The sequence below is a fragment of the Ursus arctos genome, chromosome X (assembly GCF_023065955.2).
Source record: "Ursus arctos isolate Adak ecotype North America chromosome X, UrsArc2.0, whole genome shotgun sequence".
NCBI lineage: Eukaryota > Metazoa > Chordata > Mammalia > Carnivora > Ursidae > Ursus > Ursus arctos.
The window spans coordinates 23260896-23332984 of NC_079873.1; positions in this window are offsets into that span (position 1 = coordinate 23260896).

Sequence of the window (72089 nt, forward strand, 5' to 3'; positions counted from 1 at the left end):
CACTAACTAGCAGCTCAAACTTGGGGGGAACTTGGTTTCTGTAAAATGACTCATTTGGATCACCGCTAATGGCCCTTATTGTTAATAAAACCTTCATGAAAGAATCAAGTTGAATCCTGTATGGTGAAGGGAAAGGGCTAGAAATAGAGATAAGAATTTGTAAAACGTGGTCCTGGTGTAGTAGGTAGCAGATACTGACACCAATTGGCCTATATCCCCTCAGGCCTTTCCCCTGAGGTGCACCCAGGCCTGCCTTCCAACTGCCATCATGTGTATCTCCTCGCCAAAGGGCTCGCTCGGCTACTAGAGTCCACGCTCTTCTTTGCAACAGGAGGCTAGAAACACAGGAGAATTAGCATACATTCTGAATCCTGAGCCCATAACTGATAAAAGTTAGTGTATAAATATTCTAGCTCTCGTGCCTCTTAGATGGATTAGCCACCCCTTGCCCCTGGGTTGGGCTAACACCTAGGCCCACAGTACACTGATTCACGGAATTCCCTGACAGAGTTAATCCCCACTTGCAGCGGTACTTAATGTGACAACGTATCTTTTATTGGCTGCCCTCTCTATCAGCCTCGTCTTCCCCTTTCCGTGTTTCCTAGGGACACCTAGCAGATAGACTACTTGCAATCAAATCCTTAGTTCGTGTTCTGCTTCTGAGGAAGCCAAAACTAAGCGACAGCTGTGTATATGACCCTGGCCTTACCCCTTGTCTATCCCAAAAACTTGTCTGCAAACTTTCTCTTTCTAGGCCCCATTCTATGGGGCTCCCTGGCCCACTGTGTCTTCAGAGTTGCTGCTCGGTCCAGGCAAGATAACAATGCTATTATTACCATCTTGCAGCGAATTGTTGACATACATATGTCTTTATCACTAACTTTACCAAAGCCGTGCATACCTTAAATTCTGAAACTGTATCATCTTTGCCTTTATATTTCTACTGCCTAACGCTGTATCTGGCTCATATGGAATCTCATTATATGACCTCTCCTGTTTGGAAGACTTTACCTTTCCTCATTCTCTTAAGTGGTTCCCCATATTTATGATTTAAGATTCAGTCTGCTGTCTCCTTAGTGAAATTGTCCTCAACTGCTACCCACTGAAGTTTACACTCCCTGCCATATGATCATCAAGACATTGAGAACATCCACTTCTTTTTTTTAAGGTTTTATTTATTTATTTGACAGAGAGAGACAGCCAGTGAGAGAGGGAGCACAAGCAGTGGGAGTGGGAGAGGAAGAAGCAGGCTCCCAGCGGAGGAGCCTGATATGGGGCTCGATCCCAGAACGCTGGGCCAAAGGCAGACACTTAACGACTGCGCCACCCAGGCGCCCCGAGAACATCCACTTCTTGAATATTACTTCATATTGTCAGGTGTTGGCTTTTCTACTTTCTCCTTTTCTATGTTTTCTATATTAGCTTCTCTCTTTTTCTGGAAGCTTCTTGAAGGGAGGGATTTGGCTATATTCCTTCTTGTTTACCCACACCCTAGCACAATGCCTTACCCATAAAAAACATTGTTGAATATATAGAGTAGAAGGTCACTATTGGTTTTACTGGGAGTTCATACCTCCTGTGACTCCCACATGCCACAGATTTGTGCAACCACCATTAGGGACAAAAGAAACAGTATCCACAAAACAAAATATGTACAGTGGCTGTAATATGTATATTTAGGGCAGAAATTTCTTTGCTCTGATCTGATCTGTGAAAAGCTATAGACCAACAGCTCTCTGAAATTAACCTGATAAACTGGTGTTGAACTATGAGGTGTTATGATTACTATAAATCAAATATATTAATTCCCATATTATTTCAGAGAAACTTAGTTGTATGAAACCAGAAGGAGTTGATGACCACAAGTTTTGACTCTGTAAGCCAGTCTCACTGGTCATATCATAATGTCCTTTCATCTATCTCCCTCTATACACAGAATTTTTAAGACTGTCTCCATAAAATATTCTTAAATAATATAAAGCAAGTCAGAAATTTGTCTTGAAATAACTGACGACTCATCTCTTCAAGTTTTGCAAGGACATATTTATACTTGGCACATACTATAAATAACAGCTGGTAAGTTTGCCACAACCATTTTTCACTCACTTCTGTTTTCTCCCACATTTATTCTTCTGCCCATATTCAGTCTCATTTAAACTCAAGTACCAGTTTAGAGTTTGCCCTGGGTTGTGCCTATTCACTTGTTCTGTGCTTGAAATGCTCTTTCTAACACTTTATGGAAGGAGTTATATATGGCTACTTTTATAAAATTAATATTTTATAAGAAGGTACATACTTATAGGCAGAAATATCAATAGTTTACAAAAACCAAAGGGATGGATTTGGGACTTGTAGACCCCAAGAGAAGGTAAGTTCTAGTTTTAGCAAAAGAATTTCCAAAATAACCACAAAGTTTATAGAGAAGAAAAACAAAAAAAAACTTTCACCATGTTTTGGAAACTTGGAATCTTATGAAATGGAAAAAAGATGTAAAATTGAATATGAGAGTCTGGAATCTGGGAGGAGTGCATCAAGTCAAAGATGTATGAACTGATGGGTAGAGAAGTAAAGGAAAAGTTAGTGTAAATTCCAATAGGAAGCTTCTGGGAAATTCCATGACATTTAAGTTGGATGCAAAGGCTCCCAGAGGGCAGTAAAGCCCTGTTACAGAACTGTTGCATGGAAGTTATAGAAATGATGAGTCATGGCTTACCCATTTTGGTCCTCTCTTTCTGTTTCCCCCATCCCATACCCATTCCTAGCCAGGTAGCCCTAGATACTATTTCTACAATGTTTCCACTACATGTTGTGAATTACTTCATTATGGTTATTATCACATGATATTTTTTTTTCCTTTATGAGTCTATCTTACATCTCTATGAGGGCAGGAACCAAATCTTTTTATTTTGTTTACCCAAAATCTATCCTTAGACAAACACTCAATAAATAAATATTACAATAAGAGCTGGAGTATTAGGTGAATGTGAAGAAAGGAGTTGAGAAGTATAACTAAAATTTGATGACATAAATCTGGAAGTCTTTGGATACTAGTCTAAGATTGACCTTTTTCTAAAAACAAGAATTTAAATTTTTAAAAAAGTAAAATAAAAACAACAGGAAGATATGCTAATAATAGCTTCTGTTGCTGTACCAGAATGTTTACATCAGTTCTCTCATTCAATCCTCACAACCACCCTGGTAGGCTGAGCATTATTATCTCTATTTAGCACATTATGAAACCAAGGTTAAGGAGGTTAAATCTGGTAACTTGTCCAAGGTCACTGAGAACCTAGTAAGTGACAGGCGCTGTTGTAAATGCTGCAGATAAATTGACCACCGAGACAAACCAGGCTGTCACACTCTCTGAGCTTAGGTTCCAGTTGAATGAGACTGACTTTAAATAAAACCATCAAAAAATAAATTAGAAAATTCACACATGGTGATCATTGTCCTAAAGGAGAATAAAATGAGCTAATATGCTAGGGAGTGAGTGGGGGTGATGTAGAAATCTGCCTTACTCAGTGGATCATGACCTTCCTAATGTAACACTCTGATCTTATATTATTCAGAAGATGGAAGTGATCAAGGATGAGTTTTGGAAGGATAGCTAATGGTAATGTGGAGGATTATCAGCAACGTATGGATTAGGAGAGAATGAATGATCATCCAAAACAAACCTTTGGAAGGTGAATGAGGAGAAGCAACCATTGTAAGAGAAACCACTGATATGCTCTATAGAAAGTTAAAGTGACTTGACATAAAGAATGTGGAGAAGGGGAGAGGCAATGATGATGACGATGATGATAGCGATGGCATGTCTTGAGGATTTACCCAGTACATATCCAATGTTATGCAGTTCTCTTTGATGAAAAGCTAATATTTAATCACTATAAGAGTGTTTTGCAAAATGTGGGACTCTTCCACAAGGTATCCAAGAAGATCTGAGGTGGTATTTAAGCTAATTTAAATTGCAGTGGGAAAGGCATTGAAGAACGTAACTATCACATAGGAAAAATGCTACTTCCATTTAAGTCTCTTTCATTCCCTCTAATTATGTCAAGAAGAAATTCTCAATTTGAGCTATTTGAGCTATTTTGACTTAACACCTCTCTAACATTTGCTAATCTCCTTTTTTAAACAAAGAGTGAGCAGGCCTTATGTTCAGAGCCTTCAGCAGCCAGCAGTATCTAGCTGAAATTTAAAAGTTTATTTTCATTGTATTTATTTTTACAGTTACCCTCTATTTATGGTCAGTGATACTAGTTTACCATTTATGGTAGTGATATATCCTTAACTTTTATAATAAATTTAATTAAATAAAAGAATAAGTGGATTTCAAGAAAAATATTAAGAAGATAGCAATGCAGTTAATTTGAGTATGTAGCAAAAATGTTGAAGGTGATAGAAGACTAGAATTTGACAATACAGTAAGTTACAAAAGCCACCGAAAATTGGGTGAAAGCTCAGAGGTTTTGAACCACACTTACTGAAAGAAGTGTAAGTCACTTAGGAATTCTTAGAAGACTGGATCTCTGGGTGAGTTAGTAGTTCACAGGCTATGACAGATTCTACTTTATGCATACTGAATTTTAGTTAACATTAAAATATTCTCAAGAAGTCTGGCACTCAGAGGTACATTCAAGACTAAAGCCTGAACCTAGATCTGGGGCTAAGCTTATCAGTTTGGACATCTCATTAGTTTTCTACTGCTGTATAAGAAATTACTGCAAACTTAGGGGCTTGAAATAACACAAACATATTACCTTACAGTTCTGAACATCGGTAGACTTTTCTGCAGGGAGTCTCAGAAGGCTGAAATCAAAGCTGGGCTTTTTTCTGGAGGTTCTGGGGAAGAATCTGCTTCCGGCATCATTCATACTGTTGGCAGAACACAATTCCTTGAGGTTATGGGACTGAAGTTCCTATTTTCTTGTTGGCTGTTGCATGGGAGTTGCTCTCAGTAACCAAAGACCACTCTCAGTCCTTGCCTGGGGCCCCTCCATCTCAAAGCCAACAACAGAGAACCACGCTCACAAGAATCCCTCTCACATTTTCAATCTCTCTGACTTCTTTACTGCTATCAACCAGAGAAAATTCTGCTTTCAAAGGGCTCATGTGACTAGATCCCTAGTTAGGCCCACCCAGATATTCTCTGTATTTTAAGGTCAGCTCATTAATACCCTTAATCATATCTACAAAATTCCTTTTGACATGTAACCTAGCATAATCAGGGGAGTAACATGACCAAAGGGAGCAGAGAGGAAGGGAGCCATTTTATAATTCTGATCACCATGGAAGTCATCTACATACAAATGCATCCATGTATCCATTTATTAACTCGGCAAACATTTACTGAGTATCTATTATACCACCAAGCACTTTGGTTGTCATTTGTGTGTTTAACCATGGAATAATGTTTCTCATACCTTTGATACGGAGCATAATATTCAAACAAACACTCTTTGCCAACGGGATACGAGTGGAGCACTGAGTCTGTTATAATACACCCCTTGCACCACTCAGATCCACTTGTACCCACATTCAGTTTATTCTGTCCTGCTTCTTTAACATGGTGGTCAGTCATCATTTCTTTTAAAAATTTGAAAAGTAAAGTTTTCCAATAGGAGCATCACATTGTTGTAGTAGATCTTGAAGCCAGAATTAGATTTATCTTTTCCTTCCTCTATCAACATTCCTGCCTCACATTACACTAACCAACACAAGTGCTGGTCTAGGTTTCCTGCCCTGTAGAGTTGGGTCCTGGTTACCTTGTCCGTTTTAGGCCATTGCTGAGGCAACTGCCTGTTTGTGGTTATCACCGGGCAGGGAAGCATCAACAGGCACCCTGTGAGTCTCCTGAGTTCTACAAAAACCCCTCTCTGTTTTCATTATGTAGGAACAATCCTATCTGCTCATGTTCATCAGGGTCCAGCGCTTATGGCCATATAGTAAATCCCCTCTTTCCTGATGATTTACTGACATGAAGAACTTAAATGATCAGTCAGTCAGTATGCTGGGCTTAAATTTTAGTGGACTTTACTGTGTCTCCTGGTAGATTTGATACCCACACCTACGTACTATGATTTCTAATTCACTCAACCTAAATTTGGAGGAATGGAAAGCACGAATTCCCCACAGGGTCCCTGGGAGTAATAATGATAAAGTTAACTCCTACTTCCACATTTTTGTTCCCAAATCTGTATATTCTACCTATGGAGGATACAATATCATATCTAATGGCTGTAGATTCACACATTTCTTGAATCTTGAATAGTGCCCCAAATCTATAGGCTATTATCCCTAAGCTCTACTTTGGCCATTTCAACATGAAGATAGACCAGTAATAAGGTATATGGTAGGACCAGGAAATCACATGGACCTATGAACATACCTCTCAATTTCACCAGAAGGTGGAAGCCTGGGTCTAATGTTGCGTTATGTGGCATTCTATAATGGTAGATTGGATATTCTGTGAGCCTTCAGAAATTAGGTCAGGTGAAAAGGCATGTGGATATATCTATGGGATATATCTTCTTCTCATCTTTCTCCCTTCAAGAGCCTTGGCCAACAAACCAAACCTTTCACCACTGCCAAGGACTCCTTAGAGTCTTAGCTGAGGCCAAGACTGTTGGCCATACCACTGCAGGCAGGAAAGCTAAACACTTGTCAGGAATACATGCCAATCCCAGTAAGAATGGATTTCTGCCTTATCTTGAGTGGAATGGTTATAGTGGGCTGAATAATGGTCCCCAAATATATCTCGTCCTAATCCCTGAAAACTGTAAATGTTACATTATATGGGGAAAAGTCTTCATGGATGTGATTAAGTTAAGGACCTTGACATAGAGAAATATCCTGAATTATCCCAGTTGGCCCTAAATGCAATCGCATGTGATAAGAGAGAGGAAAAGGAGTATTTGACACACACAGAAGAAGGCAGCATGACTGTGGAGGCAGATCGGAGTGATGTGCCACAAACCAAGGAATGCCAGCAGCCACCAGAAGCTGCAAGAGGCAAGGAAAGGACTTTCCCCTAAAGCCTCCCGGGAGAGCACAGCTCTGCCTACACTTTGAATTTGGCTCAGTGATTTCAGACTTCCAGCCTCCAGAACTGTGAGAGAATAAATTTCTGTTGTTTTAAGCCACTGAGTTTGTGGCAATTTGTTACAGCAGGCAGAAAAAAAAAATCTAATAGGGGGACCAGTGTAATCTACTTGTCACCAAGTGGCTAGTTGTACTCCTTCATAGGTGGTACCACATGGAGGGTTCATCATTGTTCTCTGCAGCCAACAGATGGATGTTCAGAAGCAGTGGTAGCTAAATCAGTCTGGATGAGAAAGGCCCATGCTGACGCACCCATATGCAGCTGTCTTCCCTGCCTCCATGGCTACATCAATCAGAGGCCATTGTGGGATGGTAAAACCACACAAGGGATAGAGGCTGGCTGATATCCGCTGGACAATTATCCTGTTTACCTGATAGTTGAGTGCCTTTTCTGCAGCGAACACTCTCTGATAGGCATTGACATGTAAACCAAAGATTAACACACTTTGTGTCTGCTCACTCCCATAGACATAACCACATGCCTTTTCACCTGACCTTCGCTGTCTCTCTTCTTCTCATCTTTCTCCCTCCAAGAGCCTTGGCCAACAAACCAAACCTTCCACCACTGCCAAGGACTCCTTAGAGTCTTAGCTGAGGCCTCATATCCCTCCACACAAGTTGGTGAGCAGGTGTATTGCCCAAAGTTCTGGATCACTTTCATCATCACCTCTCTCATTTGAGGCAATCCCTCAGTGAGGCTTTGATGTGGCAGCAGTTCATTCCAGCTTATACTAACATATCCACACATGTACCAGGATGGAATTTTCGTCCTTTGTCAGCTCATAACTGAGAGTACCCTATGAGGTCATGAGAGAAATCTCAGCACAGAAGTAGGTGACGTGCGGTTTGGACTACTTGTTTATATAACTTCTAGGTACCTTCATGGAAAACATCATACACTAGAGAATTCTCTGGTTTTCCATAACGCTCACTATTCTAAGCCTTTCCATGATACTCTTAATATTCTGCCAAGGTATTTCCAGTAACCTCACCTGTTTCCTATAGGCTGTTATTTCCAAGCTTCAGAGAAGCATCTCACCTGGGTTTTAGGATTGGCTCCAGTGTCCTTGCCAGGACATTGAATTCTGATTCAGGAGAGGGCCTCAATAAAATCTCTATCCAGCCTTAAGTTTAGCGACTCTCCCTCCAGTCCAGCAGCCACAAGATCCTTTCCCAGGCATGTTTTCCCATTTTCTACTGGTACGTATCTTTCTGTTATGGCAGAAACAGAACTCTCTAGCTTGGGTCATGCTGAGACTTGACCACAGTTATTGGTAGAAACAATGAAGGTAAAAGAGAGCAGGTCCGTGGGCTCAAGATATTTGAAGCACTTATTCTCAAATGCCCCCATCCCATTTGCTGGGGTTCCACTCTTTCCCTTTCGGGGCTTACTTGTAGTGTCGAAGATTTGCTGGGGAGGTATATTCATCTTCCTTTGTAACTCTACCACTTTTACAACCAAATCTGGGTAGTGATGCTCAGCACATTCTGCCTTCCGGCTCTGGGGTATGAGAATCTCCTATTAAGCTGCCGAGTCACATTCTGACTTTCACACTATGCCTCCAGTTGATAGTTGACTGACCTCAGCTTGCAACTTTCTTTCTTCAGGGTTCCAGTCACAGCTAACAACCGCCATCAAAATCCGCAATCCTTATAATTGCCTTTCCCCCCATCTCGCTAGGGTATTCAAGCTCTTGCGCCTATATGCCATCCCAGTTCACCACATGTGCAAGTCTTAGTAATCACAATGTTACAGTAGGCCAAGAGTCATCAACAATACCCTTCTCACCACCATCAGTGGATACCATCTAGCCAGCAAGGGATCTAATTCCAGCATCCCACCCTGAGGTTCTGCTTCCTAGGACCACTTCTGATACTAACCATCTTAGCTTGGGATTTCCAAGAAGCAGATGCTGAGACAAAGATTTAAGAGAAAGTCACTTATTTGGGAAACCACTCCCAAGAAATGCCAGGAGAGGAATGAGAAAGTGAGAACAGAAGGGAAGAAAGCCAATAAGAGGTGTATGAACAAGCAAGCAACATTGTGACAAGAGTGGCTCAATCCTGACAGGGGTCTCCGGAAGACAGTATTAAACATGGATGAGATTTAGCCCCCTTGAATGCTGAGGAAGTTGGAGTGTCTTCCAACTCCCATCCCCTCTTGGCTGAGGATTTCTAGAAAGCCGGCATTCCCAGCCAGCCCCTTGACTGTATGGGCTGAGATAAAGCCCGGGCAGAGAGTTGCAGATATTTGCAAGAGGAAACTGAAAAGCTATTGGCACTCTAACAAAGTAGGTTGGGTTCTAACTGGGATATCAAAATTGCTATGAGATTCGGGTGCCTGGGAGGCTCAGTCATTAAGCATCTGTCTTCGGCTCAGTTCATGGTTGCAGGGTCCCGGGATTGAGCCCCTCATCGGGCTCCCTGCTCAGAGGGAAGCCTCCTTCTCCCTCTCCCACTCCCCCTGCTTGTGTTCCCTTTCTCGCTGTCTCTCTCTGTATCAAATAAATAAATAAAAAATTGCTATGAGATAATGGATTCATTCTGTTGGAGAAAATCCCAGCAAGGATTGAGAAACATGGTGCCACTCACCATAGCGGCTGATGCCACGAAGTAGACACAATTTTCCAAGGAGGAAAAAAATATATATCATGTGCAAGAAAGGCTAAGTTCAGTGTCATAGGAATGCCTATTTCTGAGGAGTGGCTTGAGAAAGACAAGGCAGATGTGGAGTTCCATGTCAGTAAAGCTCAGTGTTATGGGTGGCAGTTTACAGACTTCCAATGTCTGTGAGCTCATAACTGTTGGAAACTTTTAATCAGCAGAGAAAATTTATTTAAATGTCCCTTATTGAATTCACTCAATAGGTGACATTATAAAACAAAGGAGATACCAAAAGGAAATAACAAATATTAGTCTTTTATGCCATGCATAATTTTCTTCTCTTTATAAGGATTCATGCAACAAGCTATTCAGAGGTTTTGAACACAAGCATGAATTTTATTTTGTTCTGACTTTTGTAACTGAAATAACTAAGTGATTTTCAATTCAGTAGTTGTAAATCTTTCTATAAAAACATGCACACAATTTTTATTCCCACATTGCTACCCTCTTTGCCACTTTGCAGATGAATTATTAGAACAAAGTTATAAACCTGCAGATATTGGATATCTGGAGTAGAAAATACTGACACAACCATAAAAAAAACGCTTTCGTTTTTGTCTAGCTTTGCTCTCTTCTTCACCCTCTGCTCATCCCCTTTTCCCCTGGCCCTCTAAATATATAAGCCAGTAGCATTTGCTTTGCTTTGCATTTCTACTTGCCTTACTGCCTTTTCAAAAGGAGATGACTTGGATTAGAGATAGGCTTTAACTCTATGAGGTTGTTGGGGGAAATATATTTGACGGAACTGACTTCATTTCTGCATGATACTGTTCTATACTATCTGCTTTGAAGAAACAGGAGAATAAAGCCAGGGTCTCCATTTTTAAAATTAACAAAAGGATGGAGTATGTTGGTTATAACTGTCAAAACTAATTATTTTTAATATCCCAAAGAAATTGGGGTCTTTTTTCTTTAATCCGTCACTGTTAAAAATGTGTTTACTGCTTATATTGGTTAATTCGTGGTTGCATGTATCTGAAGACTTGTTTTTTGACATTTACAGCAAATATATGTCTTAATGACTCAGAACAGACCTGGCAATGTCACCCTTTCTTTATTTCAATACATATTTGTGTAAAAAATTGTGTTCTGTGTAATATTAAATATTTAAAGTTATGTCAATATTCTTGAGAGTAAAGATGTTTTAAGGACTTCAGTCTGACTGGGTGGCCACCTTTCGCAGAGTAGTAGACAAGTATTCACATTACATATTTTCAAGGACATTATAGAGGAGTCTCTAATGGATGGTAAGGAAAGAAAATTTATCAATATATTTTGAATACATATTAGAAGTAGGATATTATACGATATTCAAGCTGAAGTGAATTCCTAAATTTCCTTTCTGGGGGAATAACATTTTCATTACATGATGATAAATGAAGTTAAAGTGCAGATGATAATTATGACTAATATCTAGAATCTATTAAATGCTTACTATTGGCCTAGCAGAATGCTAAAATTTTTAAATAATTATTTTGTTTTATCATCATAGCCACCCTGACTTGAAGGTGTTAATGTCTTCATATTATTGATGAGAAAACCAGACTCAGAACTTTAAAGTATTCCCTCAACTTGCATAGCAAGTTAGTGACAAACCTGGTATTTAAAATAAGTCTGTAACTAAGGTACATTACCTCTCCAAATATTCTCTGGGAGCCAAGAAGTATTGACTTAATTTTAAAGTGACATAAATTATTAAAATTAGATCCATTTTTGAAAGCAGGCTATAAATGGGAGAAAGAAGCAGAAAAGCACTGGACACTTGAAAATAGGAAGGAATTTGGGATACACCAAAAATAAATGATCTGCAGAATAGAAGGTTACAGAAACAAAGACAAGCTAAAGTCACCCAATTTCATAATCTTGCTAAAGGCTAACCCTGGAAGCAGGGACTATTAAAACTAAAAATATATATCAAGACTAAAAATAATCCCATTATTTGACAGAGTAATTCCAAATCTAATACATGGTTTTTTATACATAACTCAAAATTCCAACCCATCAAAACTTGTAACAAAGATGTTTATCATTACTTTAATATTAAGAATAAAACAAAAATATTTAAAAGAATAAAATAAATCAAACATTGGGAAAAGGTTAAGTAAAGTATAGAAAATTGGCTCAACGGAATTTTCAGCAATAATAAAAATTACATTTAGAAAGAGCATGCAACAAAATGGTAAATGGTTTTGAGAGTATTGTAAAAAAAATAGGGCTTGAAATTTTATCTCCATTATGATTACAACTATACAGAACAAATGACACTATGCTTTGGGTGCAAAGACTGTAAGAAATAGACTAAAATGACTGCTTATGTTAAATAGTAGAACAATTAATGTTCTCTTACAAGAAAAATATAAACAAAATTATTAGGAAGTAAAAGGGGGAGAAAAGAATACACCTGATTTTCCCCCTTACGGCATTTTCCCTTCTGAGGTCCACTTTTTTATTGTGACAGGCACTGCTAATTACCCACGCATTCTTCCCCATTTAACTTACCAGAAGAATTTCCATTTGCTTTGCAGTTGGGGTGAGCCATGTGTCCAAGGTTATCTCGTAGATAGGAGTGGCCTGGTCACAAACTGGCTTTGTATGGTGTGTAAATAGTGTTGCCATATTTTACAAACCAAACTACAGGATGCCCAGTGACATGTGAATTTCAGAGAAGCAATGCATAATTTTTTAGTTGTAAGTATGTTACATGAGACATACTTACACTACAGAAGTTACTCCTGTTTATCTGAAATTGAAATTTACCTGGGCGTCCTGTATTTTATCTGGCAACCCTATATGTAAAGAATTGGAAAATGAAGTTTCTGGATGCAGCGTTTATGGAAAAAATATAGCCCTATAGTTTGGATTGTGTTTCGCTGCATGTAACAGAAACCAGGCCATAATGGTGTAAGGAAATAAGACTTTACTTTTCTCATATGACAAGATGTTTGAAAATAAGCTGTCCAGGGAGGGTGCAGTTGCTCGAGGAAATAAAGCAATGAGGTTCCTTCAAGTCCGTAGCATGCGTCTGGGCCTAAGAGGAGCAAAATGGTGGCTCCACTCCCAGGTATCCTGCATGGATCATGGGGGAAAAAAAGAGAGTAGAGATGATGAGAAAAGATGACTAATAATATCTAAAATCTAACGTTTTATCTGCTTTTTCTTCTTTTCCTCATTATTATTTTAAATCAGGAAAACTGGTTTGGGAAGAAGCTTCACCTAGTAACTTAGGGTTACATTTCATTGGCCTTCCACCACATTATTCCCTTTTTCTCATTAGAAAATGCTCTCTTTTCATCACCACCACCATCTACCCTTTATTCAGTACTCTGCTTAAGCTACGGTCCCTCCTGCCAAAATGCTCTCTGCCTGCCAGTCCTCTGTGATCCCTCGACGCTGAAGTACGCGGGCGTGTTCTTCATAGGTTAGCTCTAAATTAAACTCTTGTTTGGTGTAATGCGTTACCTTTATAAGTGGACGGCATGGTCCTTGAGGGGACCGTGCCTTATTAACAATGTGCCTAGAACTTACCAGGCTCCTGATAAACATTGGTTGATGGGCTTACCGCCAACTGCCACCAAATCTTAATGAAATGCCATAAGAAACCATTAAGCATAAGCTTTCTAAAGCTGTAGATAGAAAGGCTGAAGTGAAGCAGAATGCCTTTTACTTTTACTTTATTTATTTATTTAATGCTTCATTGCCTGTGCACTACATTGACACGGTTTAAAATTCCGAAGATACAGAAGACGGTACGGTGTGAAATATCTCCCTCCTGCATCCTTCCCCGAGCCACCTAGCTTCTCTCCCCCATGCGACCAACCTCATCACTTTCCTGATTCATCAGAGAGAACTTGTGTATTTACCAGCAAACATGCACATTTTAAAGTTTGTTTTGAATATTTAACATTCACTATGCACTGAAATTCATGCCAGGCACTGTGCTAAATGCTTCACATTTAATCCTCCCATCAACTCAGTGAAGCAGGTTTTTCTTCTTTTCATTCCCCCAGCTTTGCTGAGGTACACATGACAAATAAAAAAAAATTGTATAATTTAAGGTGTGTAATGTGAGATGATTTGATATATGTATACACTGTGAAGTGATTACCGTGGTCAAGCTAATTAACACATTCGTCCCTTTAAATAGTTGCCTTTTCCTGGGTGTGGGGAGAACAGCTAAGATCTACTCTTAGCAAATTTCAGGCATATAATACACTATTATTAACTGTAGTCACCAAATGATAGGAGAAATGCAACTCAAAACCACAATGAGATATTACCTCACACCTGTTAGAATGGCTAGTATCAAAAAGACAAGCGATAAGGAGTGTTGGCACAGGTGTGCAGAGAAAAGAACACTCATACACTGTTGGTGGGAATGCAAGCTGGCGCAGCCACTCTGGAGAAAGGTATGGAGGCTCCTCAGAAACGTAAAAGTAGAACAACCATATCATCCAGCAGTTTCACTTCTGAGTATTCATCTGAATGAAGTAAAATCAGTATCTTGAAGAGATCTGCACCCCCATGTTCACTGCAGCATTATTCACGATAGCCACAACATGGCAACAACCTAAGTGTCCACTGATAGAAATGGGTAAAGAAAATGTGGTATATATATATCATTGAATATTATTCAAACATAAAAAAGAAGGCAATCTTGCCATGTGTGACAACATGGATGAACCTGGGGGACGCTATATGAAGAGAAATAAGCCAGACGTAGGAAGACAAATACTATATGATCTCGCTTATACGTGAAATCTAAAAAAGTCAAATGCACAGAGCAGTTTCTCTACTATCTCCATTTTGCAGAGAGGAAACTGAGGCATAGAGTCATACAGCAGCACAAACCACCGCTGATATTTGTACCTAGAAGTCTGACTCCAGACCCTACACTCTTAACCACAAGAATATAGTTCCTTTCCATGCTGACCATTTTATCAGAATCACACAAAGTAAACCAAGTCTCAAAAGACTATATAGCCCCCACAGGGGAAAAGTTATCTGCATGTATCTGGAAAGAATAAGATACGTACTTATACAGTTCTTGATTAAGTAAATGTGGCTGTGAAATCTGAAGGTTTCAGACTTGGATCGTTTCTCTCAAGACAGAATTTGTCCGTATGGGCATATTACCCCAGCTGAGCATGAATACTGTCTGTCCCAGGATGGTGTTCTAAAAAGAGAACAAGGGGGTCTCACGTGGACATATTTCTCCCACTCAAGTAAAAGGAGAGTTTACAGGAAGATCATTCGTCATGTCAATGTTTCCTAATCAGAATCCTTGTCCCTTTGCCTTTATTTCAGACTCAGCCATTCTCCTCTGATTGTTGTCCTGCTTGCCTTCTTCCCCTGCCCTGATTCATCTGTCTCTACTGCTCCTCTATACTTACTCCCTTACCTGTGTATCAGCCCCACGATTTTAGCTCTGCTATTCTGCTCTGCTTTCTTTGACTAAGGAACTGCTGGCTGCTTCCACGTAATGGGGGGGGGGGGAAGCTAACAGTTGGTACAAACAGACATTTTATACATAAAACCAAAAATAAACAATTCGACTTATAATTAACTTAATGTTAAAAGTGCACAACCAGGTTACAGGAACTTTTAGTAAAGCCTAAACAGTTAATGAAAACAATTTTCAATTTTTGAAAAAACACCAGGCTTTGCAAACTTACACAATAAGTAGAAAAAAGGTAAAACAAATTCCAATGTACCCAATTAAATAACTATCTCTGCTTGAAATTATGTGAAAATGGGAGCAGTTCTCGTTAATATTTTAGTGCTGATTTAAGTAAAATGGTTGGAATTTAATATAGATGGTATTCACAAATAATACATGATAATCAAATGCCTCATAAAGTCATTAAGTTAAAAATAGATTCCGTTACCAGTAGAAATTTGGGAAATGTTTAACCTATTAGTAATACAAGATATGTTATAAAGAGGTAGTTCTTTTTCTAATTGGAAGGAGGGGACTGCTGCTCTCATTGTTGGAGGCAGTTTACCTTGGGAAAATTGTTTGAAAAGATAAGTTGTAGGTTACCAGACTGCATTCCTTAATCCAAAGCGATTTGCCCAGTCCCCAATTACAGAGGTCTATGGAGTGCTTCTCCAATGTGCAGATTCTGATACAGTTGATCTGGGGGAGACCTGAGGTTCTGCTTTTCTATCAAACCCCCAGTTGATGCCAATACTGCCAATCTCTAGCCCAGCATAAGAGCAGCAATGTTCTAGATCCCTCTTTTATTGCAAGAACTTCTTTACCTGGAATAATTTTCTGAGGCCTGAGTGACAAATAGCAAGAGTAATAGAGATTGGTTAGTACTCAAAAGGGAAGGAGGTCAGAAATATATGTTTCCTCTTACTTGACTGGAGGCGGGGGCAATGATCATTTGCATGGGCTGCAAATTTTTATAGGCCAGGAAAAAGCCGGATTTTTTTAAGGCAAGCTACAGAATTGTAGTTGGAAGAGTGATGGGATGAGGTTTGCTCTGGGATAGAAGAGGAATTTCTCCTACAAGTTTGATGGAGTCATAAATTCAGTTTCCACTAATGATTTATTAATCTTTTCAAAAGATACAAACTTCCAGTTATAAAATAAATATGACACAGGGCTGTAACGTGCATCATGGTGACTATAGTTAATAATACTGTATTGCATATTTGAATGTTGCTACAAGAGTAGATCTTAAATGCTCTCAACACAAAGAAAAAAATTGTATCTATGTATGGTGACAGATGTTAACTAGACTTATTGTGGTGATCATCTCACAATATATACAAATATAGAATCATTATGTTATACATCTGAAACTATTATGTTATATGTTAATTAAACCTCAATTTACAAAAGAAGTTAAAAGAGAATTGGGATTGGGGTATACAGGTCAGAATGAATAGCTTCAAGATAGGCCACTTTGGCACATGGGTTATTTCAAGCTAAAAATAATCAAGGCCCAAAAGACTCAGGAAGAAGCTTTGACCTCCCCACTAACTGCCTAAAAAGAATTTAGAGAGAGGACCCACTCCAGAAAGAGAACTATCATCACAGATAACTACAGTATAATATGAACTAGGTGTGGTAGGTAGACAGGGAGGATTTTAGCAAAGGCTGTTGGTTAAACTTCCTCTCTATGTCCCGTTATTTCTGTATGGCCCAGCCAACATTGGTTTACCAAACACTCATTCTCTCATCTTCCTGTGAATAGCTTTCTTTCCCTTTGGAGTCCCAGACCCCTACCCCTTCTCCACAGTTCAGGATGACACATACAACTCATTTTGCCCAACTGAATCTCACAGCTATGTGGATTCCCCATATGTATGTAATTAAATCTGATTTTCTTCTGTTTACAGGTTTCATGTCAATTTAATCCTTAGACCAGTTAGAAGAATCTTGAAGGGTATAGAAATTTTTTTCCTCCCTAACAGGGGGTTTTTAGACAGAGAAAGGAGAAAAATGATCTGAAGGAAACAGAGCAAAGAAAGTATTGACAGCCTGGGACTTGAGAGCGAAGAGGGACAGGTAAAAGTTTTTCTTTCATCCAGTTTCTGTTTCTAGCAAGATGCTGAAGAGGCCCTCCTGCTGGTTCCTCAAAGAGTTACCTAGGGAAGAAACTTAAGGGAAAATCATCAAAAAGAGGAGAAAAGTGTGAGAACCATGTGTGGTGATAGGTGGGGGAGTAGGCTTTTCTGAAGTGGTGTGTAAGCACAGGGATTTGGAGTTTAGCCTGGCTGGAAGTTACCAGACTTCTTACATGATGGCATTTGAGGTGTGGTAGTGCTTAAGGAATACTACTCTGGACTCTTCTTTGCACTTGCCTTGTGTCTTCTCTACATGTTTAATAATTCAGAGCTTGGGTTGAAGTCTAATCAAAGATAAACAAAATTGGAATTAGTTAAAGTAGACTAAACAGATTTTATTTAGTAACTACTGCAATAGAAGGAAAAGCTGAGCTCAATTCTGATTTGCTCAGAAGAGAGCTGGTGTCTTAAAGGGGGAAGGTGGAAGCAGGGAGGGGGTGGAGAAACCTGGGAAGAGAAAGATTACAAAAAGCAGGTAAGAAGATTGGTCAATGTGAAAGTATCCAGGTCACCACTGGCATTTATCAAAGTTTGGCTTCTACATTCCCATAGAAACTGAGACTGAGGCTCCATCCTTCCTGATGACTACAGTTCAGAGGAATGGCTTTTAGTTCCTTGAGAAAGACACTCCAGGGTTCTAGGAGATACATATACATTTCAAAGGGACAGAGAAAGGATTTACAATTGTATGTTTTTTTGTTTTTGTTTTTTTTTTAACAAATGCACTCTGAAAGTGAGGTCAGGGGCCTATCATCATGTCTTGGCTGGAACAAATGGTAAATTCTTTTGGCAGTCTTGAGTTTTTCCAGATAGGAATGGGGGAAGGGGGGGAAACCAGGTTGTCCCAGGGATGTGGCCATGGACTGCTAGACGCTATGCTCAAGTTCAGTCAAGTCTCTTAGTGCAGGGCTTGAGGTGGAATCATTTCTCTTGAGAGTTTTTGCAGTTCTCAGTGTCCACAGGAATAAAATCAAGGTTACTCGGAAGCCCTGTGCTCTTGGAGCACTGAGAAAATAAGAGGAGAGAACTGAATTTCTGGTGTTCATTTTTCCACCCCTTCCTGTCTAAACACCCAAGCTGGGAGTTTACAACCTCAGGAGTGTCTCCTAATGTCACATTTTCCTGCAAGGGTAGAAGGGATGCTGATGGAAGGTGCCACCTGAGGGAGCAGTGACTGGCCTTGGCTGTGGTTGTGAGGTATTTTGCTATTCACCTCAGGGCTTATCTACTTCTCTCCACTACAGGCAATGGGTTTGAGTGAATTGGGTGATGGCTTTCTCCTGAGCTACTGCCTAACAGAGCAGTCAGAACCTGGAAGGGCCGGGCAGGTGGAAGGGCACAAGCCAAAATAACAAGACATTCTGAGCAGCACAGTTGTTCAAAGGGAAAACGTACCCTGGATTACAGATTCCAGGAGAAGTGCAAAGTACTAGAATGAAAAAGCAAGAATTTTTAATTTTCTGAAAAATATCATGTGCAAAAAAAATGGTTGAAACAGAGGGATGAAGAGCAGAATACTGAATTGAGGAATAAAATGACAAATTCAAAGACCAGACTGAGGACATGCTCTAGAAGGATAGGAAAGGAGACTATAAAGATAAGTCGAAAGAAATTAAAGATGGACACAAAAGTGCTAACACCCAGAATAACAGAATTCAGAGAAAGAAAGAAATGAAAATGAGAAAAATATATGAAGACATATGGAGAATGAACTAACAATTCTTAAAGACTTCAGATTGAAAGGGCCCAGAAAGTGCCAAAGAGGAGAAGGAGAATCTTTTTTTAAAAACCACACCTGGACATATTACAGTGAAATTTAAAAAATACAAAGACAAAGACAAAATTCTAAACACAGGAAAAAAGAGCAGATGCCACACAAAGGAGGAAGAATCAGACTGATGTCAGATTTTTCAACAACACTGGATACAAATGGGTATTTTCAAAGAATTGAAGGAAAATTACTTTGAACATAGTATTTTATATTCAACAAAATGTCATTTAAATAAGAGTACATGATAAAAATATTCACAGGCATACAATATCTCAAAAGCTTTGCCACACAAAGACACATTTAAAACACTTTCACGTAAGTGCTTTAAAGAAAAGTAAAGAAAAGTCTGGAGATGTTGCAAGAGACATATGAAGTAAAGATTATCAAATAAATATCTTAGTAATGGTGTTGTTTAAATAATAAAGATTAAAAAAATGGGAAAATATATCCATAATAGCCAACTACTTAAACTCTCGTTTAGTGACTAAGTTTATCCTGCATATGAACACCTGGAGCTCTAGTTAACTTGCGGATTCTGATTCAGTAGGTCTGCAATGGGGCCCACAATTCTACAATTCTAGTAAGTTCCCAGGCCTTCTAATGTTGCTAGTCTTTAGATGACATTTTAAGTAAAAGCTAGGGAATAGGCTTGATCAACAAGAAGGGTGTTGGAAGGAATGGGAGACAAGGAAGGAGAGAACACTTGCTTTGTTCAGGGTAAGACATAGCTTCAATTAAGAAAATGAGTAAAAAATGTAAAATGAAAAGAGGGGCACATTGAAATAACAAACAGTAGCAACAATAACAAAGATATCAATAATTACAATAATTATAAATAGAAGAAAACTACCAATTCAAAGATACAGATTAGTGAATTAGGTAAAAAGCCCAGATTTAAATTTAAAGGATTTATGTGAGAAACATTTAAAGCGTTAGGACATGCAAAAGTTGAAAGTAAAAAATGGGGAGAACAACACCTATCAGGAAAACCCCAATCAAAACAATATTGATAGGGGCACCTGGATGTCTCAGTCAGTTAAGCATCTGCCTTCAGCTCAGGTCATGATCCCACGGTCTTTGGATAGAGCCCCACACTGGACTCCTTACTCAGCAAGGAGCCTGCTTATCCCTCTCCCTCTGCCCCTCCCCCCACTAGTGCTTACACGCTCTCTCAAATAAAGAAATAAAATCTTAAAAAAATATATTGATAGCTATAGCATAGTAAATAAAATATACTTTAAGACCAAAAAAAAAAAAAAAACACACACACACACACAAAAATGACAGGACTGAAGAGAGTCATGCCACAAGAGAAAGGTTCAATCCACCAAGGAAGTATAAAAATTTTAAACGTGTATTGTGCATACATCAATAAAATAGGCTCAAGATATATATATATATATATATATATATATATATATATATATATATATATATATATATAGCTTTGCAACTGGTGAATCACTAAATTCTACCCCTGAAACTAATAATACAGTATATGTTAACAAAATTGAATTTAAATAAATAATTTTTAAAAAACTGATAGTACTGTAATAATAAGCTTGCTATTATAGTGGAGAATTTCAACTCACCTCTCTTGACTATTCACAGGTTACACAATAAACAGTTCAGCAAAGATACAGAAAAATAAGTAACACATTTAACAAGATTAACTTAATGGAGATATATAGAGATAGAGAGAGACAGAGAGAGAGAGAGAGAAACTCAGATAGTTATTTCTGTGTCCTTAGGGAATACACAGTTTTCACTTACACATGTGGAATATGTATAAAAAGTTCATCATATAAAGAAATCCTCAAGAAATTTCACATCTCAAATCTAACCATAAATAGAATTATGTTAGATAATTTTAAAATTAAAAGTATCACTGAACATATATAGAAATTTAAAACACACACATACAAGACTAAATACTCTTAAAGACAAAAATCACAGTGAAATTTGAAAATTTAAAAAATGAATGACAGAGAAATACTACATATCAGAACTTATAAGATATGATAAAAGTGCTTTGAGGAAGACTTATAGCTTCAAACACTAATATAAAAAAGAAAAAGCCTTAAAGTTAATGACTTATGTATCTATCTTAAGATGGTAGATTGATGGTATAAATCCAAAGAAAGTAGCAGAAAATAGATAACATAAAACAGGATCTCAAAGAGATATCTGTAGTCCCATGTTATCCGTAGCATCATTAGAATAGCCAAGATATGGAAACAATCTAAGTGTCTGTCAACAAACGAATAGATAATGAAGATATGGCATATATTTACAATGGAATATTACTCAGCCATAAGAAACAAAGAAACTCTGCTCTTTGAGACAACATGGATGGGCCTTGAGGGCTTTATGCTAACTAAAGTAAGTCAGGCAGAAAAAGACAATTATTGTGTGATCTCATTTATATTTGGGGTCTAAAAAAGCCAAACTCAGAGAAACAGAGAGTAAACGGGTTGTCACCAGGGTTTGGGGATGGGAAAAATGGCGAGATATTGGTCAAAGGGTACAAACTTCCAGTTAGAAGATTCATACATTCTCAGTAATATACAGAAAAGAAAGGATAATTATGTGACAGGATGGAGAAATTAGCCAATGCTATAGTGGTAATCAGTGTGCAATATATACATGTATCAAATCAATACATCGTACACCTTAAACTTATACAATGTTATGTGTTAATTATAGTGCAAAGCTGGAAAAATTAAATCTGATTTTTCAAAAAAAAAGAATAGCAGAAATAAATATAAAAAGACAAAAATACAATTAGAAGGTCAACAAAATACATTATGATTGCAATGGGGGATATAATCGCAGATAAAGAAAATATTACTTAGAATCCAGGCCTCACATGTGTAAATCGAGGGTGAGCCCTAGAGTTCATAAACAACTTTATGGGCTCTCTCTCCTGAATTCCTGCTCCTTGCAATCCTTCTGATACTTTTCTGTTCTCTGCACCCATCCTTTTTGTTTCCCTGGCCAGAAACCTGGGGCTCTAATTACCCCACACCAGCATGTTCTTCTGTGGACTTTTGTGATTAGACCATGGCCTGGCATGAGTAGACGGAGGACAGAGCAAAAACAAAACAAAACAAAACAAAAAACAACTATGGTTTGCCCTACCCTCTTGGAACTGCAGCTCCATAGAACAGAGATTTCCTCCCAAATTTTCAAGTGCCGCTGGTTCTAGTAACTGAAGCTGCCACGCCCACCACCGCCACCACCACCCCTGGATTAACTGGAGACTGGGGCACAATAGACTGGAGAAAGGGAGAGAAAAATTGCAGGGTCAAGGGGGCAGATTTCCAAGGACCACTGGTTCCCCCCCACCACCCGTCCTGGAGCTCCCTCTCTGGGCTCATTTCCATGTTCTGGTTGTGTTGACCTCAGTTTGGAAGATACCAAAGGGGGAAAAATGATCAACTCAATATAAATTCAGTTGCACCTCAAATTCTGGTGTTCATTCCTGATCTGCCCACGTCTATTTTCTTTTCAGGGTTTTCTGTCCAGGTTTTAATGTTGTATTCAACGGAAGAGCAAGAGTAATGTCCTTATTGCATTTTATCCAGAACTGGAATGAAGATCCTTTCATAAAGTTAAAATAATTGAAATGTAAAATCTGTATTCTTGAGGAATACCTATAGATGCAATAAAACTACATGACAAAAAAAGTCAAAGGAATAACGCACATGGGATTCAGGATGATGGTTTTTTTAAGTGGGGGGAGGCAGATGGATAAGTTGACAGGGGTACTGTACCATATGTTTGATATAGGTTATTATCAAGTTCCTTACTTTTGTTTTGGATGGTGCTTTCTCAAGCATGTGTAACATCATGAGAGACAACTAACCAAATAAGTACATAAATGAAACGGGGCTGCACAAAGACCAGTAAAAATGACTATTAACCAAGAATCATGAACAATACAATGTTATACACATGAGAGGCAAAAAAGAATGGAAAAGGAAGAAAAAAAGAAAAACATGTTTTTCTTGCCTTTGAATGGGTCAGAGGCTATATATAAATCCGGGTAGACTAAGCTACTAGGAAATGAACTTGAAAGCTCTGTGGCTTACAATGTAAGCTTGCTTCTTATTCACACAAAATCCGGGGCTGATGCTCCTGGTTATGCCACTCTCCTCATAGCAATGACTAGGATCCTTCCTTACCAATGACTAGGGAGCGTGGATCCCTCCATCTTATGAGTCCACCATCTTGAAACCCTCTCCTTCAAGTCACGCATATGAAGGAGGCGTACATGAAAACAAGGACGGAGGGAAGAAGACCGCTCTGGAGATTTTAGGCATCTACTCTGGAAGGTGTGTGCAACATATCTGTCCACAATACACTGCGTCCCCACCTAGATGCAAAAGGACTAGGAAACATAGTGTTCGCAAGTATTTAAGAAGGAAATAAACGTTTGGTGAACACACAGCATTGTTTCTGTCACAAGAGATTTTACAATAATGATATTCAATATTCCATATTTAAGTTATTGCCTGCATTATGCCATGCAATAAGCCCCCTCCAGTACCAGCTATACCATCACCTATTCTGGTTTCTTTCAATATCCTTCTAATAGCTGCTAAACACATACACACCACACAAAGACACCAACACAAACTGAGTATGGGCATCTAGTTATTAACAACATCTATAATATCTTTCCAGTCTCCTATATGATTTACTTAAAGAGTTGTTTTTCTCAGTTTAAAAATTAGTTCAGAAGGCCATCCAGGTATTTACATAATGTTAACATACTCTTCATCGTACTATTCTTAAGTGTTCGAAAAGTTGAAATATTAACGTTTTTCCTTGAAAGGTGTAATTTCACTTTTCTCTTCATTTAACAGAAACATAATAACTCCCTTAGATCTGTGGGAAAGAGGTAAGCAGAGCAGAGCAATGCACAGAACCAAGAATAACACGCTCTGCCGGGGAAAACCGCGCTCACCGTTTTGCTGAACTGCTACTAACTCTTCGGCTTACAGATGGCCATTATTAGGAATATTAAGCCAATAAAGGCAACATACAAGCCAAACATGAAAGTGATCATTTCAGCTAAGTGTGGCATAGAGGAAATAATCAAATGTTATAGTGGCAGATAAGAGTAGTGATTAAAAGTGATTAAAAGGAGGTACAATTTCCAACTTTGCCACTCTGAGACACTGAACAAGCCATTAATAGTCTCTGTGCCTTGGTTTCCTCACCTGTAAACCAGCCATGACAAAAGTACTCATTTCTTTCGAGGATTAAGTGAATTAGCACTCATGAAATGCCTCCAAAGGTACCTGGCACATAATAAGTACTGAATAAAGGCTAGCTATTATCATTTCACAAAAGAATTAAACAAAGCTTTGATTGACACTAAAAAGTCAAAGGCATGATTATCTTAATGATCGAGTTCCTATTCTATGTTAAATTATACTAAATTAATTATGTTTCAAAAAGACAACCCCGTTTATTTCCTGAAAACATCTTTTAAAATAAACAAACGTTGCCTTTTCATATCCATTTCACAGGAAGACCCCCATATTTTAATATGATAAAATATTTAGCTTTCACAAGTATCTGCCAATAGTTTGTTAATTTTATTGATCATTTTTAATAACGTATCATTGGTGTGGTAGTTAGGCTTTTTCTTTCTTCTAGTTTTAAAACAAACTTTTTAAAAAACTCATTATTGAAATATGAACTATATACAAAAGTCCACACATTATATGCATACAGCTCAATGAATTTTCACAGTATAAATACATCCAAGTAACCAACATCGGGACCCAAAAAGCCCAGAACATTACCAGCACCCCCAAAGGTTCCCTTGTGCATCCTAGATTAGATTAGTTTTGTCCTTTCTATAAATGCAACCTTACAGGATGTACTCTTTTGTGTCTGCCTTCTTTTACTGAACATTATATTCCTGAGATTCAAATATATTTTTGCAAAAAGCCATAGATTGTTAGTTCTCATTCCTGTATGATAGCCTGCAGTATGAACATACCATAATGTATTCCCCCATTCTACTGCTGATGAGCATTCCAGCAGTTTCTAGTTTGGAATGTTTTTCAATAAAGCTGCTGTGAACTTTCTAGTGCATGTTTTTGGTAAACACGTGTATGCATTTCTGTTGGATATATACCTAGAAATAGAATTGATGGCATCATCAGTTATACATATGTTTAGATGTAATAGGTAGGCACCGCTGAAAAGTTTTCCATGGTTGTTGAAGTGGTTTTTACTTTCGTTATAAGTAGATACAAGGTCGCAGCTCTTCCAACTCTTTGCCCACATTTTCTATTGTCCGTTATTTCATTTTGAACATTCCGGTGAATGTGTCATAATATTGCCTTGTGGTTTAAATTTGAATCACCATCATGTCTAATGAAGTCTGTTACCTTTTTATACATTCGTTTACCATTTGGGTATCCTCTTTTACAATGTGGGTAAAACAGACTTCCTCAATTGGCGAATGTGTTTCAGTATTATGTTCATTACTGTTATAACTAGCTGTTTAGAAGATGCAGATTCACTTTTTGCAATGAACATATACTCAGCTTGCAATGAACAAAGCTGGACTGGTTCCGAGACGATCTGTAAATATACTCCCATATTCTAGTCAGAGATAGGGCTAGTCCTAATCAAAAACAACATCAGTTTATTAAAAAGAAAAAAAAACCCACAAGCAAGCAATATTTCTTGAAGGGCTGGTTCCCTTCAGCTCTATAGCTAATACAACAACAAAAAACATTAACAAAAATAAAAACATCAGGGGGCACCTGGCTGGCTTGGTCAGAAGAGCATGTGACTTTTGATCTTGGGGTCATGAGTTCGAGCCCCACATTGGGTGTAGAGACTACTTAAATAAACAACAACAAAAAAAACCCACAAAAATAAAAACATTTACACCACTATAACATTCTCTGGGAAAGAAAAGAAATGAAATGAAAACAAATTAAAGAAGGTGAAATGAAACAAAGCATGCTTCTCTCAAACATGTACCATGTCTTAGGTGCTGTGCTAGGTGCATATGCTACAAGAGCCCCAGGAGAAGGTTACCCTATTAACTTCCGTTTTCACAGGAGGATGTCAAGACTCAGAGAAGAAAAAGAATTTTCTCAAGGCCAGATAGTGATAGGTCAGGATTCAAACCACAACTTATTATATCAGATGTCTCTATTATGTCCTCAATTTATCTTTTTAAAGAAAAGGCTGACAGGCAATATGGCTGAGTCATGCCAGAAGAGAACTCCTACCACTTCCTAGTTTTGTGAGTTTAAATAACTATGTCATTTGGCCGTGTGAGACTCAATTTCCTCTGACTAAAATAAAGAAATTATTCAAGGTTATCTCTAGAGCCCCCTTCAAAAACGGATTCTATGATTTTAAGCACTTTCGATTTCTACTACCAGGACCAATGCTATTTCCTTCCAAGTAGAAGAAATTTGGTCTACTCAGATGTTACTCTTCATTCCCAGTCTTCACTCATTTCCTGATTTTTATTTTGCTCATCCTTCAAGGTCACTGAAATGACACCTACCTGTTTGATCTTGCCTGACTCTTTGAGGCTGAATTCAGATCTCTCCTCTACACTCATCACATTGTATATCACACGTGTTGTTGCTATGTCTCTCTCTACTGCTAGGCTTGAGGTCCGTAAGGACAGACACGGTGCCTCAGTCACCCCTACAGCCCCAACACCGGGTGCTGTCGGTGCTATCTGGCATGTGGCATGATAGAGAAATGGAGAAATGAATGGATTATCTATTTCCACTTATACAGGTTGACTATTTAAAAGCTGAGATGGGTGGGGGTGCACCTGGGTGGCTCAGTTTGTTAAGCATCTGCCTTGGGCTCAGGGCTCAGGGCTCAGGTCATGATCTCTGGCCCTGCTCAGGGGGAGTCTGCTTCTCCCTCTCCCTCTGACCCTCCCCCATCTCCCGGCTCATGCTTTCTTGCTCTCTCTCAAATAAATAAATAAAACCTTTAAAAGGTAGAGATGGGACCTCTATCTCTTATCCTCTGTCTTAGGTTCCCAGACACCAGGCACGGGTGTGATTACAGGCAAAGTCCCAGTTTCGACCTGATTTCACAGGGGACCTCTAGAGTGTAACTTACGCCTCAGAGTCTCTCCGAACTAAGTCAAAAGAGTAAGCGGTTCATACCCCATATCAGTGGTTCACTGGCTAAGGTGGAGGAGGGTTGTAAACACCTGGCCCTTCCCACTCTCATCATGGGCAAGTCAAGCAGCACCAGTAGCCCAGGAACAGTGGTTCAAGAGGTTCTCACCACTGGCCTTAAATGCAAGGCACAGAGAAGAGAGTGGGGGCTGTGAGCACACGGAACTGCAACCTGAGAGGGTCTGGGCTGAACTTTGACAGTGCCTGCTTTACCCTTTTCTCCCATTCTATTGCCATCTGAAAAATATTATAAATCTAGTACAGTTAGGATACACTGGTATTCGATTCCATATTTTATGCCCTCTCTTCCTTCACTAAACTATTTCATATCCCTTAATTAGCAGGAAGTGCCCTGAATCATTTCAGTGGAAGTGGTCTTCCATGTATATATAATAATACCATTTCATTTAATTTCCCAAACCCAGAAGACTTTTAACTCTGCCCTACGTCTTCCAAATCATCCAAGGCAGGAAAGGTTATTGTCATTTTACCTGCTTTGACCATAATATCTGAAGCCATTTGTACGTGTATGTGATCAATTTGAAGTCGAATACGCTGCCACAGGCCATGCGTCCTGGATATCATGAAGCCTGATGGAAATACATATAAAAAGTGGCAAGTGGTCTGTTTCAGTAGAACCATATGCAGAGATCAGAAATTCACCAAGAAATAGGGCTTTTAACTCCTGAGTTCTTGTCCGAGTCCAATAAAACAAGCTTTAGGACAGCAGCAAACTTGCCTAGATAGACCTGCGGTGATATCGCAGGACCTCCAACCGTGCCTGGAACGTAGTGGGATTTCAGGGCGCATTCCCTGAATCAATTACAATTTTACCCACCTGAAATATTGTTCTGTGGTTTTATTTAAACTAGTTGTCAGCACGGAATGACTTCTGCACTCCCTTCTGAAAGTGGGTGAATTTCCATGGTGAGCAATTCCTCTATATACAGTTTGCAAATCATTTTGGGAACCTTCCAAATGAAAGGCACTGTATAAATATACCCTCCCACCGGCAGCCAGCCGGCTTTCCACTGGGGATGCATTTACATCACTTATGTACATAGTGTTTCATTTGGGGCATTGCTTTTATTTTTATGACCATAAAAGAAATATTCACAGTATGAACAATAATGTAAAGTGCATTCAAGAAGATATATATTTGTATATTTTTATGATTTGAAACTTAGAAATCTGAAAGAAAAGCAGGCATGGCATTTTTCTTTCCCATTGCTGTTTGCTTTTTCACAGCGTTATTATTTCTGAACTTTATAGTAGAATTTAGCTGAAATGCTCAAGTCTTTGTCTGCACATCATTTGAGAATATGTGGTGGTGGGTTCAAATGAATGTTGCTGGCAAAAGGCCTGAAAATGAAGGGTGCCTGATTTTGCATTTATTTGTATCTGTAATAATAGTTTGCTTTAACGCTGCCTTTTTGTGCATGGAGGTGTAAGGGGAGAAAGAGAACAGTAAGCAACCTTAGGTATAAAACATACTTTCTAAGTAACTTAGCATGATAACGGGGACTTGCACAGAGAAAAGAGACTTTGAAGAGAAATATTTTAGCCTTTATAACAAAAGGGGGGCTGATTTCATAGAACATTACTGGAGAGCTAGACTTTGAATTTATCTCATATAGAAAATGTTTAATGAACTTCTGGAATAAATTGCCCACAGAGTTAAATCAAAACCTCAATAAATTATGTATTTACCTACACAGAATCATCGGCATACAACAGGTGAACAGAATTATAACTCCTTAATTTATACATTTCCATAATTAATTAGATTTAAACAGAGTGAAATATCCCACGTTGGACCTATTTTCCAGATATTCAAGCCCTAATTTCATTAGATTTAATTTCATTAAAAAGAGGAGCTATCGTGAATATTCAGAATTGTTTTTGCATTAAAAATCATCCAAAAAGGTAGATTAAATAAAACTCTTGCTCACGTCACTGAGGGATGATGTGAAATGTGGACAATTAAATGTAGGCTACCAATGGTTAAAGGCAGACTCAGTAAGAATTTGAGTTCATTTCCTGTGTTCACAATTCTCTCTCATACATGTAAAACCTGGTATTTTCTCACTTTTTACTGCTAAAACAATGAAAGTGATTTTTGAAACCCTAGCTATAGGGTAGTAATGTTAGGAAATAGCTCGCTCAGGTTATTTGTGGCTTATAAAGGAGATGTTATTGCGTTCTCCATCTCCTCAGTCAGAATATTATTGTAGCTAAACTCTAATTTCATACTCCCAGTAATACCAACTTTGTTTCATTAAAATGAATTTCTTATTTAAAATATCTTGACATTCTTCTTTTTTATTATGAGAAAATAAAACAGCAGTTCCTTCAATTGAGAAAAGCTAGAAGCATGAATTGATCTGCAGCCAGTTTTTACTACAAACCCCATAATGCTTTGGATTATAGCCTACAATCCCCACACTGCAGCACCAAACTTACTGTTAACCATCCCGATACTGGAAAAGAAAAAGAACAGAACATTTGAGAAGAACTTTGTAACATGCAAGGATTCTGCTCGAATAGTAAATTATTAATTTTGGCAATGTTTTCAGATTTGTTGGCCTTTTTCTTTACTAAAAAAGTCATATTTATGAATCTGTGCACTATTTTTTCATCCTGAATCTAAGGTCATTTACTCTCAAACAATGTGCCCAGGTATCTACTCCCCTTGTCAAAGGCTCTTTTACACCCAGCATTGAGTTGTGTAGTTTTTTAGCCCCCCTCCCCAACTTTGGAGGGAGGTCAGCTTTTTTTTCAGATTTTAAAATAAAATCAAAATACATTGTTTAATGCTCTAAACATCTGCAAATGAGAATTTGGTGAAGTAATTAAAATTCTTAATTAGATGCACCTTGCAGCTGCTGTTAGTCTTAATTGGCAATAATGCAGCTACATTTTGTTCTGACACATATCTTCAGAAGAGTTAGAGAGAGAACTGAAGGGAGGCAAGAGGAAAATGTTCCCACACAGTTCAAGACAGTTCGCACAAAGAGGATCCCATGGCAACAAACAGCGAGGCCCACAGTTGGCTCTGTAAGATCCAGGAATAGACAATGCTTCACCTCAGATTCAAACAAATACTTCCCTTCCTGGATCTGAAGAGAAAGCATTTCAAATCATCTCTTGCAATACGATTTAAATGGTCAAGTGTTCACCTGCGTCTTTAATACACTTTTCAAACATCTGGAGAGTCTCTGCATACAGCCCATGTCACGGGAATCATCAGGACTCATGCTCAGTGTAGTCACAAACTGGCAGAAGCCTTGCAAATAAAGGACTTGATTTTTGTACCATATGGGGTTGGAGTGGACCTTGGCAACCTGTCTTTTTACAGACAAGGAAACTGAGGCCAAGAGAAATTAAAGTGATTCCCTCGGGAAATTAGGGCTACTTAGGAGTAGATACTAGACTCAAATCTAGGATTTGAGCCTGAAGTCCGGGACTTTTACTTCTAAACTTTGCTTGAAGCAATTAAATTTGTTAATTGTGCCCCTCCCAGTCCGCCTGAGGTCTAATTCTTCACTTAAATGGGTCAGCTGAAGGACTGGGATAGGTGTTGAAAATATAGCTCGTCTGCTGTGAGAAGAGGAGAAGGCACGTCCCCTTCACCTCGGGGCCTCAGTTTACTCTGGATTAGAGCATGTGGCGAAGGAGCATGACGAAGGGAATGACTGGCACACAGGAGGTTAATCTGGGTGAGTTACCACCAGGGAAACCATGTCAGACTTGCCCTCACACTTTAACCAGATCTTCTCTCACCTTGGACTGAAAGCTTCAATATAATGCTCCTTCCTTAAACATACAGACTGACCGTCCTTTCGTCTCCCAGTCCCCATCAGCCTCACCTGCGCCCTGAGTTTGGCTTGCAGTCGTTTAGCTCGCGTTTCACCGCATACGTTCACGCGTTTCCTTGATCTTCAATTGTGTTTTACTCTCCAAATTAAATGAAGACCCAGTTCTCCAGGGCCCTGGCTGCTTTACCTATTTATTGTTCTATGTGGGGCTTATACTCTTAAACTTTACATTACAAAAGCTTGTTGGAGTGGGTTAAGGTTTTCTTGAATGGGGGCTACAGGTGGTGTCTCGGAAAGGTCGAAGAGTGAGGCGGAGGGAGGGGTGTTCACTGCAAAAGTGTTTCTCAGTGCTTTAACTGCCCTGCGTTCCCACTGTCGGTAACTAACACTGTGGTTACCGCGTAAGCATTAACTTTGCCCAAGAGTCTTGCTTCTCCAAGCGTAGTCCATACACCAGCAGGATTAGGATGGCTCAAGGACCAGTTTATTAGAAATGCGACTCTAAGGCCTCACTCCAGACTTAACTGAATCAGAATCTGCATTTTAACAAGACACCCAGGTGATCATATCTACGTTCAAGTGTGAGTAGTACAGAATCCCAGGTGGGTATTATACTATCCCAAGGTAGTATAAAGGGCAAGGATCTTAAACTGCGCAAATTTCCTAATTTGATTGCCCGGTACCTACTTGGTCCCTCTTTTCCCGTTAGGACTCCATCTCAGAATCCTGCAGCGAACTCCGTTACGCGGTGGAGGGGAGGAGGATCCTCTTCAGTCTCCTCCTCTCTGCGCCCCGCCCCCACACCCCACGCTCTCTCCCAGAGAGCCTTCCACCGGCACCCCTCTCCCAAACCCCTCTCCCTTAGGGAAAATAATGCTCCTCCCCAAACTGAAAGAGCGGCGGCGGGGAGGATTACTGCCTGAAGAATTTACAGTTTACATATCAATACAGGCTGAAGCACTTTGCAAGACTACCCTTTACAAACAATTATCACCTTGCCCCCGGGAGGTTCGGAGCAGCCCCCTCCCCTCCGGCACTCCCGCACTCCGCTCCCTTTCGCAATCCCGCTTAAAGTGATACTGAGAATGGTTCTGTGGGGGTGGGGGGGCTCAGGGACCGGGAGCGGTCGCGGGCAGTAACAAATGCTTTAAAGAGAGGTGATGAAAAGGAGGTTATTGTGAGCGTGTCAGTTTAGGCATCGCTCTCTGTACCTTTCTGCCTCCTAGAGAAATGGAACCCTAATTCTAAGGTGGCTAACGCAGGAATGGTAAGCGTCCACATTTGCCGTCCAGTTTTGCCTGGAAAGACAGATTCCCGTTATTTGAGGCCTCTCGGGGTCTTTTCCAAAAGATTCCCAGGCTACCCTCCTTCCTCTTTAGTCTTCGGAAAACTAAAACTCGCAAAGCGGTGGCGTTCTGTGGATTGGCTAGTACTAAAATATCCATTGGGTGGCAGTAACACTATCCTCTTTATGACTTGCAGCAAACCCAGAGAATGCATTCAATCAAATGAACCGATCTTGTAGAAACACTGGAATCATTTATGCATTGCAGTTCCTCTTTCTTGTTTTCGCTCCTTCTTTCCTGGGATATTTTGAGTGGATTGTGGCTATTAATCAAGATCCCGTGCTATTCGAGGTTTGCTTGTCGTTTTCGCTCAGGATTAGCATCATTCAAGGCAAACGCAAAGCTGCTCCCCCCCCCACTCTTTTCTGAAAAATCATTTTTGGGGGCTGCTGAAGAGAGCTAGGACCCAGGAGACACCTTCCCAAACAGCAGGGGTTGTGTGCTTTCACACAGCAGTACTGTACAAGGAAAACCCCGTCGGATCTGTTATTGCGGGATACTTGTGAAATATACATAGGATTCTTTCTTATGGCTGCATCCCGGATCTGGAAATTTTACTTGGGGAACAAGAGGATCTGAAGGGCTACATGTATAGAGAAGATTTGCAAGCAAGACTCCGATTCTTGTCATAGAGCTCTCAGACTTCCTCACTTACCGGCCTTTTTCCTTCCTCCTTTTTAAAAAAAATTTCTTCCCTCTTTTTCTGCTCTCTCCTCTCTCAGTGTCTCCTTTTCTATCTGCCTCTTCTTTTTTCTCCTTGTCGCTTTCCCCCCCCCTGCTCTGCACCTGGATTGTATCTTCACCAAACAATCGGGCACTTTGAGAACTAACTGGAGGCAGTCTTGTAGGGAAGAGCTGTATGGAATTATCTGCTTTTATGGTGAACTTGGCATTTGTGAATGGGTATCTTGTTCACGATATTAATTGCTAGCAAAAACAAGAAAAAGAACACAGGAGTAAAACGTGGATTTTTCTGAATACGCATTGTGATGACCAGCAATTACCTTGCCGACTGATATCCAGAGGAGAATAATTTGGAAGACTGTTGTGGGTAAGGTCATTTTATATATGCAAACCCATCAGTGGCGAGAGCAAACTTGGGCGTTTGTAATGGGAATGGGTGACTTGGATGATTGCTGCATCGCATTGATGGCTGTGATGTGGTCGTTATTGGCACTGAATGGAATAACTGCAGTTGGGTGTGTTGGTGTGTGTGCGTGTGCGTGTGTGTGTGTGTGTATGTAGGTCTGTATTCTGAGTGTAATTGAAAATAAATCAAAGCATCACTTCCCCCTCCAATTATTTTGATATGGAAGAGTGTCTTGAATTAATTCTGGGTAGACACTCTATTGTTTGGATGCAATATTTGTGGCTCCTGTGTTCTGGTAGGGGTAGCAGCAGTGAAAGGAACACTTACTGAAGAGCCCTATTTAAAATGAAACGAGCTACTCTTTATTCATTAAAAGAAATATGTTTTCAACTCAGTGCAGCATTCTGCTGCATTTCACAGCCGCAATGGGACCAGGGACATCCCACTTGTCAAGTTTTTAAACTTTAAGGTGATAATCATTGTTAATTATTCTCTAGGTTGTGATTATTGGAGATTATTAAGTACCCTGAGCTACTTTTTTTATCCACTGATTATCGTTCGGAATGAAAAGAAAAGAAAAGAAAAAACTGAAAATGATGAGCAGAATAGAGGATCGTGCAATATTATTTTAAATACCACCAGATGCTTTCTTTCTCAAGTTCGATAGCCCAATAATATAATTATTTACCTAATACCCTAAATAGCTGAAGCTGCGACCCACGTGCAGGGGAGTTGAAGGTCTGGAAGCAGAGACGATCCTTTTATTGCAATGCAGCCAGCTTTGGAAATGCAGGCAATTACACACTTCCCTTAACCTTAAGTTGAGGATGTGTCCTATCTGCTACATCTATTTTACCCTTTCAGTAAAAAGTTAGAGACTAGAGCACGAAGGATGTTTAAGCATATTCTGCCTGGGAAATGGGATAAAAAAATCAATATTGATGACGTGGTTCAGTGCACTGTACTGCAATGCTAAAGTCCCATATTCAGTACCTATGATGAGAGAATGGAGCATTTACATGTGTTATAAATCTCACCTGGTAGATTGATCTGAAGGGGAGGGGAGAAGATATGTGGATATGTAGGAAGATGGATGGAAGTCGTGCATAATCGGTGATTATGTAACTTCATTACATCAGCGAGCTTCAGTCAACGATAGTGAGATGAAATGATTGTATAGAGGGAGGCTCCATCACCCTGTTAACTTTTGAAGGCTTGTAACAGCTAACAGAGGAGGAGGGCAGACGGAGATTAGCTCCGAGGGTCCTGTAAACCCTGATCTCCGTGGCAAATTTAGCATGAGTTTTCTCATAGTGAGTTTCTGAGGGGCAGCAGATCTGTGTAAGCTTTAGAGCTGGACAGGACCAATTTTAGCCACACCCGTGGAGAGTCAAAATGAGTCCGCAATGTTTCACAAGTGCCCCGTGGAGTAATTGGGACTGATGATCCCAGCCAAGGTCATAGTTCTGTACTCTATGATTGACATACGTGACCCCAACTGAGCAGAAAGTTAAAATCAGTTGAAATGATGACTGTGAACAGAATGACTATTTGGGGGTCCTCTTGCATTTTTGCCTGGTAGAGCTTAATGCAGATTTCAGCCTGGTGTTTCCCCTCATAAAAAACGATTGCTTCCACAGTGTGTCAGAAGTGAGTGTTTTGTACCTTTATCTTTGCCTCGACAGACCTCTTTCTGGGCCATTTTAACCCTCAGGGAAAAGAGCAGTAAAAACCTTCCAAGGTAATTCCATCTTGTTAAATTAAAAAATAAATGGCAATGAGTTCATTATTCATACAAATCTCAGAAATAAAGAGCAGTCCATTTTCAAGTTTTACTTATTGAATGGCTTAAAGGACATGTTGCAGCCGCCTGTGACTTTTACCATGAGATGATATAAAGGTACTGTGCTCGCTATACAGAGGAGGGAATACTGCGGAATAAAATGTCATTTAACCCTGATGTTTTATTTGGACTTGCGATGTTTTAAAAAAGAAGATACACATCAGCTCCTTTTGGCCTTCTAATGTTTCGGGATCTGTTTTTCCCTCAAAAGATTCTAAATTCCCTCAAAATGCAACTCTGCTGAAATCCTAACCCTGTGGAATTCAGTCGTCTTTTCATCTAGTTGTGCTATTTCCTATTTCCCTTTACGTTTATTTTCCCAAGAAGGTTAAGGGACTTTTCTAGCATGGGGATGAGATGATTCTTTCTGTTTTTCCTATGGAGTCAGGTGCAGGATCTAGACATCCACTAAGTAACTTTGCAAAGATCTGCTTACCCCGAATCAGAATGGTGGAATGGTGGAATGAAATTTTGAGCTCTGGTGTTTGAGACCACTTTCCTGTTTCTGCAGGACATACCCAAACACTGAGTGGATTTGGAGGTTTGGTGTTCATATTGTAGAGAAAATTGGATATGAAGTTAACTCCTGATTCCTTCCTTCAGGGGTCAGGGTAACCCTACGGCTGCTTGCAGACTCTTAGTCTCCGACTATGTGCAGAAATACAGTCTGCGATGATATTTCGTGTGCTCCTTATTGTAATATTTTATAAATGACTTCCTTATTTGTTTTCTGACATAAGCCACACATATGTTACCAAACAGGGCATATTCTGGAGGCCTTATAAGCTTGGTAGGGGATAGAAATAATACTAGAAAGGAAAAGAAGTCTCTGAAAAAACATACTGACCATGAAACATACGTACCCATGTAATTGCTGTCCTTTGACTTGAAGACTGCATATATTCACATTAGGAAAGGTAGTTTTAGTCATTTTAATGGCACTTCGTAACCTGTTACTTTCTTTTCGTGGACGATTATGTAACCGAGGCAGATTATAGCATTTTTTTCAGTATCCTACAAGTCAATAATAAAAAGCTTTGCTTAACAGGAAAACACTTAAACATGAAGGCAGTGAATAATTTAAAATATAGTATCTATTTCTCTATTTCGTTGCCCTTTTATCAGCCCAAGTTATGTAGTCAGATTAGAAAATATTTGGGGAAAATAGAAGAAATAGCATTTATAAATATGCAAAGTACTCATTTTATTTCCTGACTAGTTGCTTCAGTGAAGTCAGGATGTCTAGCTGATAAGTAATCACAATATTCCTCAAACTAGGAAAAAATGGAAAAGAGGTGTTTATTATGTTTGCAACGTATGTGAACAAATCATGTTATTATTAAAATGACTAATGCATAAAACACTTAAGAACAACTGCACTTTTAGGATTAATTTAAGATTTATATTTCAGATTCTTTTAGTCTATTATAAACTGAAGTGGTTGGGATCTACTTTGTCTCACCACTGATATGATCTTTGCTGTTTGGTAAATCTCATGTTTTTATAAAGCAGACTACTCTAAAATGTGTGGCACCCAAAGCACCCAAGTGTTGATTAATAAGATGTAAAAGTAGCAAGTTTTCTGGTCATGTTCAACTTCTAAAGCATCATTGTAATAGCACCATTTGGGCAGCTATAGATAAGACCGTGTCAGCAGTTTTATTATTAAATTCTAAGCCTATTTCCATTAGTTGTATCAGGAATGTCCGAGAGGAAGGAGCCCAGCGTTCGGAGACATCCAGGCATTGTGGAGTTTGGGGCTGAGTCAGAGGTCCCCAGTTGCACTTCAGGCTCTGCCAGTTACCAGCCTTGTGACTTCTGACCCTGTGTTTCACCTCTCAGGGTTCAAGATCATCCTTTAAAATCAAGAATCCTTTAAAATGGGGTAGTTAACACATTGCACTCAAGAAAGGAGATGTGTGTCTAAGGGCCCACCATCCGGCTATGCCTTAGAAATATATGCAATTATTATTATGAAGCATTCTCCAAAGTCGCATGAAGTTAACAGTGCATTTTTCCCTCATACTCTTATTGTAAATCTTTATAGGCTCTCTGTAGTCCCAATTACAGTTCGCTGGTAGGTAATACTGTTCAGTAAGCAACGGATGAATTAAAGGCTTTGGTGGCTATCTTTCACTCAGGTCTCTGTTTTTTTCAGCAGTACTCGTAAGGGAATATAGTTGCCTTAAGAAACTAAACAAACGTTTGCTTTTGAATAACATTCAAAGAATGGTAACTAAGGGTTTTGTGTGCGAGAGTGTTTTCAGCTGATTACTTGGTGTTTTGTTTTGTTAATGCTCCTGAGTACTCAGGTGTTTCTGTTTTTGGTACCAAGAGTACACAAACAAATGTTCACAAACTTGGTGCTACCACTTTAAATTGGGTTAATTGAGCAAAAAGCTACTCTCTTCTGTCACTTTATTACCAAAGCCCAATGCATTCGAATACTAAGTGTAACAGAGGGCGTAAGAATATAAAGATAATAGTTCTGTTTTGGAATTTGCTCATTGCAATAATTACAAACGTTCTTTAGGGGGAGGCAATCCCCCGTGTGTCACCACTAACACTGCATTTCTTTAGTGTTCTTGTATCTTGGCATAAATAACATTTACACATGTAAGAAGGGCATAGGTGGTGATAGGACCTTCCATAGATGTTTTTAAGCAACTGGATAATCAGGTGAAAAAGTAAGTTTTTGTATTTTGGTGAAGGTAAAATTGGAAAATGGAAAATTAACGCTGTAAATAAAAGTAAATGTACTTGGACTTAACTTCCCTGCTAAAGAGCAACCTTCTCTTTCTAAATTCCCAGAGTCTTGCTTTTTATGTTAAGTCTTCCCGATATTTCTTTGTTTCAGATGAATTTGATCATGCGTGTTTATCTGACTTCACTGATGCCTATAAATAGCCAGCATTTTCTTGGTTTCTTATATTTTTAAAATGCATATTACCGTATGACTTATGGAAATGCTTTAGATTTGCTCAGGCATATTTACAAAGGAATATTATAGGAATGTAGACAGGCTTGTTTATTTGACAAATTCTGCTAATCACCATACAAATATGCTTTTAATTTTCACCCAGAGAATGCCACCCTGGAGTATCTTACACTGCAGACAGCATTCCATTACAGGCCAACCACATGGCTCAAAGGACATTCCCTTGCTGCTTACCCTGACCATTGGCTTACAATGAAAGAACCTTAATTGACACGCTTTTTTGGTTCCCCTGTGTAGAAACAATATGCAGGTGTCAAAACTCTAAAACTCCTCAGGCTTTTAGCTTTAGAGAAGGATGACTGACTGGCCTGGTGTGGCTTGCCTATCACACAACCTGAAATCGCCCAGCAACGAGCTGTGGATAAAGCAGAGGGAGAAAGGACAGCACTTTTAATATTTTTCTTCTGAAAATCTGCTCTTTCCTCTTTTCATATTAAAACATTAAAAGTAATTTTTCTCATGACAAGCTATCCAAAGAGTGTGTTACAGTTACTATGTTCGTATATAAAATGCAACAAATGGCACTGAGCTATTTTGTTCGTTCAAGAGTTACGTATCTAAGAATATATATTTAACAGTAAAATTAGATTGTATTTTGTAATATTTTCTAAGTCAGGAAATAGTGTGTGGAGTTTGGACTCGGCAAAAAAAAATGCAATGGACTGTGAATTGTGATCATATAATTATAGACTATCACTCTTTCAATATGTTTGTTAATTATGTAGCTTACACTTTATGTGAATTATAATTATAAATAAATCACTATATGAATAATCATAAAATTATTCATAGCGGTTTATTTTGTCATGGCCTGATCGAAGTGAACTAATTGGTAGGTTCTTGCCCTATCAACATTTACATGTAATGCAACTGTGAATTAGTATAGTGATCTTCATCATTTTCTGCTATAAAGTTCCCCTTTATAATTGAAAAAATTGGGAGGCCACTTGATCATAGTTGTACTTTCAGTATCAGTTGATTGAGCAAGTGCATAATAATAATAATGATAATTATGCATATCATCAGTCTTTTAAAAATGAACTTGACTGTGTATAGTCACAACAGGGTCTATTTATGGCTTTGAAATACATTATCTATATAAAAAATTTGGTGTCTATTCTAGATGCTAGACCTCTTGGAGTAACTCCTGCAGCCCTGGTAAATTAAAGACCTATATGTCTACACCCAAAATGCTTGCATTGCATCTGCACATGCAACATGTTATCTTACATACAAAATAAATGGCAAGTTCATATGGTGGTGAGATGTGCATCAAAGGAATTGGATTTTTGAATGTGTAGAGTTGGAGTATCTAATTTCCTAAGAATATACATTTAAAATTCCAACACAGGTAAATTCACTTTCAAATTTTAAAATTGAGCTACTATAACATAAAAGTGTCTGATGTTATGGAATGCTTGCATTTTAAAATATAAAATAAACATTATTTTTATTGCAGTCAAATGGAAATGAATTATTATAAATGTAGCCAGAGCTGGTTACGGTAGCCTCATACAAAGCTAATGAAATTATATAAAGTGTAGAAGTTTACGATGCCCCATTATGTCATTTTAGCCAACAAGGAAATTTTGAACCAGAGGAATGAAATTAGGTTCCAAGATCTCACAATTCATTTGCTCTCTCTCCCATGATGTGTGATTCCACTTTTCTGATATGACACAAGCCCTCAGTTTAGTATTTTAGTTACGTAGCAATATGTCTTGCCATAAGATATTTTTTTAGTAGTGTGAAGCATAAGAAAAGTAATTGTTCTTATTGAAGCTAACTTTAGCGCATGTAATCTTTTGGCCTCTTGCTCACTTGACTCGTGATCACTCACATGGCACCCCCACTGGGAATCTGTGGACTTTATTTTTCCTTTATGCGCACCATACACTCTTGATCTCATTTGCTGTCCAGAGACACAAGACAGGGAAAGTTGGGAAAATAGGTTACTGGTGGGGCTTCCTTGCTTTTCCATACTGTCCTCTTTCCCACTAACTTTCTATCTCCCCACCTGCAAGGGATTGCTCTTCTTTGGAGCCCCTCCTTTTTCTTGACTTTTCCACACATCCCACAATGGATGTCTCTGGCTTTTAGGATTGTGTGCTTCCTTCTTGCTTCCAAAGTCATCCCCCAGAGGTCTTATCAAAATATCTTTCAGCCACATTTGACCCGTCTTTGAAGAGATGGAATTCCATATTTCATTTCTTCACCAGCAGGGTCACTCTGCTTACATAGATGATAGTAGTGAACCAGTTTGGGAATAATGACAGCAATCTTATTTATATCCGGTTTGCTGAGCTACCACCACAGAGCTACTAAGTGAAGGAGATACAGCCATATGGATCTCTGATTTTTGTTAAGATGTGTGACATACGAACCACTGGTAATATGCTAAAGAGAAAAGTTGGGAATAATAGGCTTCACCCCTTCGTATTAGGATTGGGACATTTGGAGAAAATATGCCATTAATTTTTTTTCTGACCCAGACAAAAATGGCTTCCGTAGATTGCACTGTAGGTGATAAGGTGGTGAGGGGGCTGTGGTGGGCATCCTCTTGTTCTGGTTGGATCTTGCAGTGCCCTCTTGTCTTCCTGAGCAGGCAGCTGCCGGACATACCTGTTTGAAGAAATGACACCGGCTATTGGTACCACAATGTTCCCAGCCTCTTGCCAACTTTATTTCAGAAGGAACACAGTCAGAGGAGCTAAACACAGCAGTAAAAATGGAAAGCCGAGAGACTTAAAATGGTATCAGCTATTTTGTGTAAACAAAGCTTCATGTGGCCAAGGGAGAAAATTTGAATGTAACAAATGAATCTGGTGGCTCACAGTGCTAGGCTTTTGAATACCCCTGTTAAAGCCCCTAATTGTTCTCACCATGACTGAACTCCTGAATGGTACTCAAGAGGTTTCCAGTGCCACAGTGTGTAGAGTAAATGCATTCAAGGGGTCTCTGGGGGGTTTGGACTCTGCTGCTTTCCCTTGTCAGGGTTCTCCTCCAGGCCCATAATAACACAGTCACAGAGCAAGCCGCTCACGTCAGTGGGTGTGCTCCTCGCAGTGAGTGAACAGTTTAGCTTAGCTCCAGGAGGCTGGTACCCTGGTGCCTGTCTGTTTTGTATTTCCAGGGCCCAGCATTGCGCATGGCTTAGAGTAGGTCACCAGCACATCATTGTGACATGAACAAATGCTGAAGCATTTAGTGACAACAGATCAGTTTCAGGTCAGAGTTCTCCCAACCCCACGATGCATGGTAAAATGAGAAAAAAACTGCTGATTTCAGAAAGCCATAAAGGAAAATCGAGTAATAAAGGAGAAAGGATTAGTATTAGTAGTTTGTAATCTACAAATAGGGAGAAAAATGCCTGACCCTTCTTTCCTCATTTCCTTCCTTCCTTTCTTCCTTCCTTCCTTCCTTCCTTCCTTCCTTCCTTCCTTCCTTCCTTCCTTCTACTCCCACCATAAATATTTGAGTGCCTTCAGTGTACAAGGAGCTATAAGAGTGTGTTCAAGGGATATTGAGATGAGTGAGGGTAGGGGTGAGAAACAAAATCACATATAGCTGTAATTCATGATAGTCTGTAGTCAACTACTTCTGAGAGAGGTGTCTGTCGTGTATGGTACAGGCTTGGGAAAGGGTCAGAACACAAGCACTTGGAAGGATTAGGAGAAGCTCGTTAAAGGAAATGAGGTTTAGTTAGACTTTGAAGGAGCTCATATTGGTGTGGAAAAGAAAAACATTCCAGACAGAGGAGAATCAAGAACAGAGATATCATAATATCATGGGGTACATGAAGCAGAATGTAAGAAGTTAAGGCTGGAGCCCCAGATCTCCAGGTCTGGCAGCCAGGAACAAATGGCATGGGGTTTCATGGGCAGAAGGAAAACAGAGCATTTTATAACCTACTCAGATTTATGCTTTAGGAAGAAGAGGAACAAATTAAAATTCTGTATTTCCAGGGTACCTTTGATTCCCAGCTTTGTGAATTTCTCAAGGACTCCCAAATTCTTTGTCTATTGCAACTTTCTTCATGTTGAACCCCTGTTCTCCAACAGCCATTATGGGCTCTCTTCATTTCCTTTTCTCTTTCCTCTTTTCTAAGACTAAACCACTGTTACCAGTGCTAGATAAATACAGAGCCAAAGTTTAAAATTAACTTTTTTTTAAAGCAGAAGGCAACATTCTATAATGGAATGTATCCATTCAAACTCTCTTTGCTTAGTTAGAAAGTTGCCACCCACCCTAGCAAAAATGCTGTGGTTTATATGTAACTCTTCAGTGAGAATGTTTGGCAATTCATTTGGGAAGAAGGGGAAGTTGGAAAAGGCAGCTGGGGAGAAAAGAAAAAGGAAAGTGCTTTATGTAATGTAATGGCAAGGTAGAAATACAAATTCCAAAATGGTTTTATATTAAGATCATATGGAAAAAAAACTATTGCTTTAGAGTAAAATATACATTCAGTAAAATAGGATTTGGGCACCTGGGTGGCTCCGTCGGTTAAGCATCTGGTTTGGCTCCAGTCTTGATCCTAGGGTCCTGAGATCCAGCCCTGCATCAGGCTCCCTGCTCAGCAGGGAGTCTGCTGCTCCCTCTCCCTCTGCCGCTCCCCCTGCTTGTGCTCTCTTTCTCTCAAATAAACAAATAAAATCTTAAAAAAAAAAAAAAGAAAATAGGTCTTATTCCTGGCAAGTGTGAACCATTTTGTTAATTCCCAATAATTATAACACTTTGAAATTCTAGAAGGACATCAGAAAGTGAGCCTCCTGAAATAAAAACCCCTCATTTTAGCTGAGTTTAAATTCTTTCTCTTACCAAATACTTTGTCTTCATTTCTACTAAGTAGAATGAAACAAACCCATAAGCATTGTTTTTTCCATACTTTTTCTGATCATTCTATACTGGAAGTTCTACTACGCTGGGAAATGGTCAAACACTGAAGATAAAATGAAAAGGAATACAATTTACTTAGGCACAAGCTAAAAATTATGTGCACGATCATCAGGATTCAGCTAAAAGAACAAGTAGCCCTGTCAAGTTGTCAAAAGTCACTCCCTTACCCTGAGGATTTGGATTCTGTGATGGAATGGAGTGCAGGAATTTGTTCTTTTAAAAACTGTTGAGGTCAGTGGGAGCACCAAGGTGTGCCTTGGAGGGGTTTCAGCGAGCCCTCTCAAATCCCTGTCGATATTCCCTCCCCCCATACTTTTTGATGGATATTAGATAATTTCGCAGTATTCTCCGAAGTGCTCTACCAACTCAGCTTCAGCTTTCAAGTTTGAAGCCCTTGCCAACCACAGCAGCACAGGCTAAGACCTTCCTATGCAGAAATGTGGGCCATTTTCTCAGGTGGTTATTGAGCGGCCAGTATGGCTGATGCGGCCCTTGGCCACCACTGTTCTTCAATCCTATTAAATTAACAGAATTGCTCCTTCCAATACGCATTTTAATTGGTTAACACCTTCATGTGAATGAATCAGAACTATTCGAGGGTCCTGTCTATTATAAGGATTGTGCTTAACATGGGCTGAAGATGTTAAAGAAAGTTCTTGCCATCAAAAGTTCATGGTCTAGTGGGGAAAACATCTACGTTTAGTTAGGTTCCCTAGAAGCAGACGGTTTAGTTGCTTCTGAGGCAGAGGAAGAAAGCGCTTGTGGTGTTGTTGCACCTGAAGCCCCAGCATATCCTATGGGTCTTTCACAGTTGTCCACAATTGAGTCAATGGTCAAGGCTTTCTATTCCCCCATCCAGCAGTCGCTGTCTGTGGGCTGCCCCATGGAAGGTGGCATAACCGTGAACAAGACAGCTTCTTGGGGCGGAGGGCAAAGCCCAGTGAGGGACTCAGCTGTGAGCTGTCAGCGTCAGGATGGGTACATAGGCCATGAAGAGGGAAATGGAAGCTATTTGGAAGCTCTGACAAGGACACTTCCTTCCATTGCTGCTTGAGGCCGGCTGCATTAATGCTGTAGGAAATTACTTAGGAAATACTGTGAAATATTAAATATCTGTTAAAAGGGGTAAAGATACTAAATATTGAGTATGAGACTTTGCTCTATGTAGTTAAACTTTAGAGACTGATTTTCTGAGGAATGTGGTTGAATCCATATTATAATTACTCCTGTTCATAAGTTACCAGATCATCAATATTTAATGAGCATCTCCTATGTGTCCTGGACTTCCATAAGGAGAAAGGAAGGAGTCAGAAATCCAGGCCTGGAGTGTTTACATAGCACCTATTTTTCTTCAATGGTTTATGTGCTTGATTCCAAGGTTAAGGGGAAGAGTTGGTGGGAGGTCATGGAAGGGACAAGGAAATGGGGCAGAGTAGCATGGGGCCAAGTTCTCTGAATTTCAAAGATAATAAGACAATTGTTTGGGTTGTATGGGACAAGGCTACAGAGGAATAGTGAAAATTGGCAGAAGGCAAGACACAATGAATTGAGGGGTAGTGGAATAAGTTGAATGTAGATTTACCGGTACAGAACAAACATAATGAAAGCAGTGTTTCATTAGTGTTAGCCAGTCTGCGATCTGGACTGGGGGGACTCGTTTCGAATATAATGAATTTGAAATTATAGAAATAATATATCCTAGAGTTCCATATTTACCGAAAGAAAGAGATTCATATAACACTATTCACTTTTATATTACATGGCATACTAATATCTTTCCTTAACGCAAGGGAAGTGCCATCACTTTATATTTTAAAATGCTTTCTTTGGCCCTAGTGAGGTGGTAGAAGACATCTTCAGTTTTTTATTTCCTGTAAAGATATTTAGTCAACTTGAATACACTGAGACCATTGTGCTAGTAAGTTTTAAAAGTAGTGGCTGTGTCTAAATGGGCACCCACTGATTAAATCATAGAAAATTTGAATAGGAATGAACTTAGTACACCTCCTTGCAGATATATAAAATCTCTCTACTACAACTTGAATAATTATGTTACCTCGTATTCATTTTAATCAACAACCACGTTGACTATTTTTCTCTTCAGTTGACCTGACGTTTGACTAGATTGTCACTTCAATTCAGTTCACCCAATACTCCCAGATTATGTACCCTCTACATGCTAAATGCAAGCACTAGGCTAGAATGAGCAATTCACTCATTGCCAAAGTAAGCAAAGGTGTAGATTGCTAAGTATTTTTGAAGATTTCTCTTAAAAGAAAAAGTAGTTCTCACCACTACCGCTAAGTCTGCTCTTATTTTTTTTTTATTTTTTATTCTGATATGTTAGTCACCATACAGTACATCCTTAGTTTTTGATGCAGTGTTTCATGATTCATTGTTTGCGTATAACACCCAGTGCTCCATGCAATACATGCCCCCCTTAATACCCATCACCCGCCTAGCCCATCCCCCCAGCCCCTCCCCTCTGAAACCCTCAGTTTGTTCTTAAAACACTGAATCCACTTCTTCTCTGGTCCTGGCATGTCTTTGGTAATTAGAAAAGTTTATGGTATTTTTCAAAGACCAAGAATTCAATGAAGATGATACTCTTTTTCTATTACAATACTCCCCTTGTGTTTATGGATGTAAATGTTTTATTTTTCAAATACATATTATTAAGCTTATTAAGGGGATTCAGCATCTCTATATATTGACTGTATTTTTTTTTAATTCACTATAACTTCAAGGCTCCAGGCTCATAAGTTATTCCATTTTTACTGTTTGCATCATGCTGTTTGTGCATAGCACACTTTTCTTTTATCCTCCTAGAGTTCAGTCAATTGATTTTTGCTTTGCCACACAAAGTATAACATTTCTTAAAGTAGGTAAGTCATGTGCTTTTAAATTTCCTACTCAGGAGCTATGTAGGTGGTATGGAAGAGGAGTGATGCCTAGTGGAACAGACTGCGTCAGAAGCTCTTTAAACCTCATCTATATTTGTAAGTAAAAAAAATACTATTTCCTGTTTCCAATATTAAAATTAGCATTAATTTCTTAAGATCATAGTCAGAGAAAGTGTGGGTTATTGCTCTAAGCATCTTCTTTGGCCTTACCCAATTTCTTTGAACCAAAGATTCAAATCCTAGTAGATCTAAACTCATATTAGTTTTGGTGCTCCTGCTAGCCTGATCTTATTAGTTGTATTATTCGTTTTAATGTTACTGTGGCTGCGATTACAAAATTATAAAAAGAATACATATGATAAAATCCCATCATGTGGCTTCATTCCAGATTTTTGGATCTGAAGGATATTAAAAAATTGAGGGTTCAGTTTAACTTTACTGGAATCATTAGTTAAGTCACAGGTGTTAAATAGACCTAGCCATTACAATTTAGTACCACTCTAAGAAAGAATTACACCTCCCAGAGTATATATTTGTATATGCACAAATTTTCTTTTTGAGAATCTGAAAAGATAAGTGGAAATTGCTTAATACCAAAGGATAGTCTCTCAGAAAACTTATTTGTATGAGACCTGTTCTTATGTTGGAATATAAAGTGTGGGATAGCTTAGGGCAATGCACAAAATATGTTGAGTTCCAAGTTACTGTCCAAACAAAGAGCGATGTAGACCAAGACACCAGCCATTGAACATAATAAGCTTAAACCCATAACTACCTGGCCCCTGACAATACTATGAAGTGTACAGATTTTGCCTGTGGTATCCTCCTGCCTTAACTCAAGCAGCTCTCTACCTCTTTTGACCACCATGCGCAAACTGAAATAACTTTGATTTCTGAATGCTAAGAATTCCCCACCATGGAGAAGACTGTTCTCCTAAGAATATTATGTACTCCCAAGTCAATCCTAGCTCTGACTTTTTCTCATCAAATTTACCGTTTAAAAAATTTACTTCTGTGTGTCTCCCTGACTTGAATGTAGGTCTGAGAGGGTAGGACCTCAGCAGTCTGGGTCACCACATATCTTTGGTGCCTGAGAGAGTGCCTGTCTCCTAGTATCACTCAATAATGAACAAAGAAAGGGAGGAAGGGTGGGAGGAAACGAAGAAAGAAGGAAAGCTCTCCCGAGGTATCCTGGTCTCAGCAAGATAAAGAAAGAAAGAGGAGTTTGTTGAAACAACACAGCAAGCCCGGCTTAGTACATATAATGGCATTCACGCATGGTGTTATTTTAGTTGTCTATTCCATCCCTCATGTCGAAACACAGGCTCCACCACATGCTTTAAAATGCCAGGTCAGTTGATAAGACACCCTGAATGCCAAGCTGAGAGCTTCAAACATCTAGCCAAAGGTTTTGGTTACATCAATAATGCAGAAAACAGTGTTTTAGGATCGTTAACCTGACAATAATTTCGAAGGTGAGCAAAACAGAAATGGACTGGAGCCTATACTTAGGTAGGTACTACATTTTTATAAATTACAAAGTGATAAAACTCCTCATATTTTTTTAGCTTTGTGCCTTCTTTCTCTATAATATTTCCCCAATGTGTAAGTATTCATTAAGAGGAAGATTTTAAGAAATCATTGAGAGGCGCCTGGGTGGCTCAGTCAGTTAAATGTCTGACTTCGGCTTGTTTATGATATCACGGTCCTGGGATCAAGCCCCATGTCGCTGGGCTCCCAGCTCAGCGGGAAGTCTGCTTGTCCCTCTCCTTCTGCTCCTCTCCCTGCTCAGCACACGCACTCTCTCACTCTTTCTCTCAAATAAATAAATAAATAAATAAATAAATAAATAAAGTCTTTATAAAAAAACACAAGGGTGCCTCAATTTAAAAAAATGAATTTTCATCTTCACTCTTCTCGATATTAATAAACTCTCTCCTGATTGCAGAAGAGCTCATGGTATACTAGAATTGACATTAGGATCAAGACAAGTCCGAGTTACAATTTTGGTGTTAACATTTACTAGCTGTGTAACCTTTGACAGGTCACTTAGTGTTTCAGAGTTTTGGTTTCCAGATCTCTAAGAGAAAAAAATGCCTACCTTTAGGATTACTGGGGAAAGGAAAAATAGTATTTGTAAAGCATATAGTGCAGTGCTTGATAAATAGTAGGTATATAATAAAAGGTAATCCTTATTATTTTAATATTTTCACATGTGTTATGTTATTAAAATATAGCAGTTAAGAACATTATATAGTTTTCTCGCCATACCCAGTGGTCAATTTTCCATCCTCATCTCAACTGATCTGTGAGCAGCATTTGAACAATGGATCATTCCTTTTCCTTGGTACATTTTCTTCACTTGGCTTTCAGGATAAAACAATCTCTTGGTTTAAGTTCTATTTCATTGGTTGCTTCTTTTCAGTCTCCTTTGATGGCCTCTTCCCTTTCCTCTTCTTCATGTTGGAATGACCAATGGCCTAGCTCTGAGTGGTCTTCTCAGTCTACACTCACCCCATTAGCGAGTTCATCAGCCATTTGCATGGCTGTAAATACCATTTTTGTCACCACTTCCTACATTTATACCCCCACCTTGGTCTCTCTCCTAAACTCCAAACACGTACATCCAACTGCTTATCTGACATCACCACCTATTTGACATTGTCAATTACCTCATCCAAAACTGAACTTCTCTTTTCCCGCTACTCTACCCTGTGCTCCCATCTCAACTGATGTCAGTTTTATCCCTCTATTTGTTCCGGCCAAAAATCTTGGAATCATTCATCATTCCTCTCGTTCTCTGACATACACATCAAATGTGTCATCAAGCCCTGTTGGTACTATCTTCACACACGTCCAGAATTTAACCACTTCTCACCGTGTCTGCTACTATCCCCTTTGTTGGAGAATCTATCTTCCCTTTCCTAAATTGCTGCAGTGACCTCCAAACTGACTCTGCATCATTGTCATCGCCCTCTACAATCTGCTCTCCAAAGTTGTCCTTTGAAAATGGAGTGCAGATCATGTGACACTTGTTGGTTTTACTCAGAGTAAAAGCAAAGTACTTGTGCTGGTTGAGAGACATTGCCTACATTGATTCTTTCACTTCATTTGCCCTACTCACTGAGGCTTTCCCAACTTTCTTATTTCTCTCTATCCTCAACTTGCTATTCTTTGAACATGCCAGGTAAATTATTACCTTAGGACCTTTGCACTGGCTGTTCTCTTTATCTGGAGCAGTATTTCCCAGAGGTCTCAAGGCTCACTCTCTCACCTCCATCATTTTTGGCTTTTATGTGTCATTTTGGCATTTATGTGTCACCTTCTGCATGAGACCTACCCTGATCACACCCTCTAAAATTGTAACACACCCACCTCCACACTCCTGATCTCCTTGTCAGCTTTCAGTTTAATTTTTTTAGGCATTTCCTAGCCTGTAACATATTTTATGTTACTTCTCGATTATACTTATTGGTTAACACTACAATTTTAGCTCCACAAGAGCAGGGATCCTTGTCCATTTAGTTCACTGTGGTGTCCCAAGCACCAAGAACAGTGTAAATTTGGTGAAAATTTATAAAAAAATAAATATTGTTATAAAATAGAGATAATAATCATCAATACCTAATGATACTGTTGTGAAGATTTAAATAAGATGGTGCAGTTAAAGTATTTTATCAGGAGGCCTGGCACATATTAGGGGCTTAGTAAATGTTGGCTATTTTTAAGTGTCTCACGACAGTTAACTCACATGATGTACACCAAAAATCAAAAGTATTACAGCTTTTGAACCCTTTCTTCCAAATTGAAATTTTACTAATTGGCACCATGGGAAGAGAATGTCTGCTCTAGGTATAGACAAGCAGATCCTATTCTATTAGGTTCATCTAGTAAATGACAAAGAAAGGTATACAAATACCCAGCAATAATCGATAGCTCAGATATGTCAGTAAAATCAAATAACACTGTTCTTTTTACTTTATAGAAATTAAACTTCATATAATTTAAAAAGCTGGTGGCAATTAAATATTCTCTAACATGGGAAATTTTAAAAATACTGCAATAACATGGTTTACAAGATTACTGAGAACTCCCCAAGAGTTAAGGAGCTGACAAAAATGATATTCCCACTCTACATTTTAATGACTAACCAATTTCTTGTTGTAGATTCCAATGACAGTTTGAATTGTTCAACATATTTACAATTTTTGTTCTTTCCCACATTTCATAAATAGAAAAAAAACCAATAATTGAAATGAGATGTCCTTATCTGTATCACAAATGCAGGTTTTAGTGTGTGGGATTCAATAGAAAATAAATACTTTATTTTTCTATCTTTATTTGTGAAAACATTGAATAATAGTTATAACTGGAAGCCTTTGTAAGTCAAAACAAAAAGTATTATTTCCAACTATTCAGTGGATGTTCTCATTTTGTCTCTTTCCCAATCATCAGTTGCCTATTCTAATAAAATACATTCATTCTTCTATATTTCATTCATATAGCTTAGTCTTTTCCAGAGAATTTACAAATGTTTTACTGCCTGCCAAGCCTTGTGTAATTAAACTAGATGACAGAATGTGCCCATAGTTTATTCTGTGGATTTCTGACTATAGATGCAGAGATTTACATTAAGTCAGGGGTAAATGATACATTTGTATATATTTCTTCTTCCACTAAAAATACTTTAAGGATGTTGACTCTGGAATTCACTAAACAGGCAATTTGTGAATACATCTATTGCCAGTTTTTCTTATTCTTTCATTCTTTCGGGTGTTCTCCGTGAAACTTCATTTCCTTTCTCCAAGCTTGATATGTCCAGATAGTCACCTCCTCCTGCCAAAGTTCATTATTTTTCTTACCACCAGAAAAAGGATGAGAAATGGAAGAAAGAGGGGAAAAAGAAGAATGGCAAACTTCACATTATTGTCGGGACGCTACTTTGATCTAAACATTGTAAGTTTTCTTCTAACTATTTTAGAAGAACCACTTTTTCTAGCATTTTTATTGCCACTCATGCCTACTTCACTTTGTTACTCCTCTGCTGGTTGTGGGTGGATGGAGTTTGACTATTTCAGAATAGTTACTGGTGGGTGGGTTCAAGAATCTCTAGTGGGTTGAGAAAAAAGCCATGTTTATATAGATAGTGATCCTTCTATTAAAATCCTGAGAGTGAGTAATATTTAATGGCTATGTTCACCACGCACATATCAGAGTCCATCTGTACAGGAACCGACAGTATCTGAAGAGAATTCCATGGGGTCTTGGTATTCCTGTAAAGGCTTTGTGTGCAGGGGCTCTAATCTCCAAAATTTGATTCTCTTAATTGGTAGACAAAGTTTCTCTCCTGAAGGCGTGACATGGGCCCGGATGCCTACGGATCTATGCAAGGACGACATGCTATGGATCTGTCAAGACATCGCTTTCCCACTGCGGCAGATCAAAGTACACAGCATTAGGGCCTTGTATACATTGCTTCGACTCTAGATGTAGTACATTTATGTTGATTGGCTTTATATTGTGGGTACCTGTGGTAGTCCCATGATCTGCGTAGATGCCAAGTGAGTGCATTCTTTTTTTTTAAATAATTTTTTTATTATATTATGTTAGTCACCATACAGTACATCCCTAGTTTTTGATGTAAAGTTCCATGATTCATTACTTGCGTATAACACCCAGTGCACCATGCAGTATGTGCCCTCCTTAATACCCATCACCGGCCTATCCCATTCCCCCACCCTCCTCCCCTCTGAAGCCCTCAGTTTGTTTCCCAGAGTCCATAGTCTCTCATGGTTCATTTCCCCTTCTGTTTACCCCCCCCCATTCTTCCCTTCCTTCTCCTACCTATCTCCCTGCTATTCCTTATGTTCCATAAATGAGTGAAACCATATGATAATTATCTTTCTCTGCTTGACTTATTTCGCTTAGCATTATCTCCTCCAGTCCCATCCATGTTGCTGCAAATGTTGGGAAATCGTTCTTTTTGATGGCGGAGTAAGATTCCATTGTATATATGGACCACATCTTCTTAATCCAGTCATCTGTTGAAGGGCATCCCGGCTCCTTCCACGATTTAGCTATTGTGGACTAGACTTCAAACCAAAGAAGAGAATGCACTCACTGGGTATTTACCCCAAAGATACAGACCAAGTGAGTGCATTCTCTTCTTTGGTTTGAAGTCTAGTTCTTTTATATTTTGAAATCCGGATCTGGTAGAGACCAGTGGTGCTGTGTTTAAAGAGCACCATTAAATTTAGCAAACACTTTCTGTGTGGCCAGGCCACCAGAAATAGCAAGGTTCTCAAAACATAGAAGATTTTTGCTGGTTGTTCTGGAAAGACCACTTCACTTATGTGATATTTAGATTCTAATAAATTCTAAGTAGGTATCATTATATTCTCATTTCTTGTCTTTTCTGTATCTGAGAAAACAGCTCACTGTAATCTTTACCACTTACCTTAATCTTCAGAGATTGAGTAATCACTGCTTTTCATGACCCACTTCATTGAAACAATACTACTGTCAAAGCATGGGCTTTAGGTAGCTACAGTAATGTGTACAGCTGAATCAACTTTTGTAAGCAGAGAGCCGGTAATCAAATTACATTTATTGTGTTGTAATTATCATTCAAAAACTCAACATACTAGGACAATTAAATGTCTAAATGATTTGAGATAGAGAGCCCATTTAAAAGAACATTTTCCTTTCATTTTATTGGCAAGTTTTAAGACCAGAATTTAAAAAGCCCCAAAATGGACATAATTTAGGATGTGCATTTTAATGAAGAAAGTAGAGAAAATGCTAAATGATTTTGGCGGAAAAAAGGATATTTGTACCTTTATAACTTCTATAAGTGATACAACTTCTATACTTGCTGATTTTTTCCCTGTTCCTTAAAGAATGAAATAGTTACGTGTAACGGATGGTACCAAAGTCAGACTGATGTGAAGATGTGAATGTTTCAAATAAGTGACATATTTTAATTTGAGATTTCGAATCTAATATAACATGCAAATTGCAATAGTCCTTAATGTAGAAAAGGGGAAAAATGTAGTGATTGAGTTTGGGGAAATTGTAAATTGGGCAGATCTAGCCAGCTGCAGTGATGAACAAGGCTTCCTTTATTATTGCTTCAAGAAAAGCTATTGAGTGACTAGCACAAAGTAGCTGCTTGAATGCGGGAATATCCAATATCCCTTTGAGAGACGTAGTTGATTATACATTTTCCCTTTACCCTCTTGTTTCTTTCTAGCTCTCCAAGTTCCACAAAAAGTTCCCATGATCACTGTTGTTGTTATCTGCAGTTTTGTTTTTTGACCCCAGGTAGGTGATACTACCACAACTGTTATCTCTGTAAAAATGATCTTATCAATCTTTAACTTTATACCTGATCCTGATATTCCTTTGCTTAAAATCCTCCAATCCCTCCTTGGTGCTTAGAGGATTAACTGTAAACTAGTTAGCCTGGCAGGCATTTTTTTTTACTATCTAGTTTAAAAGTTCTTTTGCAGCTTTATTTCACACTCTGGTCAAAATGACTTCTCATGCATATTCTTTTACAGTGCTGAATGCACACACATACACAGACGTGCGTACACACACACACACACACACACACACCTACCCCCCCCCCCACACATACACACCTCTCTGTAGTTAGTATATGCTTCCCAGTAATTTCTGCCTGGAAAACTCTTATTCATCCTTCAATACCCATCTCAGGTGTCTCCTCTGTTAATCCTGTCTCACCTCCTCTGGTAGAGTGTACTATCCACCACCACTCTCCATCATCCCCAATGATAAGAATACAAATTGGTGCTAAAGTACTTATTTTATTGTAATTAGTTTATCTGTCTCTCCTTCCTGTCAGAATAGGAGCTTCATAAAGACCTGATACATCTCTGAAAAAATTAGCCCAGCACGTTAGGGCTCATCATAACAGACCGCAGTGAATACTTGGTTGATTGAGTGAACGGATCTTTACTTGTGGCTTTTGCACAACCTACGGTTGAGGGTGCCAATTCAATGTGCAGAGCTGGAAGCCGTTTGCAGCTCTTCCAGTCGGTTTTATGGTCTGCCAACACATCCTTGGTTGTTGTACACTCCTCACTGATAGGATTTTTTCCAACAGTACTTGGCTTGGTTAGAGTGTTCAAAATTGTTCTTTACTGTGTCTGTTTTTTCCACCCTGCTCAACTTCATTCTCTCAGTTTCTGTACAGCAGGCTGCTGGGACATCCTGTTGTTACCCATTCCCCTCCTCTGCCTTGCCCCTCCAGGTAACTTTGTGACAAGAAAGGCTAGGAGACTGGCCAGCTTCCAGCATCTTGTTGCTGGTGATCCTGTACTACAGTAGGCATTTGAGTGGTGAACCTGGGCGTGCTGCCACAGCCAGCAGTGAAGGTGAACGCTTTCCAGTGCCAATAAGGACTAAGGCACGAAAGTAAATCCATGCAGAATTGACTTTGTCAGTGCTTTCTAGTAAAGGAAATTATACATGCAAAGTGCTCTGGTAGCGGTAGGCAGTATTTTGTTACTTGTAGTTCTAGGTGAAAGAACACCAGTGTTCTTCACCTTAATTGGTGTTTTAGCAAGAAGCTGATGTTAATGGAAAGTACCGTACGTACGTTGTTGCGTGTGTTGCCTTGCTGTGTTCAGGGGTAGAGAAGTGAATGATACAGAGTCACACAGGTCAGTGCTTCCCCAACTTGAATTGCTTATGAACCGCCCGGGGGATTTTGATTCAGTAGATCTGGGAGTGCGCCAAAATTCTGCATTCCTAGCAAACTCCCAGGTGGCACCATGATGCCAATATTGCTGCTCTGAGGGCCTCACATTGAGCCTCAAGGATACAGAGGGAAGAGTGAGCTCCTCAGAAAGCAATGTTGGCTAATGGGCATGCCCTGTATATCTTGGTGCTTCAACGATGCCATGGAACCACAAGAATACACCCTAATACAAAGTATATCCGTTCCCCCATCATCGCTTCACATTAGGACAGATTATTACACACAGCGGAAACCTGCCTGAGTTAGTGGACTTGCTCACACAGGAAGGGCTCTCAAAGTCCTTTGTGGAGAAGAGAAGACGTTGGCTGCTCCCCCTCCCCAATCCTTGATCAGAAGGATTTAGTACATTGAAAGAACGAATCATTCTCTTAGGGTTTGACTATCTTAGCTACAGAGGAAGTGAAGTTCAGTTGCCAAGAATTTAGGGAGTCCGGTGAATTGCCACCAGATCAGCTTTTTCTCCTAACTCACTAGTATAGCAGTAGGAGGACTCTCATTTATTGACCTCCTGCCACATGTGGACACTGTGACTACGATGGTGGCGGTATAGAGGCATAAAGCATAGTCTCTTCCCTGAGAGAGTTTACAATTTATCCATTAAAGGATCACCTTTTTGACCTATATTTGTCTTTAAAAGTACACATACAATTATTGCTTATTAACTAAAATGTTGCTAGGATAGTAACATAAGGAGAATATGTTATATTTTAAGGCTAAATCACGCCCCACATTTACAGTATGGTTAGTAGAGTTGTGAGTGACAATCACATGGCACCTCCAGTCTGTAAATCATAGTTTCCTAGGTCTGCTTTAAAAACAAATGTTGACTGTGGGCTAACTGCTGTCTTAGCACAAGGAGTACTCCTCTCGTTAAACCACAAAGGGCATCCCAGAGTTTTAATTTTGTTTCTCTGTGTAGTATTATATACTCTTTGAATAGCTACTAAATTTGGCCATGCAGCCATACTTCTCCAAGTAGAGGTGAGAGAGGAGAGTAGATAACTACAGACCATGAGATAGAATGCAGTAAACACCAGAGAAGTGAAACACAGATAATGTTGTGGTTGGTAACCAGCCCAGGGACCAAATCCAGAGCGCTGCTGGTTTTTGTAAATAGAGTTTTAGTGGAACTCATTTCTGTTTATCTGTGGTTGCTTTCAGCTTACAACCACAGAGTTGAGGAGGTGTTAACAGAAATTGCGTGGCTTACAGAACCTAAAATCTATCCCTGTAAGAAAACGTTTGCTGACCCCTACAGTCTAAGAAGTAGGCTCATTTCTTTCTTTCTTTCTTTCTTTCTTTCTTTCTTTCTTTCTTTCTTTCTTTCTTTCTTTCTTTCTTTCTTTAATTATAAATTGGCATATAACATTGTATAAGTTTAAGGTGTACTGATATATGTGAGGTCAGGGCCAGGGGACAAATGGAAGCCTTCCAGCTGTGGTGCACCACTGCTGTTCCCAGTCCTGGCTCCCTCCTGCACTTTGATGGACCTCATATACATTTTATTCATATCCAGGTTCCATCTACCCTCCCCACAGAGCTGCCTCAAAAACACCTGTACCTTGACGTTCCTTCAAGGGTAGGGCTGTACACACAAGCACTGTGGGGTCTGTCTTCAGGAAGCCAACCAAAAGAAAAGGCCCACAGGGGCTGGGCAGGACATTTTAAGTTTTAGAATACCATATACGGCCTGGAAAACAGGAGACAAGGGCTTTGGATATGTGCACCTCCTTGGGTCTCCTATATTCTTTGCCCCATGGGCAGTGGCTTGGCAGGGACAGGGCCAGAGTAGATAGGGCAGGGGCCTCTATCCCTGGGTCTAAGGGTAATACCACTAAGAAGTCTCATTTAAATTGGAAGCTGGTCAAGGGAAATATTAGGAAAGTCTTTTAGTTAGGTGTGATACTGTAATTTGTAATAAGAAATATATATGTGGTCTTCCTCCCTATTTCTGGCACAGAGCTCCTAAAACCTTACAATTTCCTAAGTGTTGGGAGTGATAAAGGTGTCTTTTGTTATGTTCATGAGGTGACTTTTGTAAGGCATGTCAAGATGGGGGCTGGTCTCCAGGAGACCCAGACCTGTAATTAGAGGGTTAGAACTTTCAGTTCCCACCCCCGACCCACCTCCAGAGAGGGGAGTGGGACTGAAGGTTGAATCACTTGCCATTAGCCAATGCTTTAGTCAATCATGATTATGTAATGAAGCCTCCATAAATACCCAAAATGATAGGGTTTGGAGAGCTTCCAGGTTGGTGAGCTCATGGAGATTTGGGAAGAGTGGTGCTGTGGAGAGGGCATGGAACTTCTGCACCATTTTCCCATGTTCTACAGATCTCTCCCATCTGGCTGTTCCGAAGTTAGATCCTTTTTAAAATTTTTTTAAAGATATTATTTATTTATATGAGAGAGAGAGAGCACAAGCAGTGGAGGGGCAAAGGGAGAGGGGGAGGAACAAGTAGACCCCCTCTGCTGAGCAGGGAGCCCAACAGGGGGCTTGATCCCAAGACCCCAAGATCATGACCTGAGCCGAAGTCAGATGCTTAACCTACTGAGCCACCCAGACGCCCCCTAACTTATATCCTTTAGTAATAAACAGATGATCTAGTCAGTAAAATGTTTCTCTGAGCTCTGTGAGCTGCTCTAGCAAATTAAACGAACCTCAAGAGGAAGTTGTTGGAACCTTGGCCAGTTGGTCAGAAGCACATATGACAAGTGTCTGAAGTGGGAGGAGGGGCAGTCTTATAAGACTGAGACTTTGACCTGTGGAATCTGATACTATCGCCAGGCAGGCAGTGTCAGAACTAAGTTGAATTGCAGGACACCCAGCGATGAGAATTGCTTGGTGATGTGCGGGAAATCCTCCTCCCCACACTGTAAATGGGTGCACATGGTTATGAGAATTTTGTTGTGCACACATGGGGAAGGAGAGAAAAACTTTGGAGCAAAGTCAGAGATGAAAAAGCTTTAAACACTGGTGGGGAGTGGCTAGCAAAGTTGGGCATTTTTTCCCTATGAAAATACGTATTATCTCACAGCCATATCTTATGGTCAGTATAGACATTATTCTCCTCAGTGAGTGAGAAATTGAATCATGTATTAGTGAAAATCAGAAGCTGGAAATCTGAGTACTTGTTTCAATTACAATACTATTGTTGGAGAAGAAAAATGTTCTTAATATCCTTCAAGATTCTTCTCGCTGGTCTAAGAATTAAATTGACATGAGACAGATTAACAGAATAAAATAAAATTTAATAGCGTAGGTACAGGGAATTCACCTAAACAGAAGACTGCAAAGACAGTTCAGGCAAAATGAGGTATATTGGCCATCTAGAGCTAAGGAGAAGGGAGTAGGGGCATGGGACTTCAAAGGGAAGGAAAACAATTCACAGGAAGATGAAAAAGAGTAAATGTTTGGTAAACAAATGTTTGCTGGGCCATATGGAAACAATGAGACACAGAGAGGAATTTTAACAAACAGCCTTTGCCAAATTCCTCCCTGTCTACTACACCTAGTTCATATTATAATGTAGTTATCTATGGTGGTATCTTCCTTCCTCGAGAAGGCCCTCCATCCAAATCGTTTGAGGCAATTAGTGGGGAGGTCAAAGTTTCTTCCCTAGTCTTTTGGACCTTGATAGGTTTCAGTGCAAAATAATCTGGATGCCAAAGTGACACATTTTAGGGTGACTCATTCTGAACCCCTAGACTATCACCTATACCTGGGGCAAATCTCTTAATATTTCCACCATCAATTTGGAAGATCAGGGGCTGTTCTAGGCTAGATCTATGATTCTTAAGTATATGGAGAGTATCACTGTTAATAATGGGAATTTGTTGTATGCTTTATATGTGTTGGAGTAGAATTTGGGACAGAAGGCAAAGAAGAGCCAGCTCTAAGTAGAGAACCAGTATTCAGTCTAGAAAATGGCTCAGGTTGCTTTTATTATAAGGTTAGACTTAAATAAAGTGACATAGTTAATTAGTCTGAGCTGCAATTAGAAAATAATCTTCATGACTTTGGGCCCTGTGTTTCTTGTCCTCTATACTAAATTCGATAATCAGCAACATGACACCAGTGGGAAATAGGGGATGTATTAGACCAGTGGTTTTCAAATCTTGATGAAAACAATAATCCCCTTGTGAGCATTCTAAAATGCTGATTCCTTAGCCAAATACGAGGGATTCTGATTCTGAAGGTCTGTGCAAGGCCTGGGAACCTGCATTTATGCATTTAGAAGGTACCAGTGGAAATTTGGATAAAGGTGGTCCTTGGACTCACTTAGAAAAACAGTGGGTTAGAATGTACTGTACTTTCTTTGCTTTTGGACGGTAGCTCTCTACTGAAGTGCCTTTAGTATGTTGAATATCTGAGTTCTTTCTCCAGGGAAGATGACTGACTTGTGCTGACCCATCCACATTATCTTATCTGCCCAGTTCCAGTGAGGTCTATGGAGTATCCGTATATGAGGCTGGAGTTAGGGAGTCACATCAGGCCAAGAAACAAAAGGCAGTTTTCTGACCTTCTCTGATTTTATCATTGCCATACTCTAACTCGCTGAGCTAACCAGCCACAGTTCTATTGGAACTCACCATGGAGACAGATTAATTTTAACTCAGAGAACATGGGCTTTTCAACACAAGTTAAATATAGGCTGGCACAGAACATTACAGAAGCGTTAGGTCCTCAGAAATTTTTTTTAGCTCCTAAACTTTGAGCAGCCACTAATGTATGCTCTTCATACTTTCTCTTGGTCATTCTCACCTTTTCTTCTTCCCATGATCACTGAAACAGAGAAGGCAGAACTTCACCAGCAGGAAACACAAAGGGCATCAGTGAGCAAGTTTCTCCTAAAAGATCATATTGAAAGTTAATGGAAAGAACAGGCCGTATGTCTGAGGTTCTAAGGTAGACCCTAAGCTTTTGTGCTTGTTGTTTTTGTTTTCTTGGAGGAAGATACTTACCTTAAAGAAATATCAGGTACATTTTGAAATAAATTTCCAGCAAATAAATGCTCTAAAATTTGAGCAAATGGAAAAATTTGGAGGGAAACATACTGCAAAGTTCCATCTGTAATAGTTTTTATTTTTCCTGGAACTAAAGAGAGTACACACACATACACACAACTCCCACTTTTAGGAGATATTTCATTAAGATACTACTCAATGTAAATGTTGATGAGACTTTTTCAAGCAGAGAAATTGCAGTGATAGCTTATTGTCTTTCATTATAAGACTACTTACTAGTTGGCATTAGTAACATTTGGTACTTCTGATTAGGATATGGATTTTTTTTAAAAAGTTAATGACTTTCAATGGTGAAATCGTGTCCAGGGTAAGTGGGTTCTATAATAATATTGGGAAATAGAAGATGAAGTGTAAGGCTGGTGATAATGAACTTTGTATGACCCACATGGCAATATGCATTAATGTTTGAAAAATAATGATAAGATATTAGTAATAAATTATAAATACTTATAAATCTGAGGTAAGAAAGTTTTAATGTTTGGAATATTGGCCTCCTGAAGCTACATTATGACACTGGTTGTAGTTAAAGGTGAAGACCCTGGAGGCCATTGCTTGAGATCTCATTCCAGCTCTGTGAACTTGGACACCTTACATAAACTCTGTTTTTTTACCTAAAAATGAGGGAAACCACTCGTATGGTTGATACCAGGATTAAAAGAGATCATTTACGTGAAGGGCTTAGTATAGTGTAGTAAACAGTAAATGGTTAGTAAATGGTAGATATTAGCAATACATAACCAGACTGTCATAATTTTTTCCTAAAAACCAGTGCTTAATATATTCCTTTAATTGAAGTATCTTCTCTCCATTGTGCATATAAACATATGCATTAATTTCCTAAAGTCAATTAATAAAAAATAAGTATAACTTCATTTTTGAAACCACCCTATAAATAATAAACATGCTTCCAAGTTCTCAACAGAATGATAAAAGCTATCAATAGGCTCTTGCCCTGCTGAGTTTCCCTCTGAAGTCAACAGATCAGCCAGCCTCTCAAAGGCCACAGAAGCTTGAAGGTCAGACACTGTAGGTGTAGGGGTGATCTCCAGATTTAAATCTTAAATGCAGGCCACTCAGATTTGTAGCTGCATCCATCTCTGCGAGCTATGAGACATCTTCTACATTTGAAACATTGACAGTATGAGAAAGATAGTAATGACACCCCGTAATCATGATTAGATCTGCTAAATTAAAGACAGAAAGCAGGGCCACACAAACATCACCTCTTAGTGATAGAAATCTGACTGTGAGGCCCCAGCCGGGTCCCATCTTCCAACAGCCATCAGAGTGGATTATACTTAAAAACATAATCATAGTAATAATGGCAAGAATTCTGTTTAAAGTCGTGTTTATCAATGGTCCTTTGCTGATTTAAATCTTGACAGAAATGCAACTCCTGAGTGCACTTCATCCTCCAATCCCTTGTTTTTACTATTTGAGAAAGGAGCATCCCCAGGGAATTTGACATATTCATATATGGAGCTTGAGATGGTTGATCTTCATGTCACATACAAATATCTATGGACTCTTGAACAGATTACATTTAGGTTTTCCTGATGTCTCTCAGCTCTATCATTTTTTCATAAAGTGAAATTAGAAGGTTCTGATAAAGTAGACTTCTCACAGGCTCTATTGGTTATCACCTCCTTTTTTTGTAGGTCTTTACAAATTGATGATTTGTTCTTAGATCTTTGTACAGATCAAAGCAAGCCGGCTGATTTGTTATTTCTTAGAATTTACATTAAAAGCTCCATGGTTTTCTGTTTGTAGTAAAAGCATTTTTCTCTTCGTAGTTGAGCATTTTTCATAAGCCCTTACTTCTTTGCCACTTTAGAAAAATATCCAACTTAAATTGGAATGGATTTCAATGTAAAGTAGTTGAAACCATTGTAGTATAAAAAAAGAGATATCTATAAATCACCATGGAAGGTAATTGATGAGAATGCATAGAGCTGAAGAATACAGAACTATGCTGGTCATAGGAAAGTGCTCGTGAACTGTGAAACTTTACAATTTTCTTCCTTTTCTTCACTTGAAATTTGCATTGCTTTCCTCCCAGAGGATTTCAAGAGATGCTTCAGAGAGCTTTAAAACTTTCAATAATGTTTTAAATACCTGGGGAGTAAAAACAAAAACTGAGAGTGGAAAGGCACAGAGAATAGGAGCAAAAGGAAAAACAAAGGTGACTGGACAAAATGGTAACATCCTCAGGTGCTTCAGTGGCTTGATTCATCTGTAGTCTGCTTTTGTAAAATCTTATGTGAATTTGGAAGTGAGCCCCAAAATACCACTTCCCACCCTCATTCCACCCCTAATACTAATCATACACTCATTTTTGACAAGAGGCTGTCAATACCAAATCCCTACTGTTCACCATACTGTTATTTGTAGTTACTTTCCGTATTCTATTAAATAAATGAATATATGATAATTCTGTTAATATTCTTATTCTTGAAATATTTCAGCTCTGCCATATATTATCAAGTATGTCCTTATCTTTAAAATGAGGATAATAGAAGTACTTATATCAAAGGCTTGCATTAGGAATTAAAAGAGTTGGGGGGACGCCTGGCTGGCTCAGTAGGTAGAACATGTGACTCTTGATCTCAGGGTTGTGAGTTTGAGCCCCATGCTGGATGTGGAGATTACTTAAAAATAGAAAATCTTTTAAAAATGGGCACCTGGGTGGCACAGCGGTTAAGCGTCTGCCTTCGGCTCAGGGCGTGATCCCGGCGTTATGGGATCGAGCCCCACATCAGGCTCCTCTGCTATGAGCCTGCTTCTTCCTCTCCCACTCCCCCTGCTTGTGTTCCCTCTCTCGCTGGCCGCCTCTATCTCTGTCGAATAAATAAATAAAATCTTTTTTTTTTTAAAGAAAATCTTTAAAAAAAGAATTAAAATAGTTGGCTCAAACAAAGGCCCTTCAGCAGAGGCTAGCTCATAGAAAGTGCAGAGGCTAGCTCATAGAAAGTGCTCGATAAATACAGTTGAGGGAGCTCTTTCAATGGTATCACTTATTTTTAAACTGTAGGGGCTTTTACTATCAAATTGAACTTAGGAAATAGAAATGACAATAGGCAGGGCCTTTCCTCTGCGTTCCCTAGAATAGTTATAGAACTGAACTAATGTTTTGAAATTTCATATGTTAAAAGATTCAGGCAATTTGCATGGGAAAGTGGCAGTAGATAAATTACTTTTATGTTGCACCCTTGAAATTTTGCAAAGCATTTTAACAGAATTCTCAAAATGAGAAGGTCCATCAGACTCATGTTTATCAAGTCTCAATACACATCATTGTATTGCTAGCATTTTTTTATTCAACCATCCAGTCCACTTGGGAGGCTACTTAAAAGATGTTAGATTACAAAATGGTTTATGTCACCTTCCCATGTCTTTGACATCTCCATTTTTCTGGAGCCTACAGAGATAGGTGAGCACTCTATGCCAGTACTCCAAGAATAGATATCTTGTTTTCCACACCTGTCTCTTCTAGTGTATGATTCTACTTATCTCTTTGAGACATTTCAATGGTTTAGTTTCTATGAACATGATTTTATCAGGACTTTGCTTTATGCTTTAGACTTGAAAGGAAACTTCTTTGGGGATAGTTACATCTTACTTGTTCAAGGTGTGAAACATAAAACTATCTGAATTTTCCATGCTACTCTGATACACAATGATTCTAAGTTGAAGTGATAGAGTACTGTTGCCTCTAGACTTTGTCTTGAATAGTAAAAGAATAAGGATTAGATATTTGGGGTAGGTTAATATACACACTACGTGGATTACTAAAATTATTGCTTTTTTAGTGTATTATGGTACAATTATATATTTTAACGAAAAAGCTCTCAGGAGAGTTGGATGTAGAGAAGTTATCTTTGTAACAGTGCTTTGGTTTAATGGCACTTTCTGGTGATCTGGGTAACAAAAATTACTCTAATTGGATTGGACCAAATGAAAATTTGATCAAGAGCAAATTTCATTTTCAGCAAAATTACCAATGACACTAAATTGTAAAAATATTTTTATAAGGTCTTTGTATTTCTTATTCTGAGATTATTAAGTTAACCTTTCAATTGATTATTAATAGAATATTTGGAAGCCAGATTCCACATGAGGTCAATGAAAGCTCTGTGGGTAGACTACAATGTGGGGAGGGCTCCCGTGTTTCTGAGGATAGTTTGAGATCATATCGTGGGTTGTGAAGGGGAGGGTACTTACAGTGTGTAGAGTCACGGACTTAGCAAGAATGTAACCCTGCTGGCTGCACCTTCTTTTCCCCACAGGGAATCCCAACAGAGCAAGAAAGGGTAAAGTGGCTGAGAAGGGCCAGTGCCAGTGGTATGTGACTCCAGGATCTACTGAAAGAAGTTTGCAGGTCCATTTGTAGATCTTGATCTACACATCAGAGACTCAATAGTTAATTTTACTCACTAAGATAAAGGTTTTATTTATCTGATTTTAACAGATGCAATAAAATTATTTAAATTAATCTTTACCATATGGCTCTCTTATACTTTATATCATTTCATACATTTTTAAATCTATAAAAATGGTGGTGGTAAATAGAGAACATGATGTAAAATGTCAACTCTTATCTTTTTTCAACAGGTTAGAGTAGGAAATGGTTTTGTTGAACTGAGTTGTGTGACATAAATACCAATAGCTGAGCCTGGCATATAGCATTTATGGAATAACTCTGATTGTAAAGCTTTGCTTCTCTTCATAAGATTTATGCATAATTTACAATAAGGACTATCATGTTGAGCTAAATAAGGTTTAATATTCTTGAAGTGTTTTTATGCCATGGTTACCTGACTCTAGGAATTAACTTACATTGTGTTTGACTTGTCTCCACTGTCCATGTCTCTATTCACATTTTTGTTGATAATATAATTTAGTCCCACACTTACATGCCAATGTAAGAATATTTTTTAGAATATTAGTTCTTTTTTTCCCTAAAGATTTTATTTATTTATTTATTTTGACACAGAGAGAGAGAGAGCAGAGAGCACAGGTAGGCAGAGCGGCAGGCAGAGGGAGAGGGAGAAGCAGACTCCCCACTGAACAGAGAGCCCAATGCGGGGCTCCATCCCAGGACCCTGGAATCATGACCTGAGCTGAAGGCAGACGCTTAACTGACTGAACCACCCAGACACCCCTAGAAGATTAGTTTTTTGAAATATTCTGAGGGAAAAGAAAAGTGTTCTTTGATCAAATTAGTTTGGAAAATGCTAAATTCTGTATCTTCTACTTGGATGTTCATAATGGACATAAGCATAACTAAAGGCTCTGAGAAGTCCTGCAGGTAAAAAAGAACACTAAAGAGTGTTTAACCCGGTGTTACCTGAATGCATTGGATCATGGGGCATGCTTTTTTCCATAATGTCTTATATCCCACAGAATTTTGGGGTATGACAATTTAGACATCTAACTCAATCACAGAGACCTAAATTTGCCTATGTGTTTTACTGAAATGAACCTAAGTTCATAAAGTAAGGTTTGCAAAAAATATATTTCATTTCTGTTTTCTTAAATAGAGTTCATTCCATCTTACTATCTCACTTGGGAAAACCTCTTGTCCGCCATTACAGTCATCAGACAACCTTCCTCTCTGGAGTCCTGGTTTCTTTTGAAGGAATAGGCCCACATCTCTGGTTTTCTAGACTTTGTGCCTCATCTCAGGTCCATCAACTAAAGGTCAATCTCTTTCTCCTCTGAGAGGATGGTGAGGAGGAGACTGGACACAATGGGCTCTGTGGGCCTCAGGCCTATTGGAATTCTTACTTTCTAAGCTACTCTACCTCTTCCCTCAAACCTTCATTCTATTTTTTTTTTCATTCTTTTACCTTACGCTGTGATTACCTTACCAAACCTTACCAATACCTTACCTTACCAAACCTTCATTCTTTTACCATATACTCTGATGGTTCATGTAACTCAAAGTTTAATTCATTCCCCCTTTCTGTGTGTTGTTCAAAGAGGGCTTATTCCTCCAGAGTTCCAAGTAGGTGAGAGGACAGATGTCCATTCCCCATTTCCAGTTTAACTGAGGGAAAGAAAAACAAACATTAAGTTTCCATATTAAAGGAGTCTGAAAACATTTAGACCCTTATGTAATTGAAAAGGCATCACTTTCATTTGTCTTTGGCTTTTACATGATTATATCCTGGCCCTTGCCTCTCTCTTTCATGTCATAGCACTCTCCACCTTGCCCACTAAGCTCCAGATAGACAGGCCTTGGATTCCCTTTCTGCCTTTTGGCATTTGCCTTTGCTGCTCCCTCTTCCAGCATCTTTCCTGCTCTTCCTACTGACTGTTCCTTGAAATCAAGGCTCTCAGATTAAATGTCACCTCCTTAGAGAAGTCTTCCCTAACTACCAGACCAGAGTACTTACCTAGTCCTTCACTATAACATCACCCTATCTTACTTCTCTGCATAGCACCCATTATTATTTGATGTTTTATTGTTTGGTTATTTATCTTTTTGTTTCTCCCAACCAGAATCAAAGCTCCATGAAAGCTGGGACATTACCCATCTTAATCTCCATTGCTTCTCCATTACCTAATACAGTGCTGGGAAAATAGTCTAGACTCCACAGATAATTGCTGAGTGAATGAATGAATATTTGCCTTTTCATGTCTTTTATTTTCTGGCTTTTTCTTGGTCTTTTTTACTAGAAATTTCAGCCACCCTTTGCAACCATTCTCTGCATTGTTTTACCCCCCCCCCAACACTCTCATGCCATTCCATAAAATAGGCCACCTTCCTTTCTTATCTCTAATTCTACAGTTCCTCTGAGGGTCTGAGTTAATCTTTCAGGTCTCTTTATATTAAACTCCCTTGGAAACTCGATTTGTGCCTATACTTAAAATGTACATGTACATCTACGGCAAAAAGCCTTCAATATTGTCTACTTTGACACCTGTAGCTTAATCCCATCACTCTCTGCTTTGCTTTGCTGTTGCAGTGCTAGCAAAAATTGCCAGCTCAACCTCATTTTCCCATTGTTCAATGTGTATTAATATTACGTCATTAGGCAGACATTTTAGGGCAGGAACTATACCATTTTATTATTTATTTATTTATTTATTTATTTATTTATTTAACAGCACCCAAGACATTTCTGGAATTTACCACATTTCAGTGAGGTTCAGTGAATACATGCATGTCCAAAAGTAGACAGTATATATTGAAAAACACTGCATCAGTATTAATTAATGATCTTAGATGAGTTCCTTATATTATTTACTCACATTCCTAAAATTAGGAAGGAAGAATTAGGTGGCAGATCTCTATACAATGCCCCCTTCTTGTCTTTAATGTGCTTTCTTTTGACAGGGCTGCTTCCTATTTTGGTTTTCCCCACATTTAAATATATCCCTTTAAATTATAAAAGTACTATTAGAATACCAAACCCAGTTGAGAAAATAAAGAGATAAGAAAATACAATCCATGGTAAGTTGTCTTCTTAAATATTTTTCTTTCTTTAGTGTTTTGAAATTAGGATGTATTACTTTGATGATCTAGGAAGAAAAACAATCTTCCTAAGACATCTTGCATATAGTATTATATTCTGGCTTTTTTTTTTCAGATACAACTATCATTCAAAATTATTGTTACCTAAAATATTTCTGTTTGTGATGAGAAATTCAAACAATACCAAATTGCAGCAAATAAAAAAAATAAAATGAGCTTTCCTGGTTATATTAAATGCGTAACACATTTAGGCTTCTAAACTACAAAGATTTTATTTGTCTAAAAATAAAAAGAAGACAAATGAAATCCAATAGCACCAATATATATATCTCACTAAAATTTTATCTATTTAATCGTAACATTCACTTACACTCTTTACTAATCAGTCAGAAAAGTAATCCTGTCTGCAAAAGTAGAATATAGCTTCACCACAAAGTTTTTTTTTTTTAAGATTTTATTTATTTATTTGACAGAGATAGAGACAGCCAGCGAGAGAGGGAACACAGCAGGTGGAGTGGGAGAGGAAGAAGCAGGCTCATAGCGGAGGAGCCTGATGTGGGGCTCCATCCCAGAACGCCGGGAACACGCCCTGAGCCGAAGGCAGACGCTTAACGAGTGCGCCACCCAGGTGCCCCACCACAAAGTTTTTAAAAGGAAACATAGAACCTATAATTTTTGTGTGTGTGTTTTTAGAAAATGTTACTCGGGGGGTAAGATATTATTGTGTAGTGAAGTGAATTGATTCTAATCACAGTTGTTTTCTGTGAATTAAATCACCAACAAAACTCAATCCCTATCCAAAGACTTTCAAAGGATAAAATTCCATGTGGTTGAAGATCAAATTTGAGAGTGCTAGTAGATATTTGTTTTTTTCACATTTTTGACTCTGAGTATCTTAAAGAATAATTAAGTCATATTTTGAAAAGCCTATCACTTTAATATACAAAGACTTAGTATCTCTGCAAGTAAGTATCTAGTGTGTAGTGGGCTTATAACTTAACAGTGAAAATTAAATACTTATGTGTAGGGAAAAATGGGCTATAAAATGATTAGACTTCTCCATGAAAATATAGGCAGACTAGCCAAATTACTAGCTTTAATTCCTTTCTTATTTCAGAAACAAACACGTCTCTCATTTTAGAAACAAACATATGTCTAACTTCATTAGTTACCTAGGGGGAGATGTAGATAGACATACAGATATAGATATAGATATAGATATAGATATAGATATAGATAGATAGATAGATAGATAGATAGATAGAGATATAGATCTATAGAGATCTATCTACATCTATCTATCTATCTATCTATCTATCTATCTATCTATCTATCTATCTATCATCTATATATATCACATCTTTGCTTTTGGGTTGTTGCCCTTAAGCTAAACTTATCCCCTGGGTTTCCTTATGTGGGTCATGCCATAAAAATATCCACTTCAGGGCTAGCGAGGTCAGAATCTCTGAGAGAACCATTATACTGCCTATGCATCCTTTGTCCTTGTCAAATTATGATGTTTTCATTCATTCTCCTTGTAAAGATCAAGCAGAGAGTTGTTAAGTATGGCTAAAGTTACAGATTGTGTTGTACCAGCTACCAAACTCGAGGAATTTATCACAAGGGTATTCTATAATGGTCTGGCACTAGGTCAAAGCTGTTTTCAGTAAATTGATTGATGTTACTCAGTGTGTCTTTTGCAGCAAGACAGCATCAGTCAGGGGACTTCGAAAAGGCTAAAACCTTCTTAAACAGTAGTGATATTTAAAGTGTGGCTTTATCCCCTGCATGCATCGCATTCTGTTGGTAGAAATGAGAATGGAAGAGAAAGAGAAGATTGGATCATTGGTTAAGGAATGGCTTTTTACTCTTTCCTTCATACTTTTTTTATCTCAAAATGTGAAAAGTCTGGCTCTGGGGGATTGTGCCCTGTGTGTAAATGACGCAGCAGAACAGCAGTCGTGCAGTCCTGTGTTCAAAGAAGTCCTGGATATGTATCTATTTCTTTGCCATGGATCATTTAACAGTTGCTGGAATGATTTTACATGTCCTTTAAGTTAACAAGCAGTACCAAAAAGAAAAGAAAAAAAAAAACCTTTGAGGCTGCATTTAGAAAATCTTTAGTGTCAACTAGCACTGGGGACATTTTGTACTTCTTTCATTTCTTGCTGTGATGTCCTGTTACAACAAAGACACAGGATTAAACTGTTTCCCTTCAACTGTGGAAGGGAAAAAAGTCATTAGAACATTTCATATATTTTAGGAAGAGTTTAAATAATAGGGTCAAATTTTTCAAATTTGTACATGTCACTTGCTCCTCATCCATGCTTTGCTCTAGCCTCAATTTCATTCTCCTTTAGTATTTGTCAGTTAATTGTGAGTATTTACAGTAGAATTAGAGAAAACGGTTCTCTTCCTTCTTCCTTCCATTACCACATCTGAGACAAATGGAAAAAATCACTTTAAACCATACATGGTATTGCATGTTTAATTTCCGTTCTTTTCAACTTATCCATCTATCGGGAGATGAAGACATTTCCAAAACTTACGTCTCCTTGTTTCCTACAGCATTATTTTTCTCAAAAAGTATTTTTCAAAAAGTATTTTTCTTGAAAGTATTTTTAGCCAAAACTTCCTTAGACAAACTGTGACTGAGTCTTCCCGGTCCTCACTCCTCCCTTTTCCACTACGCACAACTACCACACACACACACACACACACACACACACACACACACACACTTCAAGGTCATTTCATCTTCTGTGCCCACTGGTTATCCCCTTTCTTTGTATAGTCTGTTTTCTTCCTGCCGTTAGACCTATCCCATCTTACTGAACCCTTTCTTGGTACTCACATCAAACCTCAAATCTTTTGTCATCAACTCCATGAAACTTTGATCTATTTGCCCCTAAGTAATCTGTCCCTTATCTGAACTCTGAATTTATCATCTGTAACATAGCACAGAGTACTAAACTATATACTTGCTTTTATTATTTGTGTAGTTGCTGTTTTAAGTTTTGATCTTCCCCTCAATTCCTTACACTTCTTTTGTAGTTCCCAATGAATCTAAGCCAACGGTCTGCATTTAGTTTTTAAATACTAACAGTATTTAAAGATCGATTCTTGCATACTTCACAACGTTTCTTTAGAATAATTGTGTCCCCATGAATGAAGTACAGTTGCTCATCACGGCTGTGAAGCATGGCATAGTACTTCAGCGGGCACATAAATAAATGCCCTGCTATAGTCTGGGATCACTGGGAAGTCCTACTTGCAGGTGAGCAAGAAGCAGAGTCTACAAGTTAACTTATTACTTGAATATCTCTGAGGATATTAATGATGAAAAGGAGTGGCCAGAGGAAAGACTTTTCCTTTCTCAATTGCAGCACTGTGACTAAGTGACTTCTGGTAGATCAAATAGACTATTTTGGGGATTCCTGCTCACCCATCTCCTCTGTGTTTTCAGAGCTGCTGTAGAGCTGTTAGAACAGTGAACTGATGCTTTTTGACTTGCCAAACAGTGGGAGCTTTCTATTTAAATAGTTATCCCTTAGAAGAGCTATATTAGGGAGCTCAAAGGAAAGGATTTAAGGGCCCACACAGAGTAGAGAGGCAGCAGATCAGCCACCTACTGGGCCCTTGTTCCTTCGAATGCTTCAAACTACATATTTGTGAGGCTGACGGCCTCTTGCTCACCGAACTGTATGCTCCTCACCTGCCTTTTTGTGTTTAGCAAACACATGGGAAGGGCAGCTCTTCCACTGCTTTCTAACTTGTCTCTCGTTGTTCTAGATAAGCAACACCACACAGCCAAGTGGGCAGAGGTCCAGCCGTACTGCTGGCACTTAGGGGATGTGATCATGGGAAAAGATCCTTTGGGGGCGAGGAAACCAAATATCCAGATTTAGCACGTGGTTACTTTCCACGTGACAAATATTAAAATGTCAGTAGACTAAGAAACCAAAGGAAGTAATCAGAATGTCTGTTTTTTTGCCAAGAATCTATGTAGAGGCTTTCTTACACCTTTATTAAGAGGAATCATTCAATTCTAATTAGTCGAACTTCCAAGTTTATCATTTTGATTATAAGGGAATCAACTCTACCAGGTGAAGAAATTGGGATCATTTCTCATGCTTTTAAGCACATAAGAACTTTATTACATCCAGAGAATTGTTCATGCTCTACCATTGCCGTTATAATTTATTATTCCTGTGACCATACCATGGAAAACAGACTTATACCAAAGAAGATACAGAAAATATGAGTTCTAGGTAGGAGACTCACCACTCTGCCGGATAAAGGTCTTTTTCTAAATCTCATTGAAACCTGGCATTCAGAAGTAGGCCAGAAAATAGGCCTACCTATTCACTCAGACATCTCTTTTTGTATTATCATTAAACATCTCCTAGGAGGCAGCTAGTTCTATTGTGGGCCGAGAGATTATTCCAATCCATTTTGTTTCTTTTTTGTTATACGTATACTTTTATGAACTATTTTGAACATCAAGATAGAAAAATAAGGAAAAAAATCTCAACATTCAGATTTAAGAAACGTTATGTGTTGTTGAATCTTCTCCAACTTCCTCTTT